This window comes from Dermacentor albipictus, chromosome 9 (assembly GCF_038994185.2).
Source record: "Dermacentor albipictus isolate Rhodes 1998 colony chromosome 9, USDA_Dalb.pri_finalv2, whole genome shotgun sequence".
Classification (NCBI taxonomy): Eukaryota; Metazoa; Arthropoda; class Arachnida; order Ixodida; family Ixodidae; genus Dermacentor; species Dermacentor albipictus.
This window is the reverse complement of record NC_091829.1, coordinates 122,753,627-122,825,715: the sequence shown is the minus strand read 5'-3', so window position 1 is coordinate 122,825,715 and position 72,089 is coordinate 122,753,627. Positions and strand designations below refer to the sequence as shown.

The window sequence follows — 72,089 nt, the reverse complement described above, 5'->3', positions numbered from 1 at the left end:
TTCCCTGCTATCCCAACATGGCTTGGGACCCAGCAGAATCGTATGGTTCCTTCATATTTCGTGTTAAACACTATGTTTAGGATATCGCCAAGCAGGGGTTCAGACGCGGAGTTTAAGTTAAGGGCTCTTAGGCCACTTAACGAGTCGGTATAAATGATAGCATTCTTCTGCTTGTCGGAAGTAATTTTCTTAACTGCCATCCATATAGCATAAACTTCGGCGGTAAAGACTGAAGAAAAATTATTTATGCGAATGCTATTTTCCCAATTTTTTGTTACGATCCCGACACCTACGTATTCTTGTGTTTTAGAGCCGTCAGTGTAAAATTCTGTGTAATTTTTGTATTTTTCTTGGATAGCTCGGAACTCTTGTATTATATGCGCTTGTGGAATGTCTTTCTTCTTTATATGTGTTAACGTCCAGTCACACAGCTGTGTAAAATTGCACCACGGGGGCAATCTTGCTGGCCTTTCGGCAACCTGCAGGGCTTCTGGAGGAACATCATAGGTCTGACAAAATTGTTCGTGTCTTAAGATGAGAGGCCCAATCATGTTTGGTTTATTTGTGTAGTGTGTTCGTGATTGGCACTGTGTTACGATGTTGTAGCATATATGTTGTGGTGATGACCGAATTCTTAGTACATAGCAAAGTGTAAGTTGTGCTCTGCGGTGCTGTAATGAAGGCTCATTAGCGTCAACGTATAAACTTTGTACAGGCGATATCCTGTAGGCACCGCTCGCCAGTCGTAGGCCAAGATTGTGAACCGGATCAAGTCGCTTAATGTAGGACTGCCTAGCTGCTCCATAAACTACACTACCGTAGTCGAGGATGCTACGTACAAGGGACCGGTATATACGTAATAGACATGTTCGGTCAGATCCCCAGTGCTTATGTGATAAGACCTTAAGGATATTTAGCGCTTTATTTGCTTTAATTTTAGTTGCGTTAATGTGGGACAGGAAGTTCAGTTTAGTGTCAAACGTTACGCCTAGAAATTTATAGTGCTCTTTGACGGGCAGCGTTGTACCATGTAAAGTGAGACCTGGAGTGCAGTGTAACCCTCGCTTCTGCGAAAAGAGAACTGTAACAGTTTTGTGTGTTGAGAACCGGAAACCATTTTTATCAGCCCATTGTGTAATATTATTTATTGTTATTTGTAGTTGTCGTTCGCAGGTGGGTAGGTTTGAGGCGCGGCAAGCTATTTGCAAATCGTCGACATATATTGAGTGCATAACTGATGGTGGGATGACTTTATTTACAGAGTTCATTTTGACTATGAAGAGCGTCGTGCTAAGAATGCAACCTTGTGGAACGCCATTTTCTTGTGTGAATGTACGCGAGAGTATTGTGCCAAGACGTACTTGAAATGTTCGATTTGACATGAAATCGCATAGAGAATTTAGCATCCTTCCGCGAATTCCCATGTCAGCTAGATCTCTCAGAATTCCATATCGCCATGTGGTATCATACGCCTTTTCAAAATCAAAGAAAACAGCAAGGCAGTATTGCTTGTTAAGAAACGCATCACGTATTTCATGCTCTAGTCGCACGAGATGGTCAGTGGTGGAGCAGCCCTTTTTGTATCCGCACTGGTGTTTGTCTATTAGGTTTCTTGTTTCTAGGATGAATGTGAGTCTTATGTTTATAATGCTCTCATAAGATTTGGCTAGACAACTTGTTAGTGCAATGGGTCTATAGCTGCTAGGGGATGTAGCGGGTTTACCAGGTTTTAGAAGAGGAACTACTACCGCTTTTTTCCAATCTGTGGGCATTACCCCAGACTCCCATATTTTATTGAAAAATTTAAGAAGTGCCCCTACTGATGCTTGGGATAGGTGTGCCAGCATCGTGTAGTGCACACGGTCAAGACCTGTTGCCGTTTTTTTACCAGCAGAGAGAACTTTGTTCAATTCATGTATTGTGAGGGGTTTATTGTACATTTCAGCTGAAGCCCCAGTGGTAGGCAGCCTCTCTTTCTCAGCCGATTCTTTATATTTTAAAAATGTACTTGAATAGTTTGCTGAGCTGGATATGTTATGAAAGTGTTCACCTAATAAGTTGGCCTGGTCCTGTACTGTTGTTTGTGTGCTTGGACATGTAAGTAGTGGTATAGTGTATGATGAGTACTCTCCTCTAAATTTCCTCACCTGGTCCCACATTCGTTTTGATGTGACTGTATTATTGATTGACGATATGTATTTTTGCCATGATAATTTTTCTGCATTTTTTCGAATATATCGCGCTTTGGCTTTGGCCTGTTTGAAATTTAGAAGATTGTTAAAAGTGGGGTACCTTCGTAGGATTCCCCAGGCCTTATTTTGTTCTTTTTTGGCTTTTGTACATTCGCTTGTCCACCAAGGATTTAGCTTTTTGCGCACAATACCGGAAGACTGCGGTATCGCCTTTTCTGCCTCTGTGATTATGACCTCAGTGATTTTTTTATTAAGTTCATCAATACTGAGCTCTGGCGAAAAGACATTTTCCAGTTTCACGTTCTGCATAAAAACCTGCCAGTCAGCGAGCTGTAATTTCCATCGGCGTGGTCTAGTTAGTAGGGTTTGTGGTGATGATAGGTGTTTGATGAGTGCGGGTAAATAAATGGTCGCTACCATATGATGTGTCGAGAGCTTCCCATTTAAAATCAGTGAAAAGAGAGGGTGAACAAAAAGCTAAATCTAAACAACTAAAAGTGCGTGAAGTCAGTGAGAAATAAGTCGGCGCACCTGAGTTTAAAAGACAGATATCGTTTGACAGAATAAAATCTTCAACGAGTTGCCCTCTTTGGTCAGTTTTGACACTGCCCCAAAGAGTACAATGAGCGTTAAAATCTCCTACCAAGACAAATGGCTCCGGTAACTGATCTGTTAGATTTTCTAAGTCTTTGATAGTAAAATGTGTGTGGGGTGGAATATATAATGAGCAAATGGTGATTGTTTTGTAGGATAGAATGGTGACAGCTACGGCCTCTAAAGATGTATTTTATGAGACATTACGGGTAGGAGTGCCGCCCTGCACGACTATAGCCACTACACCTGACAACCGGTGGGAACAATCGCGGTCCTTTCGGACAACGGTGAAGCCTTTAAGGAATCGAGTGTGTTTAGGGCCTTAGTTTGTTTCCTGTAGGCAAAATGCGACTGGCGAAAAGTTATTTGTTATGTCTTTTATGTCACCTAAATTGCGAATCAGTCCTCTACAATTCCAATGCACGATAAAAGCCATAGTGGCAGAATTGAGAATGGTAATTTAGATATATGTGCTAAGTAACTGTAGGTGACATTTGTTAGTGGGAATGTACTATTGGAAGAACGGTAACCATTCAGGTTACCGGTCCCTTTGTTCGCGTAGTTATTGTGAGCTTGTCTTTCTTAGTGCGCTCCAGAGAGCGCTGATGTTTTGGCGTCGATGACGCCGGAGTTTTGGTGTCGACATCCACGACCTTCTCCGAGGCGCTGGATGATCGAGAACCGGGCGCTGAGACGCGCGTCTCAGGCCTGGGAGTTCGATTTAGCCTGGGGCCCTGTGGGACCGGGGTCTGCAGGCCCGTCTGTGATGCTGATGATGATGGAGCAGCACTGGCTGCTGCCACCAAGGGGACGGATGGAGTTACTACTGGGCCACTGACTGCGGTCCCTGTAGACTCCGTAGACCACTGCGGTGCTGTCCCCTGCCGCACCGCACTGGCGTAGGTTGTTAGAGGTAGGTGTGCTAGTTTTTTTCTTGCTTCATAAAAGGAAATCTTCTCTTTCACTGTGATTGCAATTATTTCTTTCTCTTCCTTCCAGCAAGGACAAGATCGTGAATATGCTGGATGCTCTCCTTTACAGTTTGTACAGTGTGGAGCAGCGTTGCAGTTCTCCGATTGATGGTCATTGGCACTACACTTTGCACATGTCGATTTACCTCTGCATGATTGCGATGCATGTCCGAATCTCTGGCACTTGAAACACCGCCTCGGATTCGGGATATAGGGTCTTACGTTGATCTTAAGATAGCCTGCATCAAGTGTAGTAGGTACAATGCTGGTGCCAAAGGTAAGTATAACGTGTTTGGTCGGGATTTGTTCGTCATTTCTTCGGAGAGTTATTCTTTGAACCTTGATTACATTTTGTTCTTGGAAACCTTCCAGGAGTTCTTCATCGCTCAAGTTTAGGAAATCTTCTTCTGATATTACGCCTCTGCTTGTGTTAAGCGAACGGTGTGCTGAAATTGTGACTTTGATGTCTCCGACACAGGTGAGATCAGCGAGCTTTTCAACTTGATCTTTGGTTTTGAGTTCAAGGAGGAGGTCCCCACTTGACATCTTTGAAGCTTTGTATTGTTTTCCGATTTTTTCGATTAGGCATTTTGCTATTAGGAATGGGGATACTTTTCTCATTGGCAGGGATCCTTCACTGTGGATCACATGGTAGCGTGGGAACGTTTCTGCGTTGGTTTTCAAAGTGAAACCAAAGATTGCTTCGGTGCGCCCTCTTTTGTGAGGACGATCTGCAAGTGAGGGGAATGCATTTGCCATGTATTCTTAGAATATTCAGCGGCGATGGTAGCCACCCACCACCGAGCCCAACAAGGGGACGCTACGAGGTTAGGAACATACCTGTAGACGTCAGCTATAGAACACCGCTATAACCTAATATATGTACCCAAGGCTGGGTAGATACACACGGTTAACCCTTGCTGCCTGGAAAATGAGAAGAAAATTGAAGTGAGTAGAAGACAGGAAAGATTCAAAGTGAGAGAGAAAGACGAAGAGTGGAGAGGGGGACAGGAAAAGGCAACTACCGATTTCCCCCGGGTGGGTCAGTCCGGGGGTGCCGTCTACGTGAAGCCGAGGCCAAAGGGGTGTGTTGCCTCCGCCGGGGGGCCTTAAAGGTCCGAACACCCAGCATCAAACCCCCAGGATCCCCTTTTCCCCGGACACGGCTAAGCCACGCACGGTTAAACGCGGGAGGATCCAACCCTCGTGTGCTCGGGTACGTGGTGTCGCAACACACCAAACGCCTGCTGATGCAGACGCCCCTGCGGGGGGGGGGGGGGGGGGGGCGGGAGGGAAGTATTAGTAAATTGCGGAGGTAGGGATGATGATGCATGTGATGATGTGTGAAGGGTGATGATGTGCGAAAAAGGCTTAAGCGGAGTAGCATGTAGTTTAAGGCTAGCTTTGATCGTGGTGTTCACTTGAACACCACGATCAAAGCTAGCCTTAAACTGCATGCAACTTGAACAACTTGAACGTGATGATCGTTTTTCGATTGTAATTAGAGAGCATAAAACGTCCCGAATTATTTTGCGGTATTTCCAGTGACTGTACCAATTATGATGCAGATCCCATACCTCTCGTTTTTGAAGCCAAGCACGTTGCGCTTGCTTCACACAGACAACAATGGAGGATTTGTCCTCTTAAAAGATAAAGTTTTCAACGAGAAGACGGGCGAAGCCATCGCAAGGAACTTCGTCCGTGTGAACCGTAGTGCCACAAAGATCAAGAGCAGAGCTGCTGCTTTGTGCAGCAATCATGAACTGTCCAAGCTCGCAAGTTCGATAACTCGAGGTAAAACAAAAGCGCTTTCCATTTTCTTCACTTCAAGAATGCACAAGGACTCAATGCCGTTTAGAACAATTGTTAGTGAGATGCCATCGTGGTAGTTCCTAATACGGTAGTATTTACCGAAATACCTCAGTGTTTTAGAAATTCAAGACCTTTTTTACACAGAGAACTCGTGTGACATTGTAACCTTCTTTAATTCCAGTGACCGTATCGGCTATGCCTTTTCTGTAGATGTCGAGGATTTCGTATGTTCAATGGCGCATTAAATTATAGGGTTTTACGTGCCAAAACTACTATCTGATAATGAGGCACGCCGTAGTGGGAGACTTCCGAAATTTAGACCACCTGGGGCTCTTTAACGTGCAGCTAAATCTAAGTGCACGGGTGTTTTCGCATTTCTCCCCCATTGAAATGCGGCCACTGTAGCCGAGATTCGATCTCGCGACCTCGTGCTTAGCAGACCAACACCATAGCCACTGAGCAACCGAGGCAGGTAATGCCGCATCATGGTTTGTCGCTGTGCGAGATTGCATTGAAAGAAGCGGGCTTTCAAAACTCACGTGGTGTATCAGCAGATTGCTTCATGTCTTTGCTCGAATTTTATTTGAAAGCCACCTTCAGATCTTTTAACTAAAACTTTTACATTCAACGACAAGGAATTTTATTGGTTCTTGCGTTGCCCCTGTACTTCGTAACATATTTTTAGCCGCTATTGACTGCTCTCTGAATGACGATTTTACTAATCTAGGGGTACTTAAATTTTTTACATATGGCTGACGTTTTTTTTATTGTTTTGTCTAAACAAATGTCGTTGACCCACACTGATTGAGTGAGTAGAATTTTAACTGCCTTTAGACAGTATGAGCGGGACTTGGCCTTTGCGCACAAACTTCCCTCTAGTGGGTCGTTGAAGTTGTAATAATGTTCAATTAAAAGTGGGCAGCAGCAGATAAAACAGCAGCCTAGCAGCAGCTCGGAGACGACGATGATGACACGTGCTGTGATTTGCAAGAGAGCGCCATTGTTTCATTGCACCCGTAGAAGTCACAAAGTATGCTGTTGGCCACAGTGATAAGAAAGGGGTACGCGTTTCAAAATGCTACTCTTAGCCGTAGACGGACTAGAAGGGCGCAGTTACGTCGTGGAAGGTCGGGGCGCAATACGGAGCTGTAAATTAGGGTCCAGGGTATGAAGGCGTGCACTTGTGAACTCGAGTGAATTCCACTGAGCCAATGTCAGGTCATGCGCAAGTGCGGAAAGTTTTTCCCCTGCGTCAACTCTTGAAAGAGGAATGGAAACGCAGTTGACGCCGTCATGGGCAGACCGGGCAGCTGCGTCTGCTCGATCATTGCCATGTATGCCACAGTGACTAGGCAACCACTGATATATTATATCGTGTCCTTCGTCAACAGAAGACTAAAATATGGGGTTTCACGTGCCAAAACCACTTTCTGATTATCAGGCACGCCGTAGTGGAGGGCTCCGGAAATTTCGACCATCTGGGGTTCTTTCACGTGCACCTAGATCTATGTACACGGGTGTTATCGCATTTCGCCCCATCAAAATGCGGCCGCCGTGGCCGGGATTCCATTCCGCGACCTCGTGCTCAGTCGTGCCAGGACGCTGTGCAGGTTCTGCAGGTGGTCCCCGTCATCGCTGCCAGTAACCAGGATATCGACCAAGTACACCGCCACGTGTCTCATGCCCCTGAAGAGGTTGTCCATCTCCCTCTGAAATACGGCTGGGGCTGAGGACGTGCCAAAGGGTAAGCGCGTGTACTGAAAAGCCCCGAAGTGTTCTGTATTCTGACATACTTTCGGGATGCATCCTGGAGCACCAGCTCCTGGTAAGCATCTCTGAGTTCGATCTTGGTGAACGTCTGTCCACCGGACAACGCTGATAAAAGATCTTCAATCTGGGAGTTGATGGTAACCTTGAAATCCCCGCAGATCCTGACACTGCCGTGTCACTTGAGGACTAGTACTATGGAAGCGGCCCATTCAGACGTCTTCACGGGCACCAGAATGCCCTGTCGCTATAACCGTTGCAGCTCCTGGGTCAACCCGTCCTTGAGGGCCAATGGCAGTGGGCGAGGCTTGAAAAAACGTGGCCGGGCTCCCTCAGGTACATAGATGCCAGCCGTCGTGCCGGCAACTTTGCCCACCTCTGGCTGAAACAGGGACTTGAACTCGGTCAGGAGGCTACGGACGTCTTTCAGCACGTGCACGCAGGCTTCCTGGTACTCTGGCAGACGAATGCCCAGTGCATGAATCCAGTTTCGGCCCAGCAGCGTCGGCGACGACCCCTTCGTTAAGTAAAGGGGAAGGGTTGCCTCCCTGTCGCCAAAGCGAACGCTGACCTGTGCCTGACCCTGAACCTGGGAGAGCCCGGTGTAGCTGCGCAGCATCACACCTGAAGCCTCGGCGGACACGCCGGGGAAAGTACGCCTGAAGAGTTTCCTGGCCATGACCGACATGCTGGCCCCTGCGCCCAGCTCAATGGAAATGGGGTGCCCGCAGATTTCAAGGGTTAGCATGTACGGCGGCACAGACGACGGCACAGGACCTGTGTGCCGCATGTCGAAAATCGGCGGGTCCTCGGCCACGACATGGAGCCTGGCTGCGGAAGAAGTTGAGCCTGCTGCCGCACGCCCCCGCCGCATACCTTTGCGACGGCTACCCTGGCCGCGGGATTGTGTGGTACCTGGGCTTAAACCAGGCTGCTGCTGCTGTCCGTTGTTCGTCCTCCCCCTTCGGCATACCCGCGCCAGGTGCTCAGTTTTCCCGCAAGTGAAGCATTGTGCTTGAGAGAACTGGCACTGTGAGGGGGAGTGGGCACCACCACAGCGACCGCAGGTACTGCACTTTGTCGCCAACCTGTTGACCGCAGCTTTCGCCGACGGTGAGCCAGTCGCACGTGTAATCTCAGCGGCGTCCTTGGCGGCATCTTCCATTTCCAGGGCAGCCTTCACGGCGTCGTCCAGGGAGGGGTCGGGGAGCTCCAGGTGTCGCGCCTGTATAGCGGTGTTGTTAATGCCGCAGACCAAACGGTTCCGGAGCAGAGTGTCGAGTTGGTCTCCGAAGGCGCTGGCACTCGCTAACCCTCGTAACGCAGCAACGAACTGCCCCAGGGTCTATCCTTCTGGGTGGCTCCGGTTGTTGAAGCGGAAACGCTCCAATAGTGTGGACGGCGCTGGGTTGAAATGCGAGTGCAGTATGGCGTGCAGCTCACCCAGCGTCTTAACACGCGGCGTGGTTGGCTTAAGAAGGTCGAGCAGGAGACTGAAAACGTGGGTCCTGCAGCTGGCCAGGAAAATGTCCCACTGTTTGGCCTCGGGTGTGTCGTTTGCTAGGAAGAACACGTGGACTTGTTCCTTGTAAACTGGCCAGGTGGACCCACCTCCCTCGAACGGCTCGAGCCTTCCGTACAGCGGCATGGCGGTAGCACCGGTGTTGGTGTTTCGCCACTCGCGGCGGCGTGAGACGATCCGTGGGTACTTGTCGCCAGTGTCCCGATCCGCCCAGGTTCGTGAACAAGGGAGGGCTCGAGGCACCCTCCGTTAGGCGGACGCTCCGTAGCGTGGTTCTGATGAACAATAACTGATCGCCGAGCAGCTGTGCTCGTCAGTGTTTATTGTGGTGCGGTGACCACTGTGGCCACTGGCCCGCCAGGCCTACCGAGCCTGGCGGGCTAACGAAGATTATGCCCGAGGAACGTCACATGCTTGCTACAGTGCCACATACTCCTGTTCCACGTAATAGTTAGACGGAAACCTGCAAGGTGGGGAGAAGTTAATTACTTCTCTCCACGTTGCCGGGTTTCCTCAGAACTATCACGCCAAACCGTTGACTTTGCTTCAAGTTGTTGACAAATTCGACTTCTTCCTACCATCTGCTAGCCGTTTGGTTAGGATTTATCGGCTCCTGGCCGAGGTGCTGCTCAGGCTTCAGCCAGCAGCAATGACTACCGTGTTGTAGTACCTCGTCTTCCTACCGATAAGCTGGTTGTGGACTCCGTTTTCCTGCATGCTGACTTAAGTGGTCCACCGTACAGAGTCCAAGACTTCAGAGACGCCCTTCGGAACGTTATTGACCTGAACGAAATAAGTTCCATCGGTCAATTTCAGATGTCGCACGTGTGGATGGTGACGTGCAAATCAGGGATGAGAAAATCAAAGCTAGTCACATGCGAGGAATTATCAGTAAAAGGTAGACGCTGCGTCGTTATTGATCCTGAGCCCATGGAAGTTAGAATGAAGCTTTTGTGGCTTCCTGAGCGTTTGGACGACGACTACATTCGATATGCGCTCCAGGCTTATGGGAAAGTCAAGTCTATATCAGCAGAAATCTGGAGAGTATCAGAGATGGAACAAATACTTACGTTAAATCGTGACGTGGTGTTGACTCTTGCCGATGGAGTCAGCGTGGGGTACGTTCCACATCTACTACTTGTTTGTGGAGTACAGAGCCTTGTATTAATTCCAGGCCGGCCCCCGCTTTGTTTGTGCTGTAACAAGGTGGGACACATTCGTCGAAGCTGCAGGACCCCACGTTGTAAAGCCTGCCAGCGCTTTGGCCACACAGCTGCAGAATGTGTCATAAAATACGCCGATAAGTTACGACACAGAACAAGGCCTCCGGATGAAAGCTTGCAAGATCATATAATGGATATTACGGAGGTTCCCGACGCGACTGGAGACGTTCCCTCTTCCGCGGAGACCAGCTGTGACAGTAAAGCACCTCTACATGTTAAAGACAATGGCATCGCAGAAATGCCCGTGAAAAAGGAAAGTAGACAAGAGAAAGATGACCAACTGAAGCAACAACTCAAAGAAGCACCCGCTACCACGGATCCAGTTGCTGCCCAGGAAGTGAATGAGGGAGCTGGAGATGACTCATCCGATACACCCAAGCATCTCGACACGTGCGCTATGCTAGCAGAGGACAGAAGAAGTAGCGTGGATACTTCGATTCCGAAGCGCCGTGCGACTAACAGATCGGAATCAAGAACCTGTACCACAAGAAAAGGACGTCGCCGCAAAACATCGAAATACTCAGGAAAGTGCCGACGATCACGGGCCAGAAGGCGTGGTGGGAGTTCGGAGGGAGCCTCACCATTGCCCTCTAGGACCATCACATAGATCATTAAGTCCAAATAGTTGGTAGTCGCCATGGTCCTGTCCCAGCAACTTCTCTTCGCAACTTTGAACATACGAGGCCTTAGGTCTTTGCAGAAACAGGCGCAGCTTCACCGGCTTTTGACTAGGAAGCGCCTCGACTTCGTTACCGTGCAGGAGACGAAGAGGGAGAGTTATGACGAGACAGAAAGGGCTTTGCGACCTTTTCTCTCTGAGTATAATGCTTGCGTTTCACACGCTCTTGGTTTATCCGCGGGCTGTTTCCTGTTTCTAAAGAAGAGCCTCATTTTTTCAGCATTTAGTTACCATGTCGACATTGAAGGTCAATATATATGTATATATTATATATATATATATATATATATATATATATATATATATATATATATATATATATATATATATATATATATATATAAGGTCAATATGTGATTTTGTGTTGCAGGGTGTGCCATGGCGAATAGTCAACGTCTATGCGTATAAAGACGCTGCAAAATGAATTGTTTTATTTGATACTGTGGCTAGTCTATTGGACTATGATCGTTGCTTTGTTTTAATGGGATATTTCAATTCTGTAGGTGATCCGAGGCGATCGAAGCGGTATTAACACTCAGCGGGACAGGAGTGGTGAAATTTTGTCTAACATAATAGAAAATGCAGGGCTCGTTGATATAGGAGTGTCGGGACAGGAAGCTCGCTCTTATACGCGAATTCAAGGTCGTTCCTACGCCCGCCTTGATCGGATTTATGTTTCTTCATCACCCCTCTATCGAGGACTATCCTGTATTACTATCCCAGTTTCGTTGTCTGATCATCGTATGGTTATCGCAAAGATTGGTGAAAAATCTGTAACTAATTTGCGACCACAGTGGGCACTATAGAAGCTTAACTCTGAGCTCCCAAATGATCAGGAATTCATTAATCGCGTGCGCATGGCCCTAACAAATTCTCTTTCAACTGAGTTGCCATTATTTGCTGCTTGGGAACTATTTAAACAAGAGGTTCGTACAGTGGCCATAGAAATTGGATCGGTGAAATCATTCTATAGAAAGAGTGAAGAAAAGATGCTTCTTGAGAGCCTATGTAGCCTTTATGAGACGGAATGCAAAATGCCAGGTACTTATATTGTTGACATAGACAATTTTAAATGTGAGTTACAAAACATTATGCACTGCATTACAGAGGTGCGCGAATTCAATCTCGAAATAGGCATGCTGTGCAGCCTGAGCAACCAACACGTCAAGCTTTACTTGACTAGCGACGTCCCGGTATTTCTAAAGCAATTCCGGAAATATACTCCGAAGATCTAACAAATACGAATGACATAATTTCTCAGTCCGAAACTTACTACACTGTGTTGTTTAGTCCCCTCCGGACGATCACGATGCAAAAGTTTTAGAGAGTTTTGTATCTCTTGTAAAACCGTTACAGGATGATGACTGTGCAGTCATCAGTGGTAGCCTTACGATGCAAGAAATTGAGCTATACATTGATCAGCTACCTTTGTCGAAAACACCCGGCCCCGATGGACTTTCAAGTGAATTTTACAAAGAGTTCAAATCAATTATCAGTCCCATATTATTGGGAATTTTTATTACAACTTTAGAGGTGGACGACCTTCCGCAATCTTTTTGCAGAACCCACACAGTTTTAATTCCCAAAAGTTCAGATAAAGAGAAACAGCGTTCTGTTGAAAGCTACCGAGCAATCACATTTTCAAATGTGGATTACAAAATTTTTGCAAAAGTTTTATCTAACAGATTGCAATTTGCGATGTCAATTCTAATTCGTTCCCATCAGACGTGTGGAAGTAGGGGCCAATGAATTCAAACCAACATACATGTCGGCCGTACACTTCTTGAATACTGTTATGGTTCCACTGAGCAGCTTCCAATGCTCCAGGTAGACCTTGCTAAAGCTTTTGATCGTGTCAGTCACTACTATTTATTTTCTCTTCTAGAGCATGCCAATGTTGGCTCCATTGTGCTCAACGGCGTTAGCTACACCAGACTGCTCGCTTAGTTATTAATGGCCAACTCTCCGAACCCGTTTCTATTTGCTCATCAGTGAAACAAGGATGCCCGATGTCCCCACTACTATTCGTCCTTTACCTGGAACCGCTATGCTTAAGCGTAATTGAGTCGAGTTACATCCATGGCTTCAATATAGTGGGTAATGAAGTGAAGGTCCTAGCTTATGCAGATGATCTAGTGTCCTTCTGCATGGATAAGTCCAGTGTTTAAAAGGTACTATCAAAAATAGAAGAATCTGGCAGCGTATCAGGAGCACGAATGAACTCTTCAAAAAGTTTAGGCTTATTGTTTGGCTCATGGTGCTATACACCAGAACAGTTTGCAGGAGTTAAGTGGACTGATTTCCCGCCAAAGTTTCTTGGCGTGCCGCTAGACGCATATAAATTAAGCGCAAACTATTGGAAAGAACGGGTTTCAGCCCTACAAAGTTACGCCCAGACATTCGTTCCGCAGCGACTTTCTATTTTTGGAAATGCCGAAGCCTCCAATATGTTCTTGGCAACAAAATATTTACTATTTATTGCAAGTTATTCATTGTGCTAGGCTATACATCCAACGCTTTCACCAGATTTTTGCAACCTTCGTATGGTCTTCAACTTTGGAGCCCATGAGGCGAGACAATAGTTTTAGGCCTGTTAGTGAAGGTGGGCTGGACTTAGTACATTTTTATGTGCGGCAAATAGTGTCTCGTTTCTTCCTTTTTTGCGATACTTCACATCCTATAATTCGGTCATACATGCAAGTGGCACTTGTTACTGCGTTACCTGATTTAGTTGTTTCTTCAAATTTTTCTTCGCGTTTATGCTTGTGGGGGTTCATGCAAGAAGTTTACTTGGCGGTTCGTTTCCTGACAGTTCGGTTTTCCGCTGAATACTTGTACTCTCTGTCACGCAAGACGTAGTACAAAGATTTACTGTCCACGTGATTTCCGCCTACATTTTACCGATCACTTTACATTAAATGGCCAGGCCATGCTGTACTAAAGGAAGTTCGCAAAATGTGTTTATCTCCTTGCTGAAAAACATGCTTTTATAAACTTCATAGTGAAACCATACCGGTAAAAACATGGCTACGAAAAAAAGAGTATCTTCTGTTAACTGTCATCTTTGTGATGTACCAGAGAGAATTGAACGTTATTTTATTAGCTACACCGACACCATCCTATTATGCGATGTCCTCCAACGGACTTAAAAAAAATACTTTGAGATTGATGCTCATACGGTGCGATACCTGCTGCCAACCTCTGACAATAGTGCACCTTTCGATATGTTTTTCGCGTTTGAATGCACAGTTTGTAGAAAACGCGAATGATGGACGGAAACGCCGAAACGGTGGTACCTACAAGGGTACATTTTATCCAAATGACCCTACACCTAAAACATGTTTATGATGGACTCGATATACAACCGGACTGGTACCCTATGTTGGTGAGGTACTTATCCTTACCACCCTTCTAAAGCGAAGCCAACGTTTCTAGTCGCAGTATGAACGCTGCCTTTTCTGTGCGTGACTTTCATTGTGCCTGTTTTAGGCTTGTAGCGCAGCTCGGAAGAGCAAAAAAGGAAGGAGGTAGGGGTAATCAAAGGAAACGGAAAACAGAGTGAGCGCTAAGTTCCAACTGACACTTTATTTCGTGACACAAGACTACTTATACACTCGGCAACCATATGTCATCAGGAGATAACAAAGAAATTAAGCAACAAAACCGATAGTAACCAAGTGGTAACATATTCAGACAGCCTGTGGCTGCAGTCGGAGATACGCCAATTCATTGTTAGATAATGATAACGAAGGTGAGCTTACACATGCATGGCCCAGACCAATGATAGCTTTTGCTTCGATGATTTCTCTTGTGAGCTGATTACGACTGCGACCAAGAATGACGCACTCCTCTAAGACAGGTTCGCAGCCACACGTTTTGCAGTGCTGCGCAAGAAACCCCCCAGCTGTGATACAATTCTTGGCATTGTAACTATGTTCGCGCAGCCTGTCATTCAGGCATCGGCCAGTTTGACCAACGTAACGTTTTCCGCACTTGAGTGGAAAACAATAAACGACACAATGTGTGCAATTGACAAACTTATTTTTGTGCTTCTTGTCACAGGAAAGAGGAGCTACCTTATTGAGATTAGTGAGTTTGCAAATCCTCATTAGCTTGTTAGGGGCAGAAAACACTACACGAACATTCGCTCGCTGGGCGATTTTCTGAAGATTATGTGAGACGGTGTGAATATAAGGGATGACGCTAGTCCTACCCCTAGTCGTTACAGGGTTATCTGCGCGCTGGTTGTCTTTTCTGCGCTCTCTTAGAATTCGTTCTGCTATTGACACTTGTAGGGACACGGGATAACCAGCCTGCGAAAGCCGATCGCACTGAGAGGCAAAGCTAGACGAAACAGTATGGTGGCACGACTTTTTCAAAGCATTATTAAGGCAAATGTTAGCAATGCCTCTCTTGATCAACTTGGAATGGGCAGAATGAAACGGAAGAAGTGGTTTGTTAGCACGAGGTTCATAGGACCAACACGTATGAATATCCGAACAAGCTAAGCGCAAATCCAAAAACCGGATCTCATGATCCTGTGGGAGCTCGTAGGTAACGTCAAGGGGCGCAAGGCATTCTTGGACTATTGGCACTACCAAGGCAACCTCAGTCTCAAGGTCAGCCGGAGAACACTGAACACAGAACAAAAAATCGTCCACGTAACGAAATATTTTAAAAATGTTAGTCTGACAAAGGTTGACTGACATGGCGACGTCTAGGCGAGTGAGGATTTGCAAACTCACTAATCCCAATAAGGTAGCTCCTCTTTCCTGTGACAAGAAGCACAAAAATAAGTTTGTCAATTGCACACATTGTGTCGTTTATTGTTTTCCACTCAAGTGCGGAAAACGTTACGTTGGTCAAACTGGCCGATGCCTGAATGACAGGCTGCGCGAACATAGTTACAATGCCAAGAATTGTATCACAGCTGGGGGGTTTCTTGCGCAGCACTGCAAAACGTGTGGCTGCGAACCTGTCTTAGAGGAGTGCGTCATTCTTGGTCGCAGTCGTAATCAGCTCACAAGAGAAATCATCGAAGCAAAAGCTATCATTGGTCTGGGCCATGCATGTGTAAGCTCACCTTCGTTATCATTATCTAACAATGAATTGGCGTATCTCCGACTGCAGCCACAGGCTGTCTGAATATGTTACCACTTGGTTACTATCGGTTTTGTTGATTAATTGCTTTGTTTTCTCCTGATGTCATATGGTTGCCGAGTGTATAAGTAGTCTTGTGTCACGAAATAAACTGTCAGTTGGAAGTTAGCGCTCACTCTGTTTTCCGTTTCCTTTGATTACCCCTACCTCCTTCCTTTTTTGCTCTTCCGAGCTGCGCTACAAGCCTAAAACAGTCATGACGTACGAACTCGCCCAAACTGCCACGCTTTTGACTTTCATTGTGCCGTCCATCATCTGACTATGCAGAACTGGTGAATGTCGGGTTGAATACTACTATAATAAACACCATGAAAGAAAGTAAAAAAAAGCTTGCTTAGCTCAGATGGTAGGGCGGGTGCCCGGAAAGGTGGTGGTACCGGATTCGAGTCCCGGACGAGGACGAATTTTTTATGAATCCGTATGGATTTCTTTTTTAGCAATTTTTACGAATGGGTGGATGTCTAATTTTTCTTTATTCGATTCCTTCTCTTCACCTTGCGGGTTTCCTCAGAACAATCACGTCAACGCTTGCCTTTGCTTCGAGTTGTTGACAAATTCTACTTCGCCCGGTCATCTGCTAGCCGCCTGGTTAGCTCAGATGGTAGGGCGCCTACCTCGAAAAGTCGCTGGTACCGGGTTCGAGTCCCGGACCAGGGCGAATTTTTTTTTCAGCTGCGGGGATTTTCTTTCAAGTACCTGTCCAACAGTAGTAAGTAGCTTTCAACAGCCTTTGTAGCTGTTGCAACGAATGGGTTGATGTCTAATTCTTCCTGACTTAATACTCCTGTTCCATGCAGCTTCATCAATAGTGATGAAGTTTAAATCCAGCCCGGCATTTTCGCCGATCACCGCTGTTTCAAGGATTATTTGCCTAACGTGTCTGACTTCCCATTGGTGTGGGATGCAAACACACCAATATTCTGATGCCACTTTCTATTAAAAGGCACAAACAATACGACGAGGTCATGATCGCCTGTAACGGAGCGCTCTCTTGGTGTTGTGAACTTCCCAAGGTCCACAACACCTTCGATGTTGCCACTGGATGCTAAGCTGATGTTGTCAGATAGCTTCATCTCATCAATGAAGAGTCCACCATGGTGCTGGAACTAGCTAATTGATTTTGTTTTTTCCGCCACAACGTCAAACATTTCCCGCTAAAGCCGAACCCACTCCTGTAACTCTTTAGATATTGACCTAACAATATTCCAGATGCAACGTCATGATCTCGTTTCAACGTGTGTGATCGTAGAATATGGGGCTCTTCATGCACATAATAAAGCACTTTAGCACCCACTCGCTTTCGTACTTCATTCGTGCATTTTCTCTTAGATGCTGCAAAGCACACCTTGACCGGCTGATGTTTCGTCACAGATAGGGCCTTGATGGCTTCCTCAGATGCTACAGAATAAATCTGCGCTTTCTCCTGCTTCAATTGCTTTATCTGTGATTTAGCTCGACGGATACTCAGCCTGCTCCTCTAAGCTTGTGCTGTTCGAGGGCTTAACCTGTACGAAAACGAGTGGAGGCCGGGTTTTACCTTTCTTCTTTTTCTGTAGGATGCCTGATTCAGGAACAGTCTCGTGAGGTGCTTGCAATGTGAGCAGACTTTTTCTGGCATTTGAGCAATTCCACGGCTAAATTGGCTGGAAGTTCTGCCACCATAAGTCTTCTCTCGACTCTTCTCTTGACGTCAGCAGCGAAATTCATCAAGCCAGGTAACACGCTGGCAGCTACGAAGAAAAAAGAGGCACTGTCCAGACGCCTCGGGAAACTGCACACGTGACACACTCCTTCAGATGGCCCTAAACGTGAGCGCGCGAGCCCGCGTGAACGCATCGAGAAGCTGATGGCAGCGCCACTGCAGCCATAGCGGCAGCGCAGGCCGCACAGGATCGCGCTTTCTGGGCGTATGTGCGGTTCCTACTAGCCACCAGAGCCGCGGTGTTCGCTGTGCATGTTCGCGGCGTCTCTTTTTTGCATGTGTAGCACATGGAGTTGCCTACGATACTGTATACTAGAGGTAATTCTGGCGCTGCAGTCGTTTGCCCACGATGAGAAGGATTGGAAGTACATAGATTTGTCTGATCTTCGTGCTTGTGGATTCAGACGTTCTTGTGGCTTTGTTTATTACGCTTTATATGCCTTCATTGTCGTAAATTTCAGAGCAATCTATACTCTTCGAAGGGCAGAAAACGCTGCGAAACGCGCAATCATTACTAATTGCAACGATTGAGCTTGTCGAGGTGGCCAAATCGAAACGCGCCAGGCGTATCAAGGTACTGGCATGGCCGCGATAAATTCATAAGGGCGTTTCCCATCGCTTCTCGATCCATGCGTCCGTGGCTTAAAGGTTTTACCACCAGGCCCTTGTACTAGAGATCCTGCGTTCGAATCCTGCCATCGGACAATTTTAATAATGCTTATTTCATTATTATTTACGCAGTACATTGTCCAACATGACGAGTTTACATAGTCACAAAGCCGTTTGAAGCCATAAGCACAAAGTTTAGGCAAATCCATTTCCTTCCCATAATTCCCATGCTGGTACAACCGCTCCCATTGCAACTCCCATAGACACTAGCGCCAGAGTTCCCTCTAGTAATTGTTTTATGAAACCCTATGGTGCAGCGATATGCACTTTCCCTGTGGCACACCAGGCATCGCACCGTCGATCTCAATCTGTAGCTCCAATCGCAAGCAAACATCGGTGGCGTCACATCTCACCGTTGCCGCTGTTGCGCAGCGAGCACTCATAGCACTGTAGCATAGCACATATTGTCACCCAGCTATGACAACTAAAACAGTTTAGCACCGACAGATTAAGAAAAAACGTCTGCCTGTAGCGATGGCTGGTCCTCGGAGAGCCCGCGCGCAACCACGAACTTCATCGTTCTCGCCTTAAGGGTCCCGTTTCAACACGTGCAAACCTATTTCGCGTCAATATGTATGGTTATACGTGCCGCTGGAAGAAGATGTAGATGTTGAGCCTTGGAATTAGTGGGACATACCCGCAGCGGCAACTGCGTGAAGTGGAGAAGATGACGACGGCGTGTCTTGCTTGATGTTGGGTTTCTTCAATCTTGGCCAGTACTCACTACATTTGCAAATATGCATCATAAATAGTTTCCAGCCTACTCTGCTTCCACGTAACATTAGGAAAGACTTTACTGACGGTTGTGCCGAAAAACGGGCCTTTGTCGGAGTGCTGGTTATCACAGCTTGATTTCTTGTGCTAGTTACAAACACACGTGGAATAAAGGGAAATCACAGAGTTAATAACTTCCGATCTTTAATTGACGCGTAAATATAGCAACACAAACGTATAATATAGTCGAAAAGGTAAGCGTGTGCGTAGTGGGCTCAGCTCCCATCTGCGGCAAGTTGTCCTTTCTTCTACTTTCATTTCCCTTTTCTAACTATGCGTACATTTTAATTGAAAACAAAAATTTCTTGCCTCTATGCCTTTTGGGGCTTCATTGGTTACGTCCTCCATAGCCACAATGTGCTGTCATTCATATTTTTGTTTGTGCACCTTACGCCATACATCATCCGCATAAGCTATCACGCACTTTGAAAGCGGGCTAAGAGAAAGTGGGTCTAGTTAATGTTCTAAATTTAAACAAAGGCGTGGGTACCCCGCCCGCAACTGTCGCAATTTCCGCCGCTTTATTACGCGCAGGGATGCGTGCTACTCCATTTCCCACTAAGCCAGTTAGTACACGTGCAAGCCGCATGATGTGGAAAGGGCGCGGCAGGCGCCGGTTGCTCAATGGAGAAGCTGACACGTGGCGCTTCATTTGCTTGCTTGTTTCTCAAAAAATAGTTCGATAATTGATCTCAGTATAGTCCTTAGGTGCCACAAGACATCAATACCTGGTAGGGCGGTGAAAGTGACGACGAGCACAATAGGTAACTGGCCACTGTGCAGCTTCGTGCGGGCATTTTGTACTTACTTTTATGCCTGCTTAGTGTGTTGAGCTGAACGCGTGCATTGCCACATCGAGAGCGAAAAGCACACATAGCTGCTGCCACCATTAAATCTGTCTGGCTGTAAGCTCAGCTTTCTCAACACTACGACGAGGCACTAGTTTTCCGTACCTCGTAGGCGTGATCATTCTGTCTACTATATGAAGCGGCGCTTTATGTTGCACACAGAAGCGCGCGTTATTCTTCGGCGCCAAAGCTTCAACACCTGGCGCCTTGCGTCGCGGAAGACGGAACGCCCCCTGGTGGAGGGCAGGCTGCGTGGGCGCCGCAAGGAAGAAGCACCGCCCCGGAACGAGAAACGCGTGAAAGTCTGGCTTACATTGCAGGCTGCGGCACATGTGTGCCCGAGAAACATTTTCTGACGTGCATCGCCTCCCACAGCGCGCCAAGAACAGCGAGCGCTCTGTATCGCAACGACTCTCGCGACTGGCCGAGGCTTTTTTGGCGTCTGCGTCGCGCAGGGAGCAGACGACGCGACCTGAAGAGCACATGTGCACGGAGTGACTTCATTCTCAAAGTTACAACGTGCGCACGTGTGAAAGGTCCACCACAGTTTATTGGGTCTGCGACGGAACTACTCAACATTGCTGATTTCATGTGATCCGCTTAAAATGTTGTGAGCCGTCGTGCTAGGAGGATGCCAAGTTAGTCCTGAAATTGTACCTTTATAAGAAGGCTAGAAGAATTACTTGCTGAGCTAGTTCTGTTTTGCATTGCTGATGAGGGAAATTATTGCAACTAGAAACAACACACACACTAAAATGGATAACATGGAAACAAGCGCTCGTCTTCCTCTTGTATGTGCGTGTTGTCCTTTGTTGCGCAAGTTTCCCTCATCAGCAGCATAGGAAGGCAACTGACAATTACTTGGGACAATGGTGCCAAACGGTTTCGGCAGCCAAGCGCCAAGGCTCGTTGACGTCGACGACGATAGCCATTAGGCACTGTCCACTGGGAGCGACATTGGTAGCACAAAAACTTGCACGATCGTTATAACTCTTTCTAATACAGATATCAGACGGAAAGGCACGCGCGACACCAAGTCAACTTGGCTAGTATCTCACATTTATGTTTACTTTGATAAAACGAAAATGCGGCGTCCCACATAATTTCAAGCAGTGAAAGAACAGCAGGCGCCTAAGTCCTGCAACTCTTTGTCGCAAAAAAAAAAGTCCTGCCCTCTTTCTTGGAGTGTTAGCTGGGGCCAAATTCAAAAATCTTCTCATTCTTTAGTGTTCCTTGTCATTGACTGGTGACCTTCATTAATAAGATGTGCAGCATCATAATTAGCTGGAATTTTCTGTTAGAAGCACTTTTATCGTAGGAGCAATTTTTTATCTGACTTGGGATTGTCTTCCGCAGGGCTTTTTTTTTTCTCCATCAGCGTAATAATTCCGGCCGCACCGATCTCACGGTGACTGTCGACGTTCAGGCGATTAACATTGAAGCAATGTAGGCATACACAGTAGTTCTCAAAACATGCTAATTTTGAATAGGAGCGTCTTCACAGACACCCTAATTCCGAGGTTTCTGTTGCTTCGGCAATATGCGCTGCATCCGAGATTGGCCATCTTTGCAATGACACTCGCTCACCAGCGTCGGCCCTGACCATGGTCGCATGGCGATTACTGCATGAAGACGAAGCAATGACGAAGGTAGAATGACGTCGATGGAGGGACGAAGCCGGTATGATGCCTATGGCATGACGACAATGGGATGAAGACAAAAGCACGCTGACGGTGACGTGAGGACGAGGCTGGAATGCAGACAATGAAGCGAACGAATGCATAAAGACGGCGCAATGGTGACGATGGGATGAAAACGACGACATAATCCCGATTGAATGGCGACAACATGATAACGCTGAAATGTCTTTCTTTATTCAAGAACCTAAACGCTTTGTTGAACATTATTGTGCCGTGGTCTGAACAAGAGCATACATGAAAACTGAAGCAGAGAGCCACAGCTGTCACTTGAACATTCAACAAAAGCATAGATATTGGAGGGATGAGGAAAACAAACTTTGCGGAAACATCCGCTGCACTCTCACCCAACTGATTGCGCTCGCGAATCGTAAAAGCAGAAAAGCGTAATATGTTCTGTTTGACATATAGTATGGGCTCATTACATTGAAACTTTTGTTATTGCCAATTTCATAAAATAATGGACTGGAAAATTTTTATACGAGAAGCTTTTCTTCACTGCTTAAATGTTTTCAACCTAGTGCAGTCTTGATGTTCCTTCTGCTAGGACTATTGTTGTATTTCAAACTGGCAAAAGGTGCAGCATAGTTTTGTATGCATTCTAACTTTTAGACTGCCGTTTGCCCATGAGGATCCCATACTCTACAGGCATATAATGAAATTGGTCACACATTGGCGATACACAGAGCTTGTTTAGGGCTTTCGGGGGTAAATTGGAAATTACGTTTAATGAAAACAAGCACATCACTCACCTTACCAGTTTTATAGCCTATATGCTTATTCCAAGGTAAGTAAGAAGAGAAATAAGCGCAAAAGAAAGTCAACACTGGTATCAAGCGAACGCCTTGGAAATATCGCACGCGCCCTTGTCTTTCCACGCCGGAACACTTTCCTGCAACGCTGGGAAACACTTCAGAGTGCTTGAGTATGCGTGTGGGTGCGTAGCCATGTTGTATTTTACATGCTGCCTTGGCTGCCGTTATAAGCCAGAGAAATCAAACACCCAAATTGTAACTTGCTGAAAACGTCCCAGTTCGACACTGTTCTTTTTTTTGACCATTTTAAATAACTTTTTAATTGGTTCCTTGAGTATTATGGTCGCTTGTATCCATTTAGGCTATTTTTCTTAATCAACAAACAATTGCTGGCACCTGTTCAACTAAGACTTAGGCCCGAACAATGAAATGTTCCTTTCCTTCGAGCGCTTCCTAACCTTCCGTGAGGCCTCCTTACAGCGAAAGACCGATGGAGGAAGCAAGCGTACTGTGAAAGCTCCCTTCACCCGTCCTCGCGTAAGGAGCGGTTGCCGCATGCCTGGATTCGAGATTATCTCTTAAAATCTTTACGCGAACGCCATTACTCTATTAAAATATGTTGTATCGTTGCGCAATCTTTAAATTGAAGAGCTAATATAGAGAAGCGTGGACGCTTTCTTCTAGTTTCGTTTACTAAAGTTAAAAAAAGTAGCGCATTACAGAGCAAAACTTGATGAGCTCTATCAACGCTGGCACGCCGGCGTCGTGCAACGCCTAGCAACGCTTTCATGCCGCACGCGTGACTGAAACGAACATGTCTGGCAAGACGTACCGTGCTCGCGCTTCTCCGCAAGTGGGCGACAGCGCGCATGCGCATGCAAACGTCACGTGGTTAAGCAGTGAGGTGAAGCGCTTGTTCATGGTCAGGAGCGGCGTAAGGACGCATGAAGGCAGCTTCGGAGCTACCTTATGCTGAGGAAGCACCAAGGAAGCCTTCACCGAGGGCCCCTCAGTAAGGAAGGTTTCAGAGTGACATAAGGTAGCCTCACCGCAATGAAGGCTTCCTTACTCAGGTAAGGAAGATTTCATTGCTTGGCCCTTAACATATTGTACTTGGTTTTCCTCGCGTAATGTGGCGCAGACGTGTTTTCTTTTAAACTTGGCACACACAACATGTATATTGCACGACACGACGATAATTGTACCATTTCGGCAACCTTGTCTGCATTTAGAAAGTCCCACTCCAACGAGGACTTAGCAAAGAACTTTACTGCCGCTACCTTCAGGATTTTGGTAGCTGAACTGCGATGTCGAAGCTGACAGAGCGACACCAGCCCTGTGGCGAAGGGTAGGGTCAAAAGTGATGAATGTGATGCATGCACGAACAGTACCAGAAGAGAAAAGTTATGAACGCGCGAACAGTAATCTTTATTTTTCCGTTTTCGCATTCGTTCAGAAAGAAAGTTCTATATTGCTGCTTTTAGGGATTAGTGAATGCGTTTTCTCTATGCACTACCCGATTTAAGGACAGGTTGGTGCCGTTGTGTGGTGCTGGTTACTTCACGTCTCTGACATGCAAGTCGTGCTCGTGACAAATACAATTATAAAACGACATACGAACTGGGACACTCACGTACATAACGCTCGCTTCGAAAAATGTAATATATTCTCATAATTGAATTCTTCAAACAATATAAGTGTCCAGAGAGGATAAAGGTTCACATGACATTACTGTTCGCATAATATAAATGTCCTTGGGCAGTTTCCAAGTTGATCTTTCTTGAGTGCCATATTTCCAGCACGAAACTCGCGTGCTCTGACACAAGAGCCAGAAGAACACGAGGACAATAAGATAACGCGGGGAATTTCGGAAAAACAACAACAGCATTACAAATGGCACTAAGAACCAAAATATGACCTTTGTTTAGTTGACATCTTTTCGAAAACCTTATTCTACCAAAGATTTTACTACCTCGCACACCGGTACGTGTTGCATTTGTTTTCCCTTTTTTATGTGCCCAAATTCTTTCCTAACGACAGTGGTCGATTTTACAAATGATGTGCTTTCCCCGAAAAACCTCTTACGGGGAGTGTCATATATTTTCCAGTATATAAGAAAGTCCTGTATGTCTTCTTCAGCCAATTCATTTGACCCTGTAGCCCTGTCACTTCTTGGTACCTAATAGACAAAGTTATTTGTATGAGCTGTGCCTAACCGTAGTCTTTGAATTGTTGATTTGACAGCGCAGCTATTTTTAAACGGTATGTTGAATTCGATGCCGGGGTCGAGATCGTCTAACTGGGAGTTTACTGCATCGTTTTTCAACCAAGCTTCACTGGACAGCCGACGGCATCGTTTATCGTGTGGTAATGCCGCGGCATGCATTTACTTTGTTATCACCGTGGATGCAAGATTTTACTGTTCTGTTTCGAAGCGCGATTTACTTCATTTATATTTGCGCACATCTGTGTGGCGAATGCAAGCACGAGCAAACGGGTTTATATAACTGCCATTTGGTAACCGGCAAACTATTGCGTATGCGTTCACCACTGTTTTGTGCACGTTCTGGCTCCTTACGTTAGGGAATGCGAAAGCATTATACCGTTTGTAGACCTCGTAACGACGTAAGCGCGTTCATTTGATGCACTCATGACGTAGCGCTACCCCTCCCAATTTTCTGTGGCGTCACGTGCCCAATGACGCGCGCAGCTTTAGTCAGCCAGAACCATGGAGCTGCTGTGGCATCGGGGAAGTGTGCCTGAAAGTCCAGGTTCGCTTCCCACCCAGTTCGAAACGTAACAAAGTTAATTTTCAAACTGATCATTTACTTTGCTTACAGGATCCTCTCCAAGAAATGTGATGTCAATCCGAGCATAGTTAACTTGTTTTTCCTCTTTGCGGCGTCGGCGATATTTGTATCATCTTTTGGTAACGCTGACGCCGATGGAATATTGCGTAAGGGGGCATATAGTGCTTTCGTGCTAAAAATTCCTTCATAAAATCCGCACAAATAATATCAGCTTATAGGTACCTAACGACATCGACGTCTCAGCTGAATAGCTCATGATGTTCAACGCATTCCATGATTTACGTGATTTTCTTTGATTTAGCCATTCTATATGCGATGGTGGTGTGATCAACCTTGGCGAATACTCCAGAATGGGTGCGTCTCGCTGGGACAAAACGGATACAGAATCCTAAAACGGTTGCTCAATATGTGTCGTGGTTTTCTGCGCCTGTCAGCACCATTCTTTTCACGACAAGCATTACACATGGTATTCGTCCTTGTGACATCGCCGCCATGCGTCTCACGCTGGCCATCTGCCTGATTTTGTATTTGTATTTCGGCCTAGCTTGTCAGCGGTATCATGCATAAACATCAAAATTACACGGTATTTAAGGTGTGACCTTGGTGGAGGATAAACATTAACATCGCATGAGGATGTTAATGAAAATTACATAATGAAATAAACATGACTGTACGCATCGCCATCAGTTGTGCCACATTTGCGACACACCGCTTGACGGAAGCTTCACTTCATAGACCGCGATATGTGTACTAGATATGTGTACGATGGCTTTCATAGCAGTGAAAAACAAAACTTCCACGAAATACATGGCAAGAAAGACCACAGAATGACAAGAATTTCTGTTCGGATAAGTAAGGGGACAAACTGTGTTCGAAATTGAGCACATTATCGGCTTCTAAGAGAACCTGAGGCCGGGCATTTCATTCTGCTATTGTTCTTGGAAAGAAAGAGTACTGAGACGAGTTCATTCGCACCGTCATGGTGCAATACGATCTTTGTGAGAAGTTCGCGCAGCTCGCGAGGAACGCTGCTTCAAGGAGGAGCTTGGGTTTAGGTTGAAATGATTATTGCGCAGCACATGAAGAAATTTTAACCTTGGTACCTTTCTTCGGTTTGAAAGTGAAGGTAACTATAGCTCACGGAGCATGTCAGTCACTGAATCTGACAATTTGAATCTAGATAAAATGAACCTAGCCACCCTTCTTTGAACTTTTTCAATCTTATCAACTTAGTTTGCACGATGCGGATCCCATACGACGCTCGCATATTCAAGTGTCGGGCGTGCCAGTGCGAGACAGGCCGTTAGTTTTGCGTTTGTGGAGCAAGGCTCAGCTTTTTTTCTGATACAGTACTTCTTAGTGTCGGCTTTAGAGCATATGTTATCGATGTGTGTATGCCAGTTCAGGTTTCATGTTATAGTGACGTTTAAATATTTGAAAAGGTTGACTCGCGTTCGAAACTGCCCGTTAATTTCATCGTAAAAATTCCTTTTTGGTTTTGTTTTTAATTGTAATATATGATGCTTTTGCATAATTAATTTTCATTTTGATTTTGCATGCTGTATACAGTTGAATAATAGTGCAAAGTGCAGAATTTAGTGTGAGCTGCACTCCTTGTTTTGAGATAACCGAGTAAATTAAACAATCATCCACGAATAGGCAGACGGTAACATGGGGGGAATGGAAATGGCAATGTCTTTGCGGTAACGTAAAAATAATATGCCACCTAGCACAGACTCCTGAGGGACACCAGTAGGTACCCGAAGGACGTCTGATTTTCAGGCACTTACCTCCACGAACTGAGTTCTGTTGGTGAGGTATGCTTTTATACACAACACGGTATTTCTGTTTACACCAAGGTCAAACAACTTGTTAAAAGCTCTTCATGTGGAACACGGTCAAATGCTTTGGACATGTCCAGGTCCTCCTACAGCCTTGAGCTATGGGACCTCCTTCTGTATATCTTGTTACTGTGATTTTATTTTCGTGAGTGAACAAATAAAATTCCTCTTCTTCTTCTAAATTGCATCCACTTGGTCTCTGTCATTCATCGCCTTAGAAAAATCGTGTAGTGTTTCTAGAAACTGGGTAAGCGTAGATACCTTCCATCTGAAACCATGTTGATTAGAAATTAGCTTCTTGGTGTACTCCAGGATATGCTCAAGTATATTGGAACAGGTCCAACTAATAGAAATAGCTCTATAGTTACCAGGAATGTATTTGTTTCCAGATTTGTGTACTTGTATTATTCTGGTCTGTAACCAATCAGTTGGTAAGCAATGTTGCTCTAAAGAAGTTTTAAATTTCAGAAGTAAATATTTAGAGGCCCATTCAGCATATCGCTTAAAAACTCATTAAGAATGGAATCAGGGCCAGGTGACTTTCTTGTGTCTAAATTAAGTAGGAGGAAAAATATACATTGTCCAGGCAAAACAACATCCTACATGTCAGTTGGCAGTGCGCACCTTCCTCTACTGGATTTCGGAGGCGAAGAAGCAGCCAGACTAAACACAGGACGAAATACGCATTGCATCTTTTGGCGATTTGTGATTCCTCAGTAGTAAAACAACCATCCGTTTATATGAACCTCATTTTTTCATACGAGGGTTAAAGGTGACGCCAAAAATGCTGTGGGGACGCTTTGGTACATTGCGTGAGCTTCTCTGAAAAGTGCTCATCTTTCGCTGCCACCAGCCTCTGTTTAAGCATCAAAGAAAGGCGCCGTATTTCGATTGCAGACTTTGCTCGCTTGCCTTTTATCTTTCGTTTAAGTTGGATGATCTCACGATTTATCCAGAGATTATGCGTTCTGACTATTTTATTTATTTGAGGAGCGACATTTTACAGGCAACAGTTTACAATGCGTTTAAACTTAGTCCATAATGTATTGACGTCATCCTCCACATCAAATGAGTCCAAGGACGTTTCCAAATAGTCTGAGATGCTTACATCGTCTGCTTTTGAAAAATCCCAAACACAAATAGTTCGCTGTCTTATGTTTGGTGGTCTGAGCTGCTTTAAGGAAACTGAGACAAGTTTATGATCAGAGAGCCCTTTTTTAACGTACAAGTCATATTCAGTCATTTTACTGCTAACAAAAGCCAAGTCCAATATTGATTCCGTGGTTATTCCTATCCGTGTTGCTTGTTTAATGATTTGTGCGGGATTATTATAAAGAGTAACGTCCAGCATTGCCTCGCTGTGTTTAGCATCAACAGTGCCTATCTCAAGCGACTCCCAAAGGACATTCGACAGATTGAAATCGCCTGCAATGATTACTCTTACATTGGCAGACACAGAAATTAAACGATAGCCTTGAAGTGAGTCAAGAAGTATAAGAGGGGCGTTGGGAGGCCTATAAACCGCTGCAATGACATACGAAAAAACAGCAAGATTTACCCTGCACCATATGCTTTCTGTATTTGGACATTCTTTCATTGGAACAAATTCAATTTCTTCTTTACAAATAAGTGCGACACTACCAGCAGGTGAATCAAGATCCTTTCGAATAATTTTATACGCAGGTGATACTATCTCACTGTCAGTAATTTCAAGACGCAACCATGTTTCTGTAACAGCGAGGACATCTGGCCGATAAAGCATAATGGTGCGTTCAAGTTCAGCAGTTTTATTCATGAGACTACGTGCGTGCAGCCACGTTTCTTTAAAGTGTCTGTGCTGAAGCGTAATGGACTAACGAATGGGATGTGTCCAGTTGCGAGCTAATATTCACAGGGAAGCCCACTCATTAGAGGGCCATAGCGCTAATGCACCACTCCAGGGCTGGCGCTTTGCCGGCAGCCACTCCATTAACGTTGCTGCTCCACGCGTAGCTCTTGGCAGACGCCTCCCTCTTTGGGCGCACCTTAGCGACGCCGACAAAGCCTCGCATTCAAAGAGGTGAGCGGGCAGGCAACCGTGCAGTCAGCGAACGAACGCCTTCGCGGTGCACTTCGCGTTGCCGCCCTTTGCGCCTCGGCGGGAGAACAACACGGAGCGTTGAGCTGCACCACTCACTGGCAAGCGGCGTCGTGTACTTCGTCTGGACGGCTATAGTTGGCTTCTGCTGGGCTCCCGCGAACCCTGGCGAAACGAGAGACGCCGAGAGTTGCACGCTAATTGCTGCTCGCGCCGCCGCCTGCGACAGTGGTAAAAAAAAGAGGAAAGAAAAAAAAAACAGAGACCGCCGGCAGTCCATCCTGTGAAAGTGAATATACAGCGTAGCTGGTGCCGGCAAGTACCACCACCGCAAGTGACGTTAAACGATGTTACAGAGGCAGCACCACCACGGCCCACGTACATATCGCGCGCATGCACGTGTGCGGAAGTTGAGCATGCATCCACATTCTTCTAGGCCGCACGATTAGCGCTAGTGCTTTATTGAACTAAATGAGTTTTTTTTTTAATTCCCTCATGAAATGCGTAAAATACTTGCAGACAAGCTATAGATAGGATAGGTTTGAATTACAATATGTCAATACTAGAAAACATAATTTTGTCGCCCGGAAATTCAGACAAGTCCTTTTCCAGCTGCCATTTAATATCCATCTTCATTCATCCTTATTCTTCTAGGCCCTCTTGCCTGGCGCAACGGCGTTATTAAACTTATTGGATTTCACAAAGCAAAATGTGTACAAACTTGGTAAAGTATTACTTACGCACAACCTACAGACATGATTGCATCGGACTGTAACTCGAACATACGAGAAACCATAATTAAACAGAAACCCCTTTTTCAGCTGCCGGTTTTTGGATGAGCACACCACGACAAATCCGGAGCAACTATATGCTAGCAGCTTCGCTCTATATGCCAGTGAAGTAAATACATGTCTGTCTCATATGTGTGGGGATGCTGTTCTTGCTTTGTTCGATACGTCCTTTCCAAAAGCAGTTCTTAGAAAATAATGGCGAAAGTGCTCCCCTAAAATATTACTTCCTTTTTATTTAGAAAGATCATTTTAAAGATTTAAAGGTTGATGTTTAGAGCGAATCACGATGGCGCAAATTTATTTCGCATTGATCCTTAGTCAATTACCTTCCTACCTCTAAGCAATATTTACCAGCAACACGTAGGCTAAATTAAGTAATGTATTTCACTAAACAAAGTGAAACACCTTTTTCACATTCCATCCGTTTGGCATTGTAATTATTGAAAAAATTATCATTCATATAAAAAATAAGGAGCAGTGGGCCAAGAAGTCTCTTTGGGGGCACAACATACGGGATCGCTTTAGCTTGCAAGTTTCAGCTTTTATAGCTGGCGTACTGAGTCCTGTAATATATACATAAAGACATAGACGGTGGATCGCGCCACATTCTGACGGGGCACACAGAAAATAAATTGACACGATGGAGCGCTACTTGCAACTGTGGATGTATTCTCTTTGTGAGGGGAATAAATACAAGAAGGTACTCAAAGGAGAAGAACAAGAAATGCAAAAACTACCATGAAAAATATTGTATTTATTCCGCTGATAAGACAGTAAATCGATGGTTGCAAATAGAGCTCCGTTGTGTTTCTGTTCTCTGTGTCCCGTCAAAATGTTTCGCAAACCAACATCTAGCATGCTGTACCCAGATGCCCTGTCTGCAACCTTAGGAAGGCCTGTTTGCATTACCCTGCCTCTCGTACTGCTCAATCTTTGCTAAAGGTAGAGTAGTGTTAACTGTCGAAGGCTTATTTGCTATTCTATTGACCGAACGATGCCTCAGGCCTTTGACGATGCGAATGTTCTTAAGATTTGTAGACACATGTTGATGATCGTCTAGTGATTATAAAAGCTCGATTTTGTGTGACAACCACTAAAACAGTGGATGAAGTTTTAGAGCTGTCTGAAAGACATGGCAAAGTGCTTTGCTTTGAGCATGTGCTGGCCAGTTATGACAAACTGCAGCTTTGACACCTGAGCCAGACCTTCACTGAACGGCGCGTCTGCTGGGCGTACTGTTCACGGTCGCGCAATTAGCTTTTGTCGTTTCACTCGGCCCACACGAAACTTGTCAAGAGGGTTATTGCCGCCACGCGACTTGAGGCGGTGTTAGTAAGGCCTTGCCCCATGACGCAATAAACCTTTAATGATAAAGTCACACGCCTAAGTTTAGTCGCGTATGCTTGCTTTGCCAATGTTGCAGTTGCTGAAACCTTCCATCAAAACTTGAATGGAAAGAAGAAGGTCAAACCCCTAGCGGATAAAAGGTCACTGCCTGTCTCAATAATGTGGCTAACAGGTACGAGGTACTTGTTGATTTCTCGGCATGGCAGGTTTCTTTTCCATTGCCGCCACCCATGACATTATTTCAGCCTCTCTGACTTTCCCTTTGACGTTCTTTGTTGCTGTGTCGCTAATTCTACAAGCAACATACTTGCTGGCAAGCTTTTTTGTTCTTTTCCTCCACTGCGAATCAATGTTTTTCCTGTATAGATCCTTCAACACTCTCCCAGCCCATTTACTTTTTTCCATATTTCTCAGTCGTTCTTCGTAATCAATTTTGCTGCGAGCTTCCCTCACTTCAAAACTAGTCCAGCCCATGTCACCCTGCACAGCTTCATTTGTAGTCCTCCCGTGAGCGCGCAGTGCGAGGCAACCCACTGACCTTTCGTTCCCATCGAGTCCTGATTGTACCCCTGATTTGAAGCAAACAACTCAATTTCCAAAAGTAAACCCTGGAACTGTTACACATTTCCACATACCCTGGCGCACCTCGTACCTATTGTATCCCCAGAGCGCTTTGTGCTTTATTATGGCTGCATTTCTCTTCCCCTTTACTCTTATTGTGTTTCCCTGATTCTTCATATAGCTATTGCCTTCGCTTATCAATATACGAAGGCATTTATTGTCTTTTACCCGAGGTATTTCTTGGCCCTTTATTGCCACTGTCTGTTAACTGTTTTCATTGAAAACTTCAATTCCTGCTCAGGCGTCACAAATTATGCCACGAAACATATCACCATAGACACTGTCCCCACTGGAAGTCGTGCCTTATATACCTGGAATCAGTGCGAAAAAGAAAATGCCTCAAGCAGCGACTTATCAGATAGCTTTGGAATATATGCACAAAGAATACGCAACCGCAACGCACATTTTCACAGATGGCTCTACAACTCCACATCGTTCATCATGCGGACTTTTTGTTCCCTCTACATGGCAACGATTCTCGTTTCATCTTGAGCGAGCAACATTATCTACTTCAGCGAAGCTATACGGCATTAAGGAGGCCCTTGTGTATGTCCTTCGACAGCAGCCACCAAAGACATGGGTGATTTTTACAGATTCAAAATCAGCCCTACAAAGTATATGGAACAGGCACAAGCGTTGCAATAATCAACCTGCAGCATTTGACATTGCTCACCTTCACCACAGGGCTAAGATTGCTGGGCATTGCATAAAGTTCCAATGGATACCTGGCCATGCCGGCATTTCGGGAAATGAAAGAGCGGATGAAGCTGCCAGAAATGAACTCCAATACCGCAAGTTCAAAAGAACATTTTTTAGAAAAGCCGACGCTTCAAACATGGCAAAAAAATATGCCTATCAAGAAAAAGACCGCATCTGGAGTCTTCCGCTTCACCTGCGTTACATTGACCCAGAAATGAGACCGAAAATTTCACGACCACTTCCTCGACACTTAGACACGTTGTACCATCGTCTTCGACTGAACGTGGCACACATGAACAATTATCTGTACAGCATAGGGCTTACCACTAACCCATACTGTGATAACTGTCGCAACCTAGAGACAATTGAGCACATATTACTAGAATGCCCCGCGTACCGCGACGAGAGACAATTTTTTGAGCAACAAATGGACATGGTTTGACACGAACCGTTAACGTTACCGAGCATCTTAGGTCCAATGCCCGGCGCTTCAAAACCGTGACGGGTTTTGGATATATTGTTCAAATACCTATCAGAAATTGGTCTAATAGCAAAGCTTTAAAAATTGCACCTTTCATATACAAAAACCTAAATTTACCCGCCATGTCATCTGTAAATATTAGTATCAGGTCCACTCGGACATTTCATATTTATTTTTCTCCTCTTTTTCTCCCACTCTCCTCTGGAATCTTTTAATCCCATTCCTAATCCCTATACAGAGTAGCATGCCAGCGGTTATATACGCGCCGGCAAAATTCTCTGCTTTTCTAATAAAGAGCTCTCTCTCTCTCTCTCTCTCTCTCATTGAATACCATAACACCTGATTTCCTAACACTAAATTCTCGCCTTCCTGTCCACAGATATTAGCCAGACGTTCCAAAGGCCTTTGCTTGTTAGCTAGCAACACAATGTCGTCCACATAAAATAAACTCCGCCAACCAACTTTCTTCAAACGTAAGTGAAAACAGAGCCTATTAACTTTTCTTAAACTTTCCTGCAAGAAACATTACTCTACGAAAGTAAAACAGCGCCTACCAAGTTTTTTAAAACTATTGTTTTAACAAACTTTCTTTAAACGAAAGTAAAAAGCGGAGCCTACCAACTTTTTAAATCTTTATTTTAACAAACCTTCCTCAAGCGAAAATAAGAACAGAGCCTGCCAACTTTCTTTAAACTTTTTATTAACATACTTTCTTCAAACGAAAGTAAAAGCGGAGCCTACCAACTTTCTTGTAACGTGCGGAAGTAAAGGTACATAGGATGTAAATAAAGTTGATGAAAGTTGAAAAGAATTCTAAAGAAAGTAAGCACGCATTTTCGCATGGGATAGACAGTATATAGTTTAGAGACATACAAAAAGCATACAAACCGAGTGTGTGCGTGTTCCTGCTTTACTTCGTACCGTAGCAAGAGACGTGCATCCGTTTCGACTGCTTCACGCACTCGCACGTGCAGAGTACGAAACTATGTGCTTTTCTACTGTGTTCTAGCGTAGCGATCATGGTATTTCATGCTCCCGCCCATGCCTGAGCGTTCGTGATTGTGCCACTGACTTATACCACTAATCAGGTGTTCTATTGCAGAGCGCTCAAAATCACCCGTTTCGTAGAACGAGAAAAACGCAGCAGCTCGCGAGCGAAAGTGTCAGCAGAAGTGCGCCATTCAGCAAATAAGCGAGAGAGAGAGAAATAAAAAAAGGCGGGGCCCATGACGTATTTGTCACGCCAACTTCGAGCTCCGGCATGGGAGACCGCAGGGAAGGAATTTCGTTTGCGGAATAGATGGATGAAGTGGAGAGGGTGTCTACGTTTGCGGCGACACTCGCCTCCTGAAATCGTGGGTTTTGCGGCGCTTCAAATGCTTCTATCTCTTGTATTAATGAAGTAATTTGAGAAATTCATGCGATAGAGCACTCGTAGAGGGAACGTAACAACTTGCAGTCTTTAACCAAAATTTCCTATGTGGGCTGGTGAGGGGCCCTGGAATATAGCACAAGTTCTACTGCGACTGTATTCGTCTTCGCCTAGTCTCCTCTACCCTTTCTGTCCCAAGTTTTATTCTTAGGGGGGGAGGTGGGGGGGGGGCTTCACTTCAAAAATGTTTTTATTTACCTATGCGGCTACGTATGCAGCGTGCACCGTACGTGGCTATGCGTGCACACGCATAAACAAGGATACACACATTGCTGCAGGTCTTTCTGCAGGCTCAAAGCAGGCTCTAATTCATGTCGTTTCATGTGCACGTTTATTATTGCGCTGCTTATCTGGGCATTCACCTGACGAAATCTACGTGCTCTGAATATTTTTGGAGAGGTGTTCTTTTTCTAAGTGTCTAAAGCTACGCCGACGTACGGCGAGCAATCCACTTCCTCGCCTTAAAGATACGGCGGAACGGTGGATCCGTCAGGAGAACGCTCTTCTGTAAGCGCATTCCGCGAAGCTTCGCACAACCTTCGGAGTAGAGTGGTTGAGTAGAATGGTGGAGCTGCTCCTCATAGACGCATATCTGGCGCGCACATGTGCCAGCCAAGGACCTGCACAAACAAGAGGAAAGAGTATGAGCGATAGCGCATTTCAGTGGCAATCAGTACCAGCGCAGCAGAGGGCTGGCTGTTGTAGTTCAATAGACGCTTAGAAGCGGCTCTAGGCGTGACATATGTTATAGGAGAAGGTGTTATTGCAGAATATATGTAAATCGCGCAAGACTCGACCTTTGAAACACCTAAATCAGCAAAAATAACGCGGCAAAGACCTTAACGGTTCCAAGACAGTCGTTAATATATTAACTAAAAAAGCGTCATCGTGGGCTTCAGCGACTGCGTTGAGGTAACGCCTCCGCACGCTGCAGTTCTAGGATTGATCACTTGTCGAAAAATATTTGTATGCGGTTACTTTTTGTTTTTTATCTATCTTTTTTACTTCATTTGTTATGTTCGTGTGAATTGTCTCTGACGTAGCGAAGACGTTTTCACCACTTAGTTTTGATAACTGCAAGTGGCCGCAAGTAACGGCCACTCGACATCCAGACTGTGACGGTGTCGATATTTTCGCCGTAGTAGGTTCTGGAACGCGGTCAATACTGACCGACTTAAGAAGGCTTCGCTAAACCATATACCCCGACTTAGCTTATGTTTTAGTGTTCCGAAACATCTACGCATATGTAAAATTTACTCAAGAGCTGTAGCTAAAATTCTAACGACTTTCAGAAACTTCTTCTGAAATTCAGTGATTTCTTTTCCTCACTTTAGCGACACGCTTATAAAAATTACAGCAATTGTGTCTTTGTCCTTCCTGGGCTCGTAGCCGCTCACTACTCCGGCAACACTCCCCTCATCGCGGGAACTCGGACACAACAGCGTCCTCCTTCGCGACCAGTGCGCCGCAAGTCATGTTGTGGACAAGCGCCAGGCTTTAGAGTTTTCGAGATTAGACGGTCGTGATAACGGCGTAGTGTTCCTCCTTCTTGTTCACTTTTGTTGCCCAAGCGTAGGAGAGAAAAATAAACGGCACTCTTTCAAGTCATGGCCGCGTGAAAAATCAATGGCGGCGCGGCGAGGCCGATTGGAGCACGCCGGCGAATAGCGCTGGGGCCGAGAGTCGTAAACGCACCCTCGGGCTCAGGTGTTTACCGAGAGATAAGCAGCGACAGAAGGGCCGCTTGCTATACACATATCGGCAATAGCGATCCTGCGACACACACTCGCATGCACGCGGCTGTGGCCTACACTGTAAAAAAAATTTCTTCAGTTTACGGTCAAAGTTGTAGGTAAAACGTTGCCGGACACTTTTCCGCCAAATGAAAAACGGTGTTTCCGTAAAACGGACAGGCCGTAAAAATTATTTCCGTTAAATGGAAAACGGTGTTTCCGTAAAACGGACAGGCCGTAAAATTATTTCCGTTAAATGGAAAACGGTGTTTCCGTAAAACGGACAGGCCGTAAAATTATTTCCGTTAAATGGAAAACGGTGAGCTCCGTAGTTGTGATAACAGAATCGACCGTATTTTGCAAATAAGAAAAACGGTGAGTTCCGTAAAACGGAAATGCTGTAAATTGAGCCCCGTACTTGTTATTATAGTACATGACCGTACTTTGGTAATGAAGAAACATGGACTTGAATGCTCGTGTTCTTGAGCCAAATTGTTTCGTTCATTGGAATAAGTTATTTTGGGCGATGAACCACCCAAGTCGAACATTACAACGTGGATAACTTGCAACATCATTTAAGATATAGCTGGAAATGGGGCAGAAATCATAGCACACGGGAAATAGACCAGACAGAACGTGCTGTGTTTGCATGTTTCCTCCTAGTGTAATTGTTTTCTACACTGCTTATTCTTCGTGTCAGTGTTGTCATGTTGCACTTGGGTTCTACATCCAACATGTACACAGCATACATACAGATTTGTGTTCGAGAAACAACAAGCCACTTGAATCTGAAAAAACCTGTGTTTATTCTGCTTTACTGAAAAAAGCAGTGTATGAGACCGGGCTAGTTGGTATTCCATGCTGAAGTGACCATCGCAAGAGTGAACGCAGGACACTAAAAAGGTGACAAGAACAGGTGCGAACTTCCAATTGGTGTTTATTACGAAAAGGCATGTATATATACTCTTGTGCACTTGATCATAATCAGTTACAAGAGCGCACTAAGGCCGCCCCAAGGCCTAAGGCGGCCTCCCACATACAGACCCCAGGTATGCAAATTCTTTAATGTCAACGCTAGGGATAGTTTGCTAACGCAGTTGCCTTATGCGATATCTGCCCCCTCAATGATGGGCCTAGTGCTTTCTTGTGCGTTGCTTGCTATTTGTTTTTTCAGAGTGCATGACATTTGCATTGGGAGTTGTGGATTCCAAGGAAACCCTCTCTCCCTTTTGTACTTTTGTATTATGTTCCTGTAGTCTCATATTTAGGCACCTTCCCGTTTGTCCCACGTAACGCTACCCACAGAAAAGAGGTGTGCTATTCACTACTCCCCCTGAGCATTTCGACGAAACCTTTTCTGTGAGCAATGTTGCATGAAATTGATTGTCTGCTGAGAGGGCTGGTTTTGGCACATAACTGAGATAACTTGATGGGTGCGGGAAAAACGACCGAAACTCCCGCCCTTTGGCCTATTTTCTTTAGTTTATGCAAGATAGCGTAATGTATGGGATGACTGCTAGATTCCTGTGAACAGTATCACATAGGTGTAACTAAAGAAAATAGGCCAAAGGACTGCAGTCTTGGTCATTTCTTCCGCGCCCCGCAAGCTATCCAAGTTATGCGCCAAAACCAGCCCTGTCAGCAGACAATCAAAATCATGCAACATTGTGCACAGAAAGGGTTTCATCAAATGCTCAAGAGGAATAGTGTATAGTATACTTCCTTCCTGCAGGCAGTGTTACGTGGGACAAATGGGAAGTTCCCTAAACTTGAGATTACAGGAACATAATCGGAAAGTACAAAACGGGAAAGGAGGTTTCCTTGGAGTCCACTGCTGCCAATGCAAATGTCATCGACTGTTTGAAAAAACAGAAATAATAGCGAGCAGTGTGAAAGAAAACACTAGACTCATCATTGAGGCAGCGGCTATTGCAGAATGCAACAGTGTTAACAAGCCATCCCTATAGCACTGACTGTTAAAGAATCTGAATATCTGGGGTCTGTATGCGGGAAGCCGCCTTAGGCCTTGGTGCGCTTGTTTAATTGTGATGACCATCTTGACTTGCACGATTGTAACAGATTATGATCAAGTGTGCAAGAGTACATATACATACCTTTTTGTAATGAACACCGGTTGGAAGTTTACGCCTGCCCTTGTCGCCTTTTTAGTGTCCCGTGTCCAGTTTTGCGCAAGTCCTTTCCGCATAGACACTAGAAATTGGCTGACTAGAGGAAGGATTGGTTGAGACTTGGAATGACTGGCTGCTTGCAGAGGCCTTCGGCTTTGCCTGAAAAGTAAGAAACACCAATCAATTAAGGCTGTTCAATTATTTACCATCATCATCACTACTGTTACTCAGATAAACAATGATTTCGTATTCACAACTGTCACTACAAGTGCTCTTGTCAAAAGAAATGGTTCAGACTCAGCCATGTTGGTATATATTCATTCGTAGCCTTATAGCATAAAAAGCTTCAGATAGAAAGGATCCAAGTCAATTGATGGTTTGCTTGGAACAGTCAAAGATGTCACATGCACATTATGACATTCAGAGATTACATCTCCCATATTTAGGTAGAGCTGCCATGGCCACATACTGCAGACCATAGTTTTCAACTTTCACTGCTCCATTAAACAACCTTGCAGATTTTACTGTTTCCCAAAACAATTAAGCACTCTTGAAACAAGCGCAAACCATGCATGTTGTTTACTTCCGACGCAGAACAAGCAAGCCAAAGAAATTGTCCAGCTGATAGGCTGGTAGAATAGCGACAATACAAAAAAACCATGCTTGCACCACAACTGTGTCACAACAGCTGTCAGCCCCTTTCGGATATGGTTTGTTGTGTCACGGAAGAAGTATCAATGTGTAATATTCTTTTTACTCAAGCAGTGAAAATTGAAAGTTACGGTCGTGAGTGCATCAACATACCCTTCCCATCTTCATAAAAAGTTATAATATTGCACTGTGTTCACCAAAAAATTTGCCCTTTTTGTAAAGAAGCCTGCAATTATGCCTGGACCCCATACATGGCTCTGGCAGGCAGTACTGTTTATTCTGTCCGTTTCTTGACTTGCAATCCCATAATGAAACAAATAATGCAACATATTTTTCTAGATTGCATTGCTTCATGTAAATGCGCTTAATTCAAGAAATTTCTGAAATGAATCAAGCCTCTCCTAAAAAATTTTAAAGTAGAGTAATTCATTAACATGCCTAAACATGAGCACTTCCCGTAGATTTTGAGAGCCAATGATGACAGAGCTATTTGCTCAAATTTCTGCGACTCATGGCAACAGGATGGCCAAATTCCGTGCAGTTAGTAAATGCAAAGAAAAAAAACTTTGGTCAATTTGTGCAATGTTTCGTTCCAAAATTTTTCTTCTTTATACCGTTGTGGGGATACTCTGTGGTAATTAGTTGAAATTATTGCTATTGGCCTGCAGTCTGGTACAAAATATTTTTAAACCCGCAGCGACAACACTATTTCCTTCGGATCTATCCAAAATGCAGATTCGGTAAAATCCAGGAAAAATGCTTCTAACTAAACAGTTCATTCTATATTGTTTTTTGCAGAGACACCTTTTTTTTTCTTGGAAAACTAAGGTTAATTTCATTGTCGCCAGGCTCGGGCAGCAAAATAAACTTTTAAATCAATATTAAAAGCGATCGCCAGGCATGTCCAGTTGAATTTATCTGAACATGCCCTACTGTCTGCAGTACACATGTTGCCACTTTAAAGGCCTGCAAGAAGGCACCAGTTATATTTTCTAGGGCAAGAAGGCAATGAAGTATGTTACTTAAGGCAGTTAGTCACAGGAGTCCTGGATCAGTAGAAGAAAACTTAAAGACTATAAATTGTTTAGAAGACTTAAGTCACACATTACTGAGTCACCGTCTATAGCTTACGATTAGTCTTAAAAGTACCATCATTGCATTGTGATAAAACTAACCTAAGAGACTGAAACCTGGCATGATAAAAATGGAGCTTGAGAATGAAGGTTTGCTCAACAAGCAACAGAACAACAAAAAATGATATGCATGATAAATTTTAAAAAGCCGCTGTTGAGGACGGTAGAGAACTAGGCACCATGAAGAAATTTGTAAATGTGCAAGCATAGATGGACTCAGTTGGCGCAAGCCATATATATTTATAGATTACTAGGAAAGGCCTTCATCCCGCAGTGGACATGATGTATGTGAGAGCACTGCGCCCCTTCGATTATGCAGTCCCAGACTGTCCGCAAACCACCTGCGGCTTCTGGTCTGGCTAGCATTGACAGAAGGGCTCATCACAGTCATGTGACCCCGCTGCCTGGGACTGTCCGAGGTTTTGTTTGAAAGCACCGTGATTGGAGGTCGCTCTCCTGGCTGTTGTTGTCCGCTATTAGCTACTTAAATTATGGGGTTTTACATGCCAAATCCACTTTCTGATTACGAGGCAAGCCGTAGTGGAGGACTCTGGAAATTTCGACCACCTGGGGTTCGTTAACGTGCACCTAGATCTAAGTACATGGGTGTTTTCATATTTTGCCCCCATTGATATGCGGCCACCGTGGACGGGATTCAATACCGTGACCTCATGCTTTTAGCTACTTGTAGATTGCGCCCTACCCAGCAAATTCAGTAGCGTGGTCATTAAAATAATGCAGTCTCAGAGGCCATGTCGCCGGCACAACCATAAAGCTTGCATAATGGAATCGCAGCCTGAGCACATTGAACATGTTAACAAAGCTCAGTTTACATCGTGCTCTCGCTCTTCGGGCCCCTTAACCGCTGTATTTAGGCCAGCTCATTCATTTCCTGTAAAATTTAAGCATCATTGCCACACAAAAATAAGCAAAAGCACGGTTGTGCCAGATCACTGTTCACCCACAAAGCACAGGCCGATATCCTCAAAGCTCGTGAAACCGTCTACTAAAGGCCTGACGTGTGTCTAGGACAAAGCGCGTGTACACTGTCTACTAATCCTGCACATCCAAAAGCAAAATTTTGAATTTGGGTAACAGAAGGGATCAGCACACATGACAACAGCAATCGGTGAAGCTCTGATTATACAGGTTGTCCCACGTAACTTGAGCCAAACAATAAAAATATGCAAGTGTGACGTAGCTCGACAGAACCAAGGTAATGTTGTTTGCCGTCACTTGGAGATACTCAGATAGTTTTTCATTCCACCAAAATAAATATTTCAACTTCGTTAATTAATCAACTTTTCAAATATTATAACTAGATTAGAAGTGTCCATGAGAAAATTGTAGAGCAACATGAAAAGCTCCCCATACAGCTTTGTGTTGTTCGAAACATGCTGCGTAGAAGTGTTTTTTCGAGAAAGAAGCTCGCGAATACACGCAAAGTGCTGCGAATGGACAGTCACGCAACAATTTAATGTGTATTTGCAGGCTTCTTTCACGCTAGGAAAAACACTTTTATGTAGCATGTATTAATCATAATATTTGAGAATTTGATTAATTACCGAATACTAATTATTTAATCTGGCAAAATGAAAAAAAATGAGTATCTCGAAGCGAGGGCAAACAACATTACCTTGGTTCTGTCCAGTTACGTGGCATTTGCATATTTTTAATGTTTGGCTCAAGTTACGTGAAACACCCTGTATGCCATGCCAGCTACCAGCATTAAATATCTACATGCAATATGATACGTTTCCTCGTCCACTAGTTTCACTCATCTGAAAAGCGAAATCTACCTGTTTACTATGCATATAGCAATGAGCATGACAGATTTCACGAAACACATCAAGAAAAGCAAGCATTTGCGCCTGATCACTGTGCTTTGTCTTAAAAAACACAAGGACTAAGGTTGCAGCAATTAGACCATTCATGAAAACCTCGCATTATGGCACACGAAGCACCGATTTAACGAAAGCGATAGCTGAGTGCATGATATTTGCTGTCTGGAACGCGCAAAGTACACATAAACACACAGCCTCTTTTAAAACATGGCGTCAAGCCCGCGTGCATCTTTTTAAGACAGCCGCCGTCTGCTAGCTACTTGCATATGTCAGAACAAATATCTGCTGACAGCTCTGAGAGTCCGCAGAGTCTGTGACTTCTGGTAAAACGAATGCGATACTGGCTGCTCTCGGACTGGTGGATGGGGCGTCCGAAGCTGATTGAGAAAATCGAATGCGGGACAGCAGTGCTAAGCAGTCCAGGACTGTCAAGGACTAATAATCGAAGAGGCCTACTAATGCTTTGTGTTCCTATCCTATGTAATCTCTTCATACTGGTCAGCTCAAGCTGCATGGAAAAGAAGCCCCTAGTTAGTGCTCTGAAGACAAACCTCTTGCCCAACATTGGCTATAGAGACGACCATCGTTCGGCAACTGTTTATCTGTTCATAGAAGTGAGAATTCCACGACAAACTTTCCAATGAAGTAAGCAATATGATGATGAACTTGTTTCATAAAACTTCATAAGTACACCTGACCTTTGACTCACTTTTGCATGTAAGTAAATATTATGAAATTGTTGCTGTGAACAGTTGTCCCCAACTGCTGTACACTTGTGATAAAAAATTAACCGTATTTGAAAGTTTGTATAATTAGCCAGGAGAGCCGCACTTGCTGGATGGCTCATCATCTAATTTGGAAAAAAATCCAGCAGTGAGCAGCAATTGTATCACTAATGACCTTGAACATCTTTTATAATTATTAATTTGTAAACACCTGTTGTCGAACAGCCCACTTACTGAAGTTTTGAACACATTGTACACAATTATAGCACGTACTACACGAAATAAGATCTGTAATAGACCTTACCAAATACAATATTAGTGTGGCGGCAGGTCAAATGGCTCCTCAGCAATGCTTGCGTCCTTCCTGGGAGAACAAAAAACGACATTAGGCTTACACTGACAGCACCAAACCACATAATTTAAGTTGCAAACAAGTGCCCCAGAACATAGGAAGTTCTAATTAGATATGGTCAACCTGCTTAACCATGTCACAGACATTGAATGACAGAATGTACATTTATGGAGCCTCAACTCTATGAAATACATGCTAATACAAACATGCTAGTACACAGAATCAAATTGGATGCATGAAAATTCTCAGTAAACTTTTATTTCCTAGCAACCACAAGTTGCTCTTTGTGAAGTGCAACAAGTGAGTGTCTAACCTACACTAAGAAGGTGGAAAATTCGGGATCCTTTCTGGTGAATAACTAACCATATCTCTACCGGCACCCAGCAATACAAAGGTGTATTGTAAGCATTATATTGATTAAAGAAATAGTTCAGTGCTACCAAGCAAGTACAATAAATAAATTATTTCGAATTCATCTTCATGTCAGCCTAATCAAGTTAATTTTCTTTGGTTCACATGAGAGAATGGTTCGAAAAAAATATTGGAATCTGTCAACAATGTTGAAGCAATTTTATGACAGCCTGCAGATAGCAGTTGTTGAAATAAGACCTGTGGCAGGGGGAGAAAAGACAAAGAAGTGTGATAAAACAAAATGGGGCCTGTCCTGTGCAGCTACTAAATGCAGTTTTATTAAAGTATGATGTGCAAAACAGCATATGCAAGAGATGCGAGACCCTCAGCTGGTATTTTGCAATGTTGTTACGGGAAATTGTTTCAAGGAGCATGACTCCTTAACCCTTCTAGGGTCAATGACGTAAATATACCGCACCGCGAAGTACAAAAATGGTCGATGCCGTATATTTACGGCGCTGTCTGTAGGTTTAAAAAGCGCGACAATTTCCTAACCTTTTCTTTTCTGTCATGTGCTGCCACTATGTGGAAATACAGGGAATTTCTCTTCAACGCCTCACTCTGTTTTCGTTGCATGGTTTGTTTTAGCGCTAGTTTGCTCCTGCGCGTCTATGTACTACCACTTGCGCATTGGCGTGCGCGCGGGCGGGTGGCGGTTTGGGTTTTGTTTTCGCGGGCGGTTTTGGCTTCTTGCGCTTGCAAAACTGATGGCTATCTCGTTACTAATCGCTCAAAAGGCTACTGCTTGTTTCTCGCTCATTTAGTGCTCGCAGGGGTGCGCATAGGAAGGATGCTGCTGTGCATGCCCTTCTGTTGCTCCTTTTCTTTTTTTTTTGAGATTCGCGAAAACTAATTGCATCTGGCTGGCGATAAGATGAAGATTAGCGGAAGTTTGTACACGTTTTGCTTTTTTGATGGGCACACAACCGCACAGTTTTCTTGAGTGCGTGCACCTACACAGTTCGATTAGGCTATGGATGTACTATCATAAGCAATATGAAAGGGAACACAGGAACGTGTGGCAAACAGACTCGGAGCGATACGCGGATGGCGCTGTGAAAAACGAAGGGGAAAAGGAGAGCGCTCTTCCACTAACTGTTGGCACTCCCACCACGCTGGTATTTCTCCAAAGGAGCAGCTTACGTCATGGATCGTCCGACAGCCGATAAGACGGTGAGATCGTCGCCAGTGACTTACACCGATTCACTTTCTTTTCTTTCATTCTCTTTTTTTCTTCGTGCAAACGCTTGATAGTACTCTGAGAAAAAGTTTGCCCTGTATTTCAAACCGATTCTTTATTTGAATAGACGCACTCAGTTGTCAGTGGCACCTCGAACAGCGGCGACGCTCGAACCAATGACGACAGAGGAATAGAATACAGAAAAATTTTTTAAAAAGAACATTGACAAACTGCCTCTCGCGCGATTTTGTTGCACGAAGTTCGTTCAGAAAAATTCACGTCGCACACTGCAGTGGCCCACGCAGAGCAGTCAACTCTGAATTTGTAACCTCAAGATGCCTCGAGTGCCTTTTAAAGAACGGGAAGACATAATAGAAATGTCTAAAAGAGGTTATACACAACGCAATATTGCTCTTGTGACAAGCCGCCCATTGAAAGCGGTCAACCGGATTATCCAGGCTTACCGAGACGAAGGACGCATAAACGATGCGCCGCACTGCACACGACCTCGATCGACAACGAACGACCAAGACCTTTGCATCGTGGCTGCCATCAGCGACAAACCATTTCAAAGTGCAAAGGACGTTCGAGGTGCTCTTGGCTTGAACAACTTGAGCGACAGCATGGTACGATGAAGGCTGAGAGAAGCAGGACTGCGAAGTCGCATCGCCGCACAGGAACCTCTGCTCACCGCAACCAACAAAGCGGCTCGCCTGAGGTTCGCTACTGAACACCGCAGCTGGAGCGAGTGGGTAGAAGTATGTAGTTTTCTCTGATGAGTCCACGTTCTCGAGCCGCTGGGACCAACGAAAGAGAGTGTGGTGGACCGCAAACACGCTTTAGTCCGCAGAATATCCAGGAGGTGGCCGCCAGTGGACGCGTGTCTGTGAACATCTGGGGAGCGATTTCCCACGCAGGCCTAGGCCCACGGGCGAGAATTGATGGGAGGTTCACCAGTGTTGCGTATTGCACTCTGCTCGAGCACCAGATGATCCCTTATGTGTTGAACAGGCCGCACCCAGATGGGTGTTATTTTTTCCAGCAGGACTTGTCTCCCATTCACACATCGAAGGACGTGGCGCGCCTTTTGGAAGAGCGAGGGGTAATGCAACTTCAGTGGTGCGCGAAGGGTGCCGACATGAACATTATAGAGCACGTTTGGGGCCGTATGAAAGTGAACCTTTCGAAGAGCTCACTACAATTGGCGAACTCCGACCAACTATGGGAAGCAATAGAACATGAGTGGAAGCTCCTTCAGCATGATACCGCATTCATTGAGGCTCTCTACACGTCTTTGCCTCAAAGAATGGAGGCCATCGTTCAAGTCGACGGTGGCATGACGCATTATTAGGCCACCAACGAACAAAATAAAGCACGAGGATAAGCTGCGATAACACTATTGCCTTATTTCATTTGCTTCAATATCTTTTTAATATTCGGCAAGTGCCAATAAACTAACTTGGAACTCACCCTTAAAGACCATATTTTGCCGGTTTAGAAGATTTACCATAAACCAATATCGAAGTCTGGAACAGTGCTATCTTTTGTAACGATTCGACGCAAAAGGTTACCAGTGACGCAATATCGAACAGTGTTCTGGCGATGCGAAATTCCGCACTTTGCAGACGCATGGCGGGAGTGCGAACAGCTGTTAGAACAGCGTCCCCCTTTCCACTTTGTTTTCGATGGTGGCCGCTGCGTATCACCCATACAGCTGGGTCTGAGGGTGTTTTCTACGCGTTCCTGTGTTCCTTTTCATATTGCTCATAATAGAACACATTAGTGTAAGAGCAGGAACATTTGAGTCTTGCAAGGTATTCTCGTGTGCACATTTTCAAAGCTTTGAACTATAACAATGTATCAAATTTTTCACTCTTATAGGTTTATTTCCTTTTTTATTATTGCTATTCATGAATACAGAGTACATATGTACCAACACAAAATAATTTTTTTCTCGCTTTACGGACACCCGAGAAAAATTACGGTCAATTTTTTTAGAAATAAGTCCCTAAGAATTGGAATCTGCAATAAAAAAAATCGAACCTGGGCAGTCGAATATGGTGAAAAAGATCGACCCTCATAGGGTTAATTATATTCATGTAATCTTTAGAAACGGATGGCATAAAGGACATACTTGTTGACAGTTTCATAGCGAGTCATGAACACGATGCACGCGGGAGTTAAATAAGCATCTTTAAAAAATGCTCTAGAAACTTGCAAAAAGCAAGTTGAAAGCAAGTTTATATAACCTCTCACAACACCGAGCTTCACCTACAAGTGTTGTAACATTTCCTTGCAACGTGCAGCACTGTTTTTACAGACATAGTTTGAATCACTGTGTCACAAGCTCTGGAAACAAAAGTGCATAAGTGCTAAACAAGCACATATGATGCCCTACTCCTACTGCACAGACACATTTATCTACACCAACACATGTAGATGGATTATGTCATCCATTTGGTAGCTTCTGATCATGTTCCAAAGCATGAATCTCATAACTGCAAATTCTATAAGAATGTGACACCAACTGATTACTTGGGGACAACACGAAAAGACGGGAAAAGGCCAAACAACACAAGCGCAGGCTAAGACTTTGGGTTAATTGCACACACACACACACACGCACACACACACACGCACACTCACACAAATAAATATTAGGCCTATTTGTCCTGCCTAGTTGCAGCTGCAGGACAGCGGGATGTTGTAAACAACCACACACTTGAACTGCTGCATGTGCCTCTTGCTACACTTTGCGTCAAGGCCTGGTCTGATTCACCTTTTTGAACCCAGATTGCTTGACGTGACAAATAAATGTTCTAGCTCTCCCAACAGTCTTTTTGAGACTATGGCTGACGTTCTAAATGTGATCTAACAGTGGTCACACCACTGTAGGCCAATGTTAGACCTGGGTATAGAAGTTCTCCTCGACTTGTTGAGGATGCTATTTCGTGCTTCTGTGACAGAGCTTCACAGCCGAACAGTGCGCTGATGCGAAAGGCAGAATTCCCTCCTTAAAAGATGGGGCATAGATGCAGCGCACATGACACTCACCAAAGAAAATAATGAGGTCAAGAAATGGAAGATCACTGTCTAGTGGTAGTTTTCCAGTAGAACACGTGGGGCTACTTGGTGCAGGGCTTTCAGAAGATGAAGCGCCAACAGAGACAACACAGTAAGACAGAACAAAGACAGGACAAGGCGCTACTTGCAACTGTTTATTGAGGTCAAAAGCAGCTGAATATGTAGCCATGGGGAGAAGGGGAAGAAAAAAACAGAAGCATTGCTTGTGTGAAGGCACACGCGCGAGAACACAGAAGATGAAGGGAATCATAAGATTAGCCAAAATCTAAAACTTATCTGAAAACATGCATTCACTTGTGTAAATATTCAGACACAGGCATCCCCTCTATTCTTAACCTGGTTGGCCTCCAACAGTTCATGTGCCACAGTGTATTTGCTTTTAAGCACGATCGTTGTATCATAAAGCCTTGCTTCACATACTTGCTTATTCTCATTCTTGCAGGCCTTGCAATGAAGTGGCAAGTTTGAGCCATAACTATTTTTCAGCGAAAGCTTGTGCTCCCACAGGTGTTCACTAATACATCGGCCAGTTTGCCCCATATACTCTTTCCCACACTTCCACGGCATACGACCGCTTCTTCACAGTTCACAAAAGGATTTGTATGTTTAATAGAACACTCTACTTTTAGAGTCATGAGATCCAATCAGGCGGCACAAAGTAGCAAGCTTTCGGGGCGCAGAAAAAACCACAGGAATTTTATATATTGCGGCGACGTGTTTAAGATTACCGCCACTTCGTGAGAATACGGTATCGCCACTGGATACGGCAGAAATTCCTTGTGGGCACGAGGTCGGTATACCAACCCTGCAATTAATTGTTGCAGTATATGTCTATGCACTCCAAGACTGTTAAACGTGCGATTGCCACTATGTGTCTTGAATTTACCCTTAAAGAATTGTGCTGTCATAAGGCACACAAAACCTTTGACGAACAGATTTTGAAGTTGAAGAAAGCTGGCTTTCCTTGTTTGGTTTTGAGCAAAGTTTCGGAGGCGTTGTTGAAGAAGGTGCATAAAGAAAGAAACTGAAGCAGTGAAGAAGGTCAAACATCGGAAAAGAAAGCTAAACCAGTGGTGATATCGTATTCTCACAAAGCAGCGCATAATATTACACATGTCATCGTGAAATACAAAATTCCTGTGGTTTCTTCCGAGCCCCAAAAACTTGCTACTTTGTGCCGTCTGATTGGATATGATGACTAAGAAAGTAGAGTGTTCTAATTAACACACAAAACCTTTTGTGAAGTACGGAGAAGGGGTCGTATACTGCATACCACTGAAGTGTGGGAAGGAGTAAACCGGACAAACTGGCCGATGTATTAATGAATGCCTGCAGGAGCACAAGCTTTCACTCAAAAATGGTTATGGCTCAAACTTGCTGCTTCATTGCAAGGCATGTGAGAATGAGAATAAGCAAGCACGTGAAGCAAGGCTTCCTGATACAACAATCATGTTTAAAAGCAAAGACACTGTGGCATGTGAACTTTTGGAGGCCAACCAGACTAAGAAAAGAGGGGACGCCTGTGTCGACACCCTGTCCCGACTATTTACAGAAATGAACGCATGTTTTTAGATAAGTTTTAGATTTTGGTTAATCTTATGATTCCCTTCATATGCCTCTTCCATATTTTTGCACATGTGCATTCACGTAATCAGTGCTTCTTTCTTTTTTCTTCCCCCTCTCCCCATGGCTATATATTCAGTGCTTTTGACCTCAATAAACAGTTGCAAGTAGCACCTTGTACTGTCTTTGTTCTTTCTGACTGTGCTGTCTCTGTTGGCACTTCATCCATTGAAATGTAGTTTTCCCCTTTCCATGAGCTCATCTAGCACTGTAGAGAAGACAGAAAACAAATCACTCAACCCATTTAGTAGGCTTACTTCACGTCATATAGGGTAGAAAGTTTCCAATGAAGCAGAATACCTTTACTACGCTGGTTCTTACAGCAGCTAGTGTTTTACGACTAGCTGACAGTGTTCTCGGCAGTGAAAAGTCGCAATTAAAGTGGTTGAGCAACTTTTTAATGTTTCCTACAAAGTGCCACGCATGTTCAAGTAAGCAAAACTACTACTGAAAGGCAAGCTCCACTATCTGGGCCTGAAGATTTTCTGTGGTGAGCATAGAGCTGGAGCTATTCCCTGCACTCAAAGGTGTTTCTACCTTTTCTATTGGTGCACCTGAACACTGAAGCATGGTGTTGCTGCAGGAACACCGGAGAGCACATTTAACACTTCGTACCACCCCGACATGGAGGGGAGCCTCCATAACCAAGTACGTTTGCTTTCAACAGTGCGTTCGCACTGCCTTTTAGCATGCATTGCCAAGAAGCATTTAATGGAGTTGAATTTAGCTGACGTCTCAGGTCAGACAACTTCGAGAAAGCCAAGGCCTATGACTGTTATGCAATTTGTACACAAAGGCTCAAGCAAATTACTCAGAGAGTTGAAACTACCTTTTTATTTTCAGTGCCAAGCAATCTGGGCACGTACAAAATGCTAACCGGACCAGGGCAACATGTGAAGTTTACATCAAAAAGTATGTGCTGGAGTTCATAGGTACTACGGTTGGTGCTGTTTACAATATGCCACTGTACTGCAGCCGCAATCATGTAGGACAAACCGGCCGACGACTCAAGGATTATCTTACAAAACATGCACAGACCCTTGACACAACATGGGGGAGCAACATAGCTATTGATGCCGCTTTGTGCAGTGGTACACCAAATTTTTAGCAGTGAAGTATCTTCATGACACATTTTCATAGCAGACATAACTTTCAGAATAGCTCCCACTATGCTAGCGTGTCATCACTTAACCTGCTTGGCAAATTGAAGTATTCAGATCAACCTGCCGGAGCGTTCTGAATTGGGCTGCTTGTTGGTGCATGTTTAGAAGGAAACCGAACAGGGCTACAGACAGGACAAAGAGAATACATTGCTGTGTACAACGCTGTCACTTCGTACTGGCAGTAGCACTGTTCGTTCCCTTTTAAATATTCATATCTTTTGGTCGCCTGACCACGCAACGTAGCTGCGAGCTCAGGCCATAATTTTACACTGTTACGTTGCCTTCCAATGTTGCACTTAATTACATCATCGCATACTCACCTGTTATAGTTAGCTCAACACTAGCTCGCAGTGAGCTTATTCGTGGCTAATCTTAGTTACCATGGAGCCATGACAGTGCTAACGATCAGTGTGCAGTGTTGTTGCATACTCATTAAGCCAACACTAGACAAACAGTTATTTTATTGGTGCGTGTTTTATCTGTTGCCTCAAGTCTTGAACTCTGGCACTATAAGTGTTTTTTAAACACCACTCATATGTGCAACCAAGTCAGGTATGAAACAATATCCCTTTCAAGTTGACGTGCTCATACTGAACCAATTTGTTGCCACAGGAAAACAAATCATCAATTATCCTTTGAATGCACCTGCAAAAATTACTCTACTTGCATAGGCCTCGTCACTCTACCAACATTTGCAATCACTGTCTAATAAGACTGCATATGCAAGACAGATATACAACAGAATGGCACAGCTTACCAGAACAAAGAGCACCACTACACAGACTGCTGTGGCACACTTTCTCAGGCCCGCTGGCTGAGAAATTGTGCACAAACCGGCACACAGACATCCTTCACTGGTGCAATAGCTGCAATTGAAGCAAATAATATCAGGTATTTTCAGACCGGTCGTCCACAGTAAAGCAAAAACATTTTCATATACAAATACTCTTGCACATAAGCTTGTCACCGAATTACCGATTGCTGTGGTATCGCTTGGTGTCTTCAATTGTATCGTTCAACTCATTTAAAGAAAAGACTTCATGAAGCACCTTCTATTCGGCAAAACAGCAGACATTTTGCTCTACATAACTCGCACCATGTATTTTAGAATAATTATTGTATTGATGCCTATATGCTGAAAATTAGTCTACGCAATTAGAGACAGTCAGTATTAGAACCAGCCTTTAACATCAGTGCTGACACATCTTTTGATTTTTTTATATCAGTTTGGAACATTTGTAACTTTGGATGTCCATTACACACTTTTGGGCACCGCTATTCCGTGTCAAGGTTACGTTAAAAATTACTTATCACATGCACTTGCTTTACAAATACGGCCGCAGATGGGCTAAATTTACGTGGCAATCCACTCCCAGATTACGTTAAATGCTGACGTATTGCGTCAGAACGTTGATAGTCAGTCTGGTAGCTGTATGAAGTAAAAACAAAACAAAAACAAAAATTCGCGAAACATCTGATGCCGATTACCAGCTAGCAAAATAATCAATTTCTTCTCCAGCGACTTTTAATGGGTATCACGCGGACACTTTCAAGTGCGATCGCGCAGGATTGCTCGGGCTCGATCCCAAAGTGTTCCAAGGCACCGTGTTACACCAGTGTTACCTAACACTGCAGACCGCACGAGGTTACGGCAGCAAGCACGCTACACCGTCCATTCACTGTGATGTAGGGGCATCGCATGCAACATGCTCCTTGAGGTCTTCATACACACGCAGACTTTCAATTCCAGAAGCAGTCTTTCAATTACGGGTATGAACACAGCGATTATGCACGCCAAGCACACGGCGTCCTAAGCTTAAGGAAAAATAGAATTTCGCTGTGATGCAATGCGTCGCCGAATACGGCTAACATAGTGTTACAACGCGCCGTGAGAGATTGCTAAGGAGAACAGTAACTTCACTTTATTTTGGAATGCCAAGAACACATCACAACACATTGCAAAACTGGAATGCCAACGTCAGTAAACCAGCTGCCACATACAGCCGATAACGAACTGCTACAGACGACATCGTCGCTGATGTTGCCTACGCGCCTCAATGTACTCTATATGAAATCAGCACAACAAACGCTACGCCATTTATCACAGACTCGCAATGCCGCGGCTTTATCAATCCTTACGGCCAAGCGGGAATGTCGTTACAGGGCATTGACAGGGCATGCTCACACAACACAGTTGAGCCCGTCAGCGGCCATCGCGGTGCATTTCGCACGCGCGACGTGCACCAACAAAAAGGACACTTAAATCACTTACTTGCGTAGCAGTCCATCGTCGATTCCTTCTTATTCTCTCAGTGAAATCCCAAATGCAACAGGTCTACCACCACCACACACCGCCATTTCCAGCCACTGTCTACTCTGTACTGTTGCGGCGGAGAAATGCAACCCGTCGTGTAGAAGCGATGAAGGGTGGTAAGCAGCGCCACCATTAAACCTCTTCCGTTTGTGTGTGCGTACTTACGATTCGCCTACGAATAATGTTCAAGCAGCGTTACCTATGGTGATATTATGTAACAGCTGGTAAACGTGGGCCGTGTCTTTTCTTTATATTCGTTGCGTGGTGATTTTTCGCTCTCAACATGCTCAGTTGCCCTCCACATGAAATTACGGACGGTTTTCCGTATTTCAAAAACAGAGCTCACGTCCGTTTTTTTACGTAGAATTCCTCCGTTTTTCATGAAACTGAACGGTCTACGTAATTTTTACAGCAGGTTTCACCGTAAAATTACGGAAATTTTTTACAGTGTAGAGCAAGCAGTAAATATGGGTTTGTTATTTTTCATCACGACTGACAACATTTTCCGCCTAAATTCAGGTTCTTCCTGTCACAGAACTGGGTTGAGCGCACTGAATAGGGCTGACAGCCGTTGCAGGTAGATGAAAAGCAAGCAGGAACTTTCTGCTCCTTGCTTATCGCCTTGTATTTACTGTAGGCTTTCGTTCTGGTAAAACAAGGCACTAATAGGCTGGGCAGGAACTACGCAGTGGGTTACCATGTTCTGTCGCAGACGTCATGTGCGCAAAATTCGCCGCAGGAAGAGCAGTGTTCCGTGCTCCCAAGGCTAAAGGGTATTTTTCAGCGCCCGTATTTGCAAAAACCTCGTACGCTATAGGCTGTAGGTAAGAGAACACTTCAGCCAGCCCTGATACTGAACATATCAGCGAATGTCGCCGTCGAGTGACATGGAGCACTTACAAACGAAAGGCTTCGTGAATTCGTGCCCAGTTGCATATGGATACGCGACACTGCACTGGAAGAAAGTAAACATTCCTTCCATCCAAAAACAAATATTGCAGAAGTCATTGTAAGCATGATGTTGAGCGCATACGGTTGGGACGCAGTAGAGCGGGAAACATAGCCCGAGTGCCGACGCTGAAATCTCGCAGAGCATATCGTCGCTCCCGCGGTAACGTTGAATGCTGCCTCGCACGCTTCTTCCGAGTGAATCAACACTCAGGAGCGTGATTGAGGTGCCGTCAGCCCAGGCTGAGAGGTGTGATAGGATCCTCCGCCCTAGTAGAGATAAAAAATCAACAAATTTAACGCATATGCTCGAATATATGTGAAACGATGCTTTAGTGAAGCGGTGCCGCTGGAAGACTCGATGTGATGCGTACGATTATCTTTATTTGCATTATATGCGGCACGTTATCTCATGTTACTCAACCCACACACAGTCTTGTTTATAGAAGAGGTTACATCTTAAGTTAGTTGACTCCAGCCTCCTTTCTCTGCCTATCATCTACCTATTAGAAGCTCAGGTTACAAGGAGAAACAGTGGCGCAAGTCTTTATCGAATTGCAAATGTCTGTTCGTTAATTCTTCCTTGTCCTACTGTCTGTGCTTTATTATTCTTGCACATTTCATCTATAGTATCGCTATGTTGTTATCCACCAGATATTCACTCCTAACGCTGTTGCACGATATTTTGTGTTCACGTAGTGTTAAATTTCAGGGTTTCAGGGCAAAAGTCTCGATGAAACAAGAGTACACCAACCTAAAAAAAGAAAACATTTCGTGAAAAGTTAAAAGACGTACGGGAGAGACGTACCCGGAAGCCTTGTTCACAATCTATGAACAAGGCTCCCGTGTGGGCGCTGGTACGTTTTATGATTTTTCACCAAATCATTTTTTCTTAGTCGGTGTTCTCTTTCTTCATAATGTTGTTGTGCTGCAGCAGTTAAATGCCGGAATCACAAGTATAAAGCTTTTATAATCTCTGTATTTGGCGGTAGCAAGTAGGTCTGTGCGTATTTGTCTTCTAAAACCATTTGGAGTTCTCGTATGATCTCATTCTGTTCTGCCCATTTCATGCTTGCATTGCTAGCCTGTTTATCGCTGGCGATATCGTGATTGCTCTGTAGTATTTAGTGTTTGGATTATCCTCTTTATCTTTATAAATTAGATTAATCCTACTCTGTCACTAACCACATGGGATCTCTTGCTCTTGTATAATTTATACCAATGACCTTTCTAGTCAATATTTACTGTATGGCCCCAGTTTATTGATTGGTGATCGGTGTTCCATGCAGTCCTGTTGCCGAATAGCTTGGTATTTTCCATGATTTCCCAGTCGAGGTCGTTCAGAGCGTTTCTGTTCTCCATCATCCTCTCTGTTCTGCGTCTCCTGCTCTGCACTTTCACTGCACTTGCATTACTCTGCTACGTTTCGTTTTGTACATTGCATTACGCTTTCCCGCTGCAACTTGTTCCTCTCGTCATATTACCTGCGTAAGTTGATCTTTTCTTCCTATATATTTCATCTGGTCTCAGGAAACTTCAGAAAGAGAGAGTCAGCTTTTATTGGTACCAGCAATCAGGGGGGCGGACGTAGCCTCCCTCCGCCTGGCAGACGGCCGAGATCCCCTTGGTTTCAGCGGCTGCCTCGGCTAGCTGGATGGCGAAGACTTGTTCTCGCTGGTCTGAGCTGAGCAGAAGGGTCTCCCACTGCTGCCGGTTTCGAATTTTCCGGCCCTCGAAAGGAGCCGCTTTCGAGCATGCCTATAGAATATGTGGCAGATCCGCCCTAACCATACGTAAATTACATGATCGTTGCGTTGCCCTCGATAGAATCTGCTGCAGGCTACCGGGTTAGGATGCATGTTTGTTTGCAGGAGGCGCCAGGCTACCGACTGTCTCTTGGTTATCTCGGAATGAGCCTGCCGATACCGGGCCCTTTTTAGCCGATGGTAATTGGCGATCCCTTTATAGCTCACCATGTGCTCTCCTCTCGTTCTCTTCTGGGCTGGCTCACTTGCTGGGCGTGTAAGTCCTCGACCTACGTTGTGAGCGGCCTTGTTGCCGAGGAGAGAGGAGGGCGGGGTCGCCCAAATAATTTGGGTCGTCGCCAGGCACGTACCCAGGATTTTTTTTCGGGGGGGGCCCACTACCTCCATCATCACCATCATCATCATCATCACCATCATCATCATCATCATCATCATCCTGTTTTATGTCCTCTGCAGGACGAAGGCCTCTCCCTGCGATCTCCATTTACCCCTGACCTGCGCCAACCGATTCCAACTAGCGCCCGCGAATTTCCTAATTTCATCGCTGCACCTAGTTTTTTGTCGTCCTCGATTGCGTTTTCCTTCTCTTGGTACCCGTTCTGTAATCCTAATGGTCCAACGGTTATCTAACCGGCGCATTACATGACCTGCCCAGCTACATTTTTTTCCTCTTGATGTCAGTTAGAATATCGTTTATACCCGTTCGCTCTCTGATCCAAACGGCTCTCTTTCTCTCTCTTAACGTTATGCCTAGCAATCTTCGTTCGACCGCTCTTTGCGCGGTCCTTAACTCATTCTCAAGTCTCTGCCCCATATGTCAGCACTGGCAAAATGCACTGATTGCACACCTTACTTTTCAATAATAATGGTAAGCTTCCAGTCAGGAGCTGGCAATGTCTGCCGTATGCGATCCAACCTATTTTTATTCTTCAGTGAATTTCCTTCTCATGATCAGGGTTCCCTGTGATTAATTGACCTAGGTAAACGTGCTCCTTCACAGTCTCTAGGGGCCGACTGGCGATCCTGATCTCTTGTTCCTTTGCCCGGCAATTTATCATTATCGTCATCTTCTGCATATTAATATTCAACCCCACTCTTACACTCTCTCTGTTAAGGTCTCCAATCATTTGTTGTAACTCGTCTGCATTGTTGTTGAATAGAACAATGTCATCGGCAAACCGAAGGTTGCTGAGATATTTGCCGTCGATCTTTACACCTAAGCCTTCCCAGTTTAATAGATTGAATTCTTCTAAGCACGTAGTGAATAGCTTTGGAGAAATTGTGTCTCCCTGTTTGATCCTTTTCTCTATAGGTATCTCCCTGCTTTTCTTGTGTAGAATTAAGGTAGCTGTAGAACCTCTGTACATATTCTTACGCGAAGGACGAGTCAGTAAGGCGAGAAACTATTTACAGATTATATTTACAACAATGGTTACAGCGCTGACCGTTTAGATTCACAGCGCGAGCCCAGTTCGTTCTTCCTCCTCTTTTCTGGAGTGATGGCGCCCACGCACCTCGTTCAAACAAACAAAGCAATATTTTTCAAGCTTTTTACGTAAGCGTTCTGTTGTCCTTGATTACGTAGTGCCTCTAGACTGCTGGTATCTCTACTGAATCAAATGCATTTTCGTAATCTATATAAGCCACATAGAGAGGCTTATTGTACTCTGCAGATTTCGCGATAACCTGATTGATGACATGGATGTGATCCATTGTATGGCATCACTTCCTGAAGCCAGCCTGTTCGCTTGGTTGACAAAAGCCAGCGTTGTCCTTATTCTAAAGGTGATTATTTTGGCAAATATCTTATATAATATTGGGAGCAAACTAATGGTCCTATAATTTTTCAATTCTTTAACGTCTCCTTTTTTGTGGATTAGTATAATGTCTGCATTCTTCCAGTTTTCTGGGACCCTTGCAGTCGATATACACTTCGTATAAAGAGCCGCCAGTTTTCCAAGCATTATGTCTCCTCCATCTTCGATTAAATGGATTGTTATTCCACCTTCTCCTCCCGCTCTTCATCGTTTCATGTCTTGCAGGGCCCTTCTGACCTCATCTCTAGTTATAGGAGAGTTTCTGTATCCTGTTCATTACTGTTTCTAAGTGAGGTATCGTGACTCCTCTGGGTACTGTATACAGGTCAGCTTAGAATTTTTCCGCTGCTTTTACTGTATCTTCGAGATTGCTTATGATATTATCCTTCTTATCTTTTAGTGCATACATCATGGTTTGTCCTATGCCAGGTTTCTTTTTTACTGATTCCAGGCTGCGTTCATTTTTTTACGGCTTCTTCAGTCTTTCTCATGTTATAGTTTCGAATATCAGTTATTTTCGCCTTGTTTTTCAGTTTTGACAGTTCCGCGAATTGCGTAACGGTGTGCGGCCGCCAGTCCCATACAACCGCGTAGAGCGCAGGACTCTGCGATTATAGACGTACTGCGCTCACCGAGAAAGGCTAGAAAAACACCCACATAAGCACATCAGAGAAGCGGCTACGTGAGGCGGTTCAACCGATAACTGTAGAAGCGTCATTCAAAGCAAGCAATTATTCTCCACTTCCGGCGGCGTTTCCTCTACTTCCTTTTTAAATAAAAAGATGTTGATCCATAAATATTGTTATAAACAAAGGTCAACATTTTTGGTTGTAGCGTTGGCTCTCTCCCTTATTAGATCGCTTAATTTCTCAACTCCTTGCGATTTTTGTTTCCAGTTGCCAATATTGCACGAAAAGTGCTATACAATTAGGGAAAAACAGACGAGGTAACGGGCAACAGTCATCTTGCTTATGGGTTTAAGGGTTAGTGCAGGGTTTCATGATGGACGCTCTTTCACATTATTTTATTTCCCACCTTATCTAACCCATATCACGTGTATATGGTTCCTGGCATCTGCCAGCGTAGCGGCGAGCCGTAACTCAAGGAAATAATGAAGCAAAGGGAAAAGTTAAACGCAATTGGCGTTTTCTCGGGCCGCAACTCGTTCCATGAGAGTATACAGACCAGCTAAGTAACAGCCTCATCCCTCTCCTGGTCCCAGGATCAGCCTAAACAAAGATGGTTGAACTAACAAAAGCAACAGCTATGCGCGTGACGGTTGAATAGATGGTGACAACTGAACGCATCTCGAGTTAATCGCGCGGGTGCGGAATCTATGAGAAAACTGTCCTTCACATTACAAGAGATGCCGATAACTACCGCTATCTAAAAGAGTGAAAAAGGCAGCATAAGGCTGACCGATGAATAGCTGCCAAGTCTCAACATTAATCTGGCGGCGCTTTAGGAATGTGTGAGGAGTGGTGGCGTGGGTGGGGGGTATGCCACTTGATTTCGGGGGGGGCCCGGGCCCCCCCGGGCCCCCCCCTGGGTACGTGCCTGGTCGTCGCACTATGACAGTCGCTGTAATTATTTAGAATTTTGAGCCTCTCTGGCGAGATGCGTCCTTTCGCGAAATTATGGACTGCTATCTTTGAGTCGCTTACGATAATTCTCACTATGGTTAAGGCAACCGCTAATGCTATTGCTGATTCCTTACTCGGGGTTGTCCGTTTTCACGGTGTCGCTCGCGAGGCGTTTTCCGTCCGCATCTACCGCTACGACGGCCATCCCTCTGCATTCCGCGGCGTCTACGTAGGTCACGCCCTGTACTTCATGGAATTTGCGCCAATGTGGAGCGCCCTTGCCTCTCGTCGCTCTTTGTGGCGCTCCGGGTGCATGTTATTTGGCAGTGGAGGAATTTTAAGGTTCCTCCTCGTCTCTAGTGAAACGCTTGGTTTCGTGCCGTGTTGCGCTTTGTAGCGAATGTTTAGTTTCAGCGAAATGTGTTGTCCCATGCGGCTCTGTGTGAGTATTTAGTATTAGGTGGTGATGTGCGCCTCTATTTGTTCATCAAGCGCGGTGTGTAACCCCAACTCTCAGAGTTTGTCGTCGGGTGTCGTGATTTGGACGCCAGTTGCCTGTTTTAACGCTTGTCTGATGACGCGTTCCGTCTTGTTATTTTTTTCTGCCACGCCAAACGTTAGGTGCGGTGCCACATAGACGACGCGGCTGATGATGAATGGCTGAATTAAACGAATTAGCAGTCTTCCTTCATGCCGTAGTGTGCATTAGCAATTCGTTTCATTAAGCTTAGTGTTTTCTGTGCACTGTTTTCTAGCGCATTAATGGTATCGAGGTTTCTGCCTTCCTCGTGCAACTGGAGTCCTAAGATTGATCTGGTCTGCAATAGGTATTAGGCCCCCGTACGCCTTGATGTTACCTCCGTGTTCCTACGTATTGTTTCTTGGTCGTAGGGTACACAAGCAGGAGTTAGGACTTTTGCGAGAAGATACTGAGCCCCTTCGCCACCGCGAAGCATTCGACGGCCTCTGTGGCCTGCTGCAGAGTTTCCTCAATCATGGCCACGTTGAAGAGACAGGGGGACGAAACTGAGCCCTGCGGCGTTCCCCTGCTACCCAGTTCCATGTTGTACGACTTGATTTCTCCTATCGTGATTAGAGCTGAGCGATTCGAGAGGATATCCCGGACATACGTGAAGGCCTTGCGACATACCCTTAGGTCCCGGAGGTCCCTTATAGGACTGCCAAGTGCGTAATATTGAGCTACACCTCGGTCAGGCCTAGCTCTAATATGGCTCTTAGTCTCGCTCCTATGCCCCACGCTTCGAAGATTTATTTGGATTTGGAGCACCGCATTCTGCGTGGACAGTTTCGGCCTGAACCCGTTCATAGAGAGTGGATACAGGCCTCTGTCCTCCGTGTAGTTGCTTGTTCTAGTGAGAACAACATGCTTCATCAGCTTCCCCTTACCATCTTGACGATCAAACAGGGCGTATACGGTGATATGTGTACAACATTTAATAACTGCGACCACTTAATATTAAAAAGAATACTAAAAATAGAATTTAATTATTCGACGGTGAACCAGATAACGCAAGTCCAAAGACTGTCAGCAGTTTCAAATTTTCGCACGATGTCTGTGGGTCGCCGGCGTGGTAAAACAGATCTGAGTGAATCACGGTGTCTCCGTATGAAGACGCAGTCGAAAACGGGGCCACAACCTGATCCTGTCATGCCATAACGCTGCGTCACTGAAATCCTAGAATAGCTTAGGCCATTACCGCGAAGCAGTTTATGGCTAGCCGATTGGTCCATCCGCCCATCCATCCATCTGTCGGTCACCTGTACGCTGAAAACTCCTCCGGCAGAACCCAATGCGCATGCACGAAAATAGAGAGAGAAAGAGTGGCGCCCGCTTATCCAACACCACCTAGAGAGCACAAGGCCTGTTTACTTTGATCCATGCCGTCACGTTACCTGGCCCGAAATTTCCATTGACATGGCTGGCGTGATGAAAGTGGTGACGTCAGAATCACTGTTGCCTACACGGGAGCATCTCCATTAGATGCTATGGTAGTCGGGACAGGTAACCTAACGTCATGGATTGCAGTGAAAAGTCCTTTTGCTATCTAGGTGGTGCTGGTTTAGCTGCGCCAGTAGTGACGTCGTTGCTGTCCGTCGCAGCCCAGCGCGTGCACAGAAGTTTCTCTCCGGCTCCGAAATGGGTCGGACACGCGTCATACGTAGTCCTTGGGAGCAGGCACCTTTCGATGAGCAACGCCGTGAGCAGAACCGGGAATGAACGCGTCTGCGCCGTGCCAATGCTACAGCCGGGACACAAGAACAGGCTCGTGCAGCCGAGTGCAAGCAGCAACTGCATAACCGAGGATGCGGCCGCCGATCCAAGCCGTCGTTTAAGGAACCGTCGGGATTAACCGAGTGATAAACATCGGGGACGCACGTTTCAGATTCCTTGGTTAAAACTATGTACGGAGTCCTTGAGCGGTGCATCTTTTTAGTGGCACCATAACTAATTATTTAATTACACTTAATTACACAAATATTTATTCAAAGGCTTACAACCTCAAGTGATGCGCCAAGTTGTAGAGCACCTTCATAAATCACCTAATAAGTTGTTTGCTACGCAATATGTCTCACGTAGTTATTTCTTTTTCTCTTGCTGAAAGCCCGCGAAATACGAAAATACTCCCGCGATGGGGCGCTTAGGCACTGCTGTTCTGCTGAGCTCAAGCGTGCAACGGAGCAACAGGCACGGCCGCAGCCCGGTTGTGGCCACGTGATAGGGCGTCATTCCCGCTGTGGGCATCTGGGCCAACGCTTTGTCAGCCAGCGGGTATACACACCCCTCAGGTAAACGGTAATTGCATCAAGACCGCCAGTTTCTCCCCCTGCGCTTGGTAGGCTTCTGAGAAAAACAGAAGTGAAAAATCAAATCTGCTCTCATGTCAACGGTTTTTTGATGCACAAGTGGGAGACGGCCATCCCGCTTGGCTGCTCGACCAGGGCACGAATTTTCGGCTGACGCAAAACGAAACGAGCACGAGTTGCGTTTGCTGCTGCAGTATGTTTTGCTTTAACAGCTGTTATTTTCAGCCTATTCCTATTTGTAGTGTTATTTTCTTTTTGTGTGTGTGGCTGTTTATGTATTGATTACATGCTAGAAGCGCATCCGTGTTACCTTAAATGTTACCCTATTCTGTTGTACGTGAACCAGCAACCCATAATGCGTGGCTATTGCGTTTTGGCAGGACAATAACAGAGAAATGTTCTTTATTACGCATTTTGATTAGCAAATATTACACAGCAGGAGATACAATAATTTTATCGTTCGTTCATGTTCATTTTGTCGGAATAGTGGCCTTGCACTTCGGCGAGTACACTTAATCACGTGCTTCTTCTAAGATCATGCTCAGAGCCATGACTCAAGGCACTGAGCATGACCTTGGAATTCATAGTTCACTTACTGAGCAAAATAAATACTGTTTTACAGCGAAGCTGTTTATGGCTTGAGTTCCATGGATTTTTCGTGTCCGTCAACAAATGTGCGTGTGCAGAAACTCAGATCCTGAATTTCATCCAAAATCGCCTCATTCTATGCAAAAGCTGATACGTATGATCACTTAGATACGTATTTTCAGTAGGTTAGTTATCAATAAGCACAATTTTCAACATTACTCAACTCTCAGGTGGATTATAATTTATTTTTTTTGGTTGCTTACATGGATATGAGCCATTCATTGTGTTACGTAATGGACAAATTTCTCGTTGAGTAGGCATAGAAATGCTCAAGCATTTAATAACGGATGTGATACAAGAATTTGTGTGCGTACCTAGCATCAGTCTTATTTTATCAAAACTATCCCAAAAAACTTATATCACAATTGGCCTCCAAGACAACCCATTATAACGCGGGGTCTCATTTACTTTTCATAAGTAGGTAGTTCGCGGTGAAGTTTACCGGTTGTGGAATTCCGGTCTGCTTCTACGGGAGCGAAGCGGACAGGAGGGACAAGGCAATGGTTGGAGCAGCCCTGTTATCTTGTGAGGTGGGCTCTTGCGGCGTTGGCACTTGAAGCACGACTGGACGTGCTGCCGGACGAAGCGGTACATTCCTCGAGAGTAGAATCGAAGCCATAGGCGTGCATTCCTCTCTAGTACACCGGCATGAGCGCATTGCGGATCCGCATGAAAAGAGGCATAGACGTCGGGACGTAAATGGCGAGGAATCACTATCAACCATTTACGACCATCAGGTAGGTAGTTGCGGCGGCACAGGAGCCCTTCGCGGATGGCAAAGTTGGCGAGCAGTGCGACGAAGCGAGCGGTCGGTGGTGTGTGGTGACCGTTGAGATAAAAACTCTCGAAGAGAGCCTATCGAAGGATCCCTGCGTTGCTCTACTGGATTGTCAGCGAATGTAAGAGACGAAGAATTGTAGCTTGAGACTGACGGAGTACCTTGCCCATCGGGCAATGGTGAGCGTGAAAGAGCTTCGGTATCCGAATGCTTACGGCCTGACCGGTATACAGCGCGGATGTCATAGTCCCGTAGACGAAGCGTCGAACGAGCTAGGTGACCAGATGGGTCTTTTAATGACGACAACCAGCACAGGGCATGGTGATCGGTCACGACGTCAAATGGACGGCCATATACGTCGAAATTTGGTGATTGTCCAAACGATTGCAAGACATTTTTTTTTTGTGGTGACTGAATCGCTCCTTTCCTCTTTGGTGAAAGTGTGGCTGGCGTAAAAGACGATGCACTCTTCGATGCCAGACTTACGGTGTACAAGAATAGCGCCAAGGCCTAATCTACTAGCGTCAGTGTGAATTTCGGTAAGAGCGTCCGCGTCAAAGTAGCGTAGAATAGGTGGGAATGTGAAAAGATGGCGTAATGTGGCGAACGCCTCTTCACAAGCGGTAAACCACGCGGAGATGCTTTGGCTGTTGGCAAGCAGATGCATAAAGGGGGCGAAAATGGATGCAAAATTACACACGCATCGGCGGAAGTACGAACACAGGCCTATAAAGCTACGGAGTTCTTTCAGTGTAGGCGGTCTGAGGAACTCGGCGACGGCGCGAAGCTTTGCAGGGTCGAGAAGGGCACCATCCTTGCTGACAACATGGTCGAAGATGGTAAGCCAGCGGGCGGCAAAGTGACACTTTTTCAAATTAAGCTGCAGTCCAGCTTGTGAAAGGCAAGTCAGGACGCTTTCGAGGTGGGTCACGTGGGAGCCAAAGTCCTTCGAAAAGACTACAACATCGTCCGGGTAGCAGAAACGTGTGAGAATGTTGTCCATGAGACGTTCGAAGGTGGCAGGCGCATTACAAAGGCCGGACGGCATCACGGTAAACTCATATAGACGGTCTGGGGGTTACAAACGCAGTCTTGGGACGGCCAATTTCTTCCATAGGGACCTGCCAGTATCTAAATGGAAGGTCCAAAGAGGAAAAGAACCCTCCTCCTTGCGAGCAGTCGAGAGCGTCGATTCTTGGTAGCAGATAAACGTCTTTTTGCGAGATCTTGTTAAGGCGCCTATAATCAAGGCAAAATTTGATGCTGCCGTCCTTTTCTTCCCCAGTACAACTGGAGAGGCCCAAGGGCTGTGTGAGGCCTGAATAACGCCATGACGAAGCATATCCTTTACTTGTGCATCATTGACATGGCGTTCAGCGTGGTAGACTCGGTATGGATACTAGCGTAGGGATGCATCCGTGCAGAGTGCCAGTATCAATGTGGTGAACAAAGGTGGATGTGCTGCCCAAGGAAGGTTGCTCATGATAGAATGACATCCGAAAGCGGTCGAACTCCAAAAGTTAGGTACACTGATCACGTGGGAGTTCGGAGTCAATTGACGAAAGGAATGCCTCTAAGAAGGACGAGTCGGTGGTGCTAACAGGATTAAGGCCGTTGACGAGAAGACTTAACGTGTCGTCGGGCAGTTGAGTAGAGTAGACAGAATCAATATCGTCAACCCGACGTATACATTCGCCACGAAATAAAGGGGCTGGGGAAGAAAACCGATTCGTCATATAAATGGCGGTGCAAGAGTTTTCGACTGTGAGAACTGCAAAAGGGAGGAGGAAGCTTTTACAAGAGGTGAAGGCTTCGGAGGGCGCAAACAGGGCGGTGGAAGAGGGACCATAGCCACAAGAAAGTGGTGCAAAAACATCACACAAAGGAGGTATGTCCGTGCCCGCGGCGACGACCACTCCTGAAGAAGGTGGCTTATAATATGAGGCGTCACACATCGGCGACAACGCAAGTTCCGCACGCGCACAGTCAACAACGGTATGAATATTAGCAAGAAAGTCCCAACCCAAGATAACTTCGAATGAACATGGTGAAAAAACGACAAATTCGACTACGTACAAAACCTCCTGGATGACAAGGCGAGGTGTGCATGCCACTCAAGGTTGAATGTGGTGCATGGTTGCGGTACGCAGGGAAGCGTCGGAAAGTGGAATCATTATCTTTTTTAGCTTGCGGCATAGTTATCCACTTAGAACAGACACAGCGGCTCCAGTATGAACAAGCGCTTGCACGGAAACACCCTCGATATTCACGGTTATTTTTTCGCAGGTAGAAACCTAGGCCTTGACGTTGTCGACACGAGCGCAGTTCTTGCCTTATGAACGGCAATGGCTAGTTTTCCGCTTGAACGGATGGAGGGTGACGAACCATAGGGGAAAGTGAAGGGCGACGTGGTGAGGGCGACCGATGTGTGCCATAGCCACGTCGATTCGGTGAGCGATCGTTCTGTGAGAGGAGATCGGGTGCGGCGGCTCCGGACGTAAGTAGTCTTGCTTTTCTTGGCCCAGACTAGTACGGAAGTCACGACGACGACGGAAACGTGCGACATATGGCGAGGTAGGCAACAGAAGTAGCAGATAGGCCTGTTGTCTAGGGTGCGCCAAGGGTTAGCAAGCCAAGGGACGGCGGTGCGGGACGGCGAAAAGATGGCGGGTTCGTGCGGACAGGCGCTCGCTCGGCGTAGAAGTCATTTGCAGGCCGACCAGGATCCGTGCCGAGCGACATTGCTGGTGACTGACTGCGTGCGACTTCAGCATAGGTCGGAGGAGCGGAGACAGGCGTATGCTGGTAGGAAGTTGGTAGCGCCTCAGAAATTTGCTCCTCTGTGGCTTGCCGTAGCGTCGAAGCAAGCGCCTGCGCGGGGTCCGGGGCATTGGCAACAAGGGACAATTGTCGTACCACTTCTTCTCGGACAAACTGCTGTATTTGCTGCATTTATATCGTGGTGTCAATAGAAGCGGCGCCTACAGTTAATGCTAACATGCTGGCCGTGTCAGAACTCGGAGGCGTGCAGAAATTTCCTGTTTCCGAAAATCGTCATAGCTCTGGCAGCACTGAACGATGTCCGTGACAGCTTCGGGATTTTGGCAATGAGCCTTTGGAAGGCGTCGTCTTCGACCCCCCTCTAGCAGGGTTTATGCGACGGCAGAGGTCGACAATACCCTCAACGTACGACGTAAAGTTCTCGCCGGATTAATGGGCGCGACCACCTAAGCCCTGTTCCGCGCGGAGCTTGCCAACAGCGGGTCAGCCGTAGACTTCCGCAAAGCTCGTTTTAAAGGACGACCAGTTGGCAATATCAGCTTCGTGGTGGTAGGACCACAGCTGTGCCACGCCCGCCAAGTGAAAGTTGACGTTGCTGAGTTTGTTGCCGTCATCCCATTTATTGTGGGCGCTCACCCACTCATACGAAGTGAGCCAGTCCTCGACGTCATGCTCGCCGGTGCCATTGGAAATTACAGTGTCTCGCTGTCTTGCTAGTCCGGTGCATGCGACCACCGCTGGTGCGGTAGCACCTTGCAGCTGGCACGTCGGCAGGCATTTACGGGGTTCCAGGATTAAAAATTTAACCCGCACACTCCACCAATTGATAGTAGGCGTTTAAGATTAGATGCGCTCGGCGTCTTATATGAATGTCCAGAAATAGACGACGACCGAGCGGGGCGATCGCGAGCATCAACAACAACAACCGCTTTCTTCCTCTTCGTCTTGTGCTGGCGCCCGTATTCCTCACTACAGAAAGTGCAAAGGAAAGCTTCAATGTTCATTCTTGTTTGGCATATGTAAGCAGATTCTGTTTGCAGAATTGTATGCCTGCTTTAAGTGCCTGCAATTCAATGCTCAAAGCTGGTAAAACGTATTCATCTTGCTGTCGAAAGGCTTCTTCAATGTCGCTAGCAAGCTATAATTATTCATTTCGAAAATTTGAAGCAGACTACATCTCTAAGCTTATCAATGCGATTTTGTTCCATGAACACAAGCTTTCTTTCTCATTCTCATTAACAGCCATGAAATTAAAGTGTTCACCGTTATATGTTTCCGGATGCGAACATTCTGGATTATGTTCTGGGGATTTGTCAGCATCCTCTAGAGTGCGTATTTGTAACAAGTCCTCGAGCTGCCTTTGCAGTGATGTACGCATTGATGTAAACATGGTGCAATAAAACAATTTATTGAACTTTGTTTTCAAATCTACAAGATGTGGCCATAGAATAGCGACCACTATAATTAACGAAATAACTGCAAATTCAGTGCACAGGTCGGAAACTATGCGAAGTGAAGTATTTGTCAAGTGGTTAGCTAAATGTTCTTAAATTAACTGCGGTATATACGGTTGTCCTCATTTTCAACAATCGAACGTTTCATCTTTAGCAAGGTTTCTTTAGGCACCGCATACGTCACAACTTTAGTACTGTCGCGATACAACGCGGACAGAACACTTGGAGACGTTCTTCAAGAACAACAGGACAATGTGTTCAAAAGCCAAACGAGCAGAGACACGTATTTTTCGTCATCGCCCAATCTCACTTACCCACTAGACGGATACCGTTAGTGCTCCCATCGTCGTCGTCATCTGCATAGAATAAACGCGTCATTTGTCCCCCCCCCCCCTACGAGAGCATCGCCCCGATGCTCGACAAGAAATGTCCCTTGCGGAAGTAAGGGCCGCTGGCATAGTTATTCGCTCACATATACGGCTTTATGCGAATAACGTGCACAAGTTCAGAAGGGTGCGTGCGGCGCCGCATACATTTGGGATTATCGGGAACGACCTCGTAGGTGACATCACTAAGTCGCCGCAATGCTCGATATGGTCCGAAGTATCGCCTTAACAGTTTCTCGGAGAGGCCTCGTTTCTGCACGGGAGTCCAAACCCATACTCGGTCGCCGACTTCATAGGTAACTATTCTACGGTGAAGATCGTAGCGGCCTGCGTCGTAGTCTTGCTGCTGGCAGATCCGCAAGCGCGCGAGATGCCGAGCTTCTGCGCATTGCGTAAACACGTCCACGTCCGTACCAGTGTCGTCAAAGTCGTGTGGAAGCATCGCATCCAGCATCGTTTGTACATCCCGTCCGTGAACAAGGGTGAATGTAGTCATGCGCGTCGTCTCTTGTGTCGTCGTGTTATAGGCAAATGTGATATAAGCTAGGATGTCATCCCCACTTTTATGTTCAGCATCAACGTACATTGATAGCATGTCTTCAATGGTTTTGTCTTGGCGATCTGTTAATCCATTGGTTTGTGGATGGTAGGCGGTTGACTTCCAATGGGCCGTTCCACTTAGTAGCAAGACGTGATCCAAAAGTGCAGCCATAAATGTGGTTCCTCGGTCTGCTATCACGACGGTTGGCGGGCCATGTCGCAACATCACATGTTCAATGAAAAAGTGCGCTCCCTCGGCGGCTGAGCTGCTCTGGATTGCCTTTGTTTCAACGTAACGTGTGAAATAGTCGATTGCGATGATAACAAAGCGATTCCCTGCAGTAGAAGTAGGAAGCGGGCCCAAAATATCCATTTCGATTTGATCAAATGGTCTTCGAGGAACCTGGAGGGGTTGTAGGAGGCCGGCTGGTTTCGTCGGAGGCGATTTGCGCCTCTGGCAGTCGAGACAAGTGCGAACGTGAAGTTTCACGGTGGTGGTAAGTCTCGGCCAGTAGTACCTTTGCTGCACTCTCACTAATGTTCGCGTGTAGCCTAAGTGGCCAGAAGTCAGCTCGTTGTGGCAAGCTTGAAGTACTTCCGTACAAAGAGCCGCAGGAATGACGAGCAGATAGGGTGACCCAGTCGAAGAAAAGTTTTTTTTTTTTTGTAAAGGACCTTGGCCCGTAAACGAAATAACAGTCCTCTTGCGAAAACTCTAGGTGGTTTCGCAGATCTTCCCTCCAAGTAATTGATTATTGCAAGCAACTCAGGGTCGTCCCGTTGTTGTTGCGCGATGGCGGATGTGTTCATAACACAAAGAAATGCTCAGTCGTCTTCTTCAGGCGGAGCAGGCGACTCTATCGGCGATCGAGACAGGCAGTCAGCATCCGTACGTCATTTTCCCGACTTGTACGTGGCAGTCATGTCGAACTCTTGCAGCCTTAGGCCCCAACTCGCCAGTCATCCAGAAGGATCTTTAAGGTTTGTCAACCAACATAGTGAATGGTGGTCGCTGATAACCGTGAAGTGGCGGCCATACATATATGGGCGAAATTTCGTAACCGCCCATACCACGGTGAGGCATTCTTACTCAGTTGTGGAGTAATTAGCCTCTGTACGCGAGAGTGTTCTACTTGCATAAACAAGCACTCTTTCTGTTTCCTCTTGCCGCTTAACAAGAACAGCTCCCAAGCCAACATTGCTGGCATCAGTGTCGAGCAATGTAAGAATGGTCTCATCAAAGTGAGCAAGCACTAGAGGTGTCTGGAGACATTGCCACAAGTCGTCGAATGCACCTTGCTCTTCGTCGCCCCATACAAAAGCAACGTCGTCTTTCGTCAGGCGAGTTAACGGCGATGCAATGGGAGCAAAATTTGCAATAAACCACCGGTAATAGGCACAGAGGCCGAGAAAGCGTCAGACAGCCTTTTTATCGGATGCTACGGGAATCTGTGCGACGGCGGCAATTTTTGCAAGATCCGGGCGAACACCTGCGTGGCTGACGACGTGGCCGAGAAACGGCAGTTCCGCGAAGCCAAAGTGGCACTTCTCTAGCTTCAGGGTGAGGCCGGTGGACCGTATGGACTGCAGAACCGCTTCCAACCGTTCGAGGTGTTCTTCAAACGTTGCGAAGAACACGATGACGTCGTTGAGATACACTAAGCAGGTTTTCCACTTCAGACCCGAAAGCACAGTATCAATGAGGCATTGGAAGGCAGCAGGGGCAGAACACAAGTCGAAAGGCAAGACTTTAAATTCGTATAGACCATCTGGCGTCCCGAAAGCAGTTTTTTCACGGTCTCTGTGGTCTACTTCGATTTGCCAATATCCGCTTTTTAAGCTCATTGAAGAGAAGTAACTTGCCTGTCGAAGCCTGTCGAGTGAATCATCTATAGAGGGAAGCGGGTACACGTCTTTCTTTGTCACCTGATTTAGGTTTCGGTAGTCCACACAGAAACGCAAGCTGACATCTTTTTTCTTGACCAGAACTACAGGCTTGAAGACGACGTGATCCAACCATGAACGAGTCTCTGGGCATCTCCTGTAATATGCCCAGGGACTCGTTGATGGTTGGATCACGTCGTCTTCAAGCATTTCTTTCACTTGTTGCGTGGCTTCACGTTCTCTTGGAGCCAGACGATATGGATTTTGGTGAATTGGTCTTGCCGTATCCTCTGTAATTATTCGGTGCTTGGTTAGAGGCGTCCGACCGACGCTGGACGTCGACGCAAAGCAGTCGTTGAACTTGGCCAATAGCGTAAGAAGCCGCTCTCGTTCATGCTGCGACAAAGCAGTGCTAACGTCAAGTACAGGAGCTGGGTCTTGCGTAGGCGCTTCTTCGAGTAGTGAACAGCAGCCACGAACATCGGCGACGCCTCAAAATAAGCCACAGCCGTGCCCTTGGGAAGGTGCCGTCGCTCTGTGCTAATAGGTTGGTACGCCCGTCGGTGACATTCACGATTGCTTGTGCGACCGAAATGCAGTGAGTAAACAGCAACGTAGTTATTTGGTCGGCAACTCCTTCGCCACGAAACGGTACGTCACATGCTACCCAAACAAGAGCACATGATCGAGGGGGGATGACAACGTCGTCTTCTGTTAGACGAAAAGAGTTGTGCTGAGGCGATAAGCAATGGACTAAACCGGAGCTCTTATAAAACGTCACCATGTGGTCCGGGATGTTAATTACGGTGCCATATTTTTTCAGAAGATGCATTTCAATAATCAAATCTTTGCAGCATACAGGAAGGACGATGAAAGCGGCCACGAAAGAAGAATCCCTGATGTTAACTCTAACAGTATATCTTCCAGTAGGTATCAGTAATTGGCCGCCTGCCGTCCTTATGTGTGGTCCCGTCCATGGCATCTTTACTTTCTTCAGGCGGATCATAGAGAAGTCGGCACCAGTGTCGACTAACGCTGTCACCGGCTGCCCATCCACGAAAACGTTAATGTCGGGGCTCCCAATTTCTTCAGTGTTTATCGGCTTTACGTCGTTCTGCAGCGAGAATGCTGGTGGCATTTTAGTGTCTTGCAGCGGGCCTGCAGCCCTAAGAGGTCGCCGCCTTCAGTTTCCTCGACGGAGGCTGGGCGACCTTCGTCCTCGGAGGTTCGCAAAAGTACGTCCAGTAGATGAAGCCATCTGACGTGGAGGGGATGGAAAGCGCGACCGACGGCTGAAATCGGACCGATCATTGAGCACGGATTCGTCACTCGGGTGCGCTATTGAGGTCCCTGAAGAGCAGTCGTCGCGGCATAGCATGGCGTCGTCATTTGCATGTCGACCATAGGACGACGGACGAAGAGACCGAAATGATGTGTCACGATGCCAGCAATGACGCGAAATATGGCCGGCGCCTCCGCAGTGAAAACAGAGTGGGCGCCTATCGACAGTTCACCATAAGTCGGTTCTCCGAAATTGCGGCCGTCCCGTAGTGTCATATTGCGGTGGTGACTAAGACGCGGCGAACGACGGCTGGCGGTATCACTGAAGCGGCATAACGGCTGCGCGCTTCGAAGCCTCCTCTTGCGGCGGCGACCAAGGAGCGGCTGTCCGAGGCTGGTGGTACGGCGATGTGGTTGCAATCGGTGGTGGACTTCGGACAGCGGCGGCGTAACTCAGGAGTCGCTGGTGGTCTTGAAGATAGGTTACCGGGAACACCTGCCGGATCTCGTGGCGCACAGCTTCGGCGATTGACGCTACGGGTTTATCTAGTGTTGGTGTCAGAATTTTTTGAATTTACCCTTTGATGAGCT

General features: G+C 45.7%; 1 protein-coding gene and 1 long non-coding RNA gene across 2 annotated transcripts; both read right to left on the bottom strand.

Annotated features, from left to right (window-relative positions):
* Nucleotides 1–7,583: 7,583 nt before the first annotated feature.
* LOC139050193 (uncharacterized) lies at nt 7,584–8,501 on the bottom strand. The gene has a single exon (XM_070526400.1). The coding sequence runs from the start codon at nt 8,499–8,501 to the stop codon at nt 7,584–7,586; it is 918 nt and encodes a 305-aa protein (XP_070382501.1).
* Nucleotides 8,502–38,369: 29,868 nt separating this feature from the next.
* On the bottom strand, nt 38,370–52,856 carry LOC139050112 (uncharacterized). Its single transcript, XR_011508793.1, has 4 exons — nt 52,765–52,856; nt 51,250–51,358; nt 42,984–43,043; nt 38,370–38,485 (listed from the first exon to the last, which is right to left on the bottom strand). It is a non-coding gene; the product is annotated as an uncharacterized lncRNA (long non-coding RNA).
* Nucleotides 52,857–72,089: the final 19,233 nt, after the last annotated feature.

Coding starts and splice junctions, on each gene's coding strand:
- LOC139050193 (XM_070526400.1), bottom strand. CDS start 8,501: ATGGAAGATGCCGCCAAGGACGCCGCTGAGATTACACGTGCGACTGGC.